The sequence below is a fragment of the Mixophyes fleayi genome, chromosome 5, assembly GCF_038048845.1.
Source record: "Mixophyes fleayi isolate aMixFle1 chromosome 5, aMixFle1.hap1, whole genome shotgun sequence".
Classification (NCBI taxonomy): Eukaryota; Metazoa; Chordata; class Amphibia; order Anura; family Limnodynastidae; genus Mixophyes; species Mixophyes fleayi.
Window position 1 is genome coordinate 174,234,290 of NC_134406.1, and position 72,089 is coordinate 174,306,378.

A 72,089-nucleotide genomic window follows, 5' to 3' on the forward strand; every position below is an offset into this window, starting at 1 on the left:
CTTCTTTTCTCCGAACCATCCCATATATTAAATTATTAGTATTTGCATTTAATAAATACATGTATTCCCCCCAAACACCTAAGAAATAAGGGAAACTGCATTTACATTCAATAAATAAATTTCCCTCCCTAAATAGCCACTAAATAATTAGTATTCACATTAAATAAATAACCATCTTTCTCCCAAAAACTCAGGCCCATATTTAATTTGTAATACCTAAAATTAAATTATTCCATCACCACACTTTAAATTAATAGGCACCACCACTAAATAGCCCTCATTATCACACCACCAATAAATGAATATCTTCCACACTATTAAAGTATTAGCACGCATCCTCATCAATAATTTAATTGCCCATGCCCCCACCTTTATAACATTACCCCCCTACTTCCACTCCTCACACTTTTTTTTAGAAATTGGGTAAATCTTAAAAGATGTATTTGTCACATCCCTAAATATCAGTCTTTAAAAAGATATCAAATAAACAGTAACAATATGTTTACATGGGATCCTTTGGTAAAGAGTTTTACTAACTTACCTCTGTAAGTGAAAGAAGAATAAGCGAGAAACAGCAGGGCTGGGTAGGTAAGGGCAACTCAAGCAGCGAATATCTGTGTTATGAAAAAATTCCCTGACTCTTGCAGCTCTATCACCTGTTTGATGTCTTCATTGCTGTCAGCCGGATGGGATCTTCTTCGCTTCTGTATACTTGCAGCATTGCAATGTCAATATTTGGTGTGCCCAACGCTTAAAGGTAGAGGTTTAAAGTGCCACTAAACATTATTGTGCTGGATTGCACAGTTTGAGCCTGAGTGGGCCCCAAGGATGGGGCTGTCTGGGTCCGAGTGAGTGAGTGCTATGGATTGTACCTGTGTGTTGCCAGTGGATTGTAATGTCTAGGCCTGCGTGGACCCCATGGATTGCATTGTGATTGTGATTGGGATCTCAGGCAGTGGGACCCACCAGGATTTACCAGGTACCCCGGTGGGCCAGTCCGAAGGGGGCTGGGGAGAGCACAGGACTTCCACCTCTCTTCTCAGCAATATGATGAATCTAGACACTTGCATGTCCAAGGTAATGACAGCTGTCCCTGCCTCATTAATATGGGTTATTTTTGATAGCTCACTATAGTGCTTTACTGTGCTTATGTGTGGCATCACATATAGGGGTATATTCAATTGTCCGCGGTTTCCGCCGTGGAAAAACTATTACCAGTGTTACGGTAATAGTAAGCTGGATTTCAGCTTGCAGCTCACTGAGCCACTAACTGAAATCCAGCAAGAAAAGTACCGTAATACCGGTATTTATGCGCACTATTACCGTAATAGATAATAGTGCTCGCGCCGCGAGAATTTTGTCTATAACACCAACAATTGAATATGCCCCATAGCATATAATATTGGGGCTGGGAAAGCCAGGCAGCACCTTGGAGGTGCAAGTGTACAGATCCATTGAATGGTTGTCTGTCAGTGAAGTGCTGGAATTTCTGTACCCTTCTGCTATTTAGTATTGCTGTGATAGCTGAATATGGTAACTAGGTAAGAATGAGGGCATCGTTGATTCTATAACAATAACAAACTGTACAGACTATGTTGAACAAGATAAGGTAATGAAAATACAAGTTACCTTAAACATTGTACAAAAGTCCATAACAAACAATCAGACAATTTCCTTCATTGCCTAAATTGGGCTTGATTATTAAAAGCTTATTGCTTATTGTTAAATGCACTTTTGCACTTTGACAGTAAATAACCCCCACTGTCTTGTCCTGCCATACTAATGCTGATGTTGACCTCTACAATACTAGTATAATAATTATGGACAGATTTGACTGCAATTGTAGTCCAAATGCAGATGCAATTTGTACCTATTGAAGAAGCTGCAATTATGACCATATGGCAACTATCCTAAAATATGTACCAGTCAACAATAGTAACATATGTGTCTGGTTTACATCACATAAACTTACGTCCCACTCGTGCTCGTGTTTTTAACCATTTATTTTAATTGCAACAAACGCATACACTACTGGGCATCAATAAAACTTCTAAAAACTCTCTAATACAGCAGAAGCAACACACACACAAAACCGACTAAGCAATCAACAATCAGCTTAAGCAGATCATTTGCAAACAGCCATTCACAAGTGGATCACTAGTGCTGGGGGCTATCATAATCATCTGCTCTTTGCCTCTGCCACTGATGACCCAACAAACAATACTTTCTCTGGTGCATATGAGTCTTTCTCCTGGTCTGCATCTGTTCTGCATTGCTGAAACACACTCTTACTGTGCTCAGTCTACATTAGAACTAGAGATGGACGGGCTCGGTTCCCCGAGATTTGAATCCATCCGAATTTCGCCTGTCCGGCTCGGTACTCTCCCGCCCATTCGGAATCGAAATCGAGGCAAAACGTCATTGTGAAGTATTCATATTTCTGAGCTCGGTTCTCGCGAGATTTGAAAAGCATAAATACCCGCCTCCACAGCAATCCATCGCCATTTGACAGAGGGAGAGAGCAGGGTTAGGTCACAGGCTATATTAGCGCAGGGATAGAGAAATTACTGTACACATAATTGTTTCTATTCTATACAATTCTAATATTAATACCAATTATATTTGCAATTGTTAGAGCAATAATAGAGGAGGTTAGAGGAGGCTTTTTTTTCTTTTTTTGGCACTCCAAGTGCTTTTGGGGTGTCCCATATTCCCCAGTGTTTTTCATTACTTTTTCTGGCTGTCAAAAAAAAGTCATATTTGTCAGCAGTATCTATATAAGACAATATTTTGCACTACCAGTGATTTGGGGTGTGCAATATTACCCAGTGTTTTGCACAAATTTTTCTGGCTGTCAAAAAAAGTCATCTTTGTCAGTAGTATCTATATAAGACAATATTTTGCACTACAAGTGATTTCGGGTGTCCAATATTCCCCAGTGTTTTACACTAATTTTTCTGGCTGTCAAAAAAAGTCATCTTTGTCATCAGTATCTATTAAGGCAATATTTTGCACTGCAAGTGATTTGGGGTGTCCAATATTCCCCAGTGTTTTACACAATTTTTTCTGGCTGTCAAAAGAAGTCATATTTGTCAGCAGTACCTATATAAGACACTAGTTTGACTACAAGTGATTTGGGGTGTCCAATATTCCCCAGTGTTTTACACTAATTTTTCTGGCTGTCAAAAAAAGTCATATTTGTCAGCAGTATCTATATAAGACAATATTTTGCACTACAAGTGATTTCGGCTCATTAAAATGGATTCAAAGCAGTCCACATATGAGCAAAATCAGCAACCAGGTTCTGTCACCAGTCCTGATGGTAGTGTTCCCAGTACGTCATCTGGGAAAGGCGATGTAAAAGTACATAGTCTTTTTAAATCAGGGAAAAAAACACACACCAAAATAAAATTTACTGTGTTGAAGCGAAAAAGAAGTGTAACTGAGGAAAAGTTAAATGCCAATAAAAAAAAAATTGCCAACATGCCATTCTACACACGCAGTGGCAAAGAAAGAATGAGACTTTCGCCTTCCTCCATTAGTGGCAGATCCATAAATGTTACCAAGCCTTCTTCTTGTAAGGTCACTCATGAGCAAGCAAGACCAAGTAATTTGCAGTCTAAAAGTCGTGCACAACTACTGTTACGCGTGAAAGCCGAGCTGCAAGAAAACAGTAAGGCATTAGAGGATAATGTATGCTGTGAATCAGAAATGACACCATCCCTGTGGAGAGTCCATCCACCAGTAGTATGTCTAATCGTGAGCATTCTGTTAGTGTACCCATAAAGAAGGGCCCTTTCAGCAGTTCAGCTGATGTTTGCCTGAACAGCCCGAGTGTAGCCGGTGATACACAAATTGAGGATGCCACTTTGGAATTAGAAGAGGATGAGGGGGAGATTTGTGTAGGCGACGAGGGTGCTAATGAGGATGTTGATGATCATGATGCAGACAGATATCAAATTGCCTTTCTCAATTTCTATTTATATTCTAGATTATATAATGGCTGAATAGTTTTCTATTTTACTCCTAGTGGAGAGGGGATCTGATGCAGACAGATACCAAACTGCCTTTGTCCATTTCTTTTTATATTCTAATTCTACAGTCTATGCAGGCTGCTTTTTTTCTATTCAACTACAAGTGAAGGTCAGGGGGGGTCATAGACAGCCACCAAACTACCTTGGTCCATTTATTTTTAATATTGTTCAGTCTATGCAGGCTGCTTTTTTTCTATTCAACTACAAGTGGAGGTTCGGGGGGGGGGGTCATAGACAGCCACCAAACTACCTTGGTCCATTTATTTTTTATATTGTTGAGTCTATGCAGGCTGCTTTTTTTCTATTCAACTACAAGTGGAGGTTCGGGGGGGGGGGTTATAGACAGCCACCAAACTACCTTGGTCCATTTATTTTTTATATTGTTCAGTCTATGCAGGCTGCTTTTTTTCTATTCAACTACAAGTGGAGGTCAGGGGGCAGTCATAGACAGCCACCAAACTACCTTGGTCCATTTATTTTTTATATTGTTCAGTCTATGCAGGCTGCTTCTTTTCTATTCAACTACAAGTGGAGTTCGGGGGGGGGGGGTCATAGACAGCCACCAAACTACCTTGGTCCATTTATTTTTTATATTGTTCAGTCTATGCAGGCTGCTTCTTTTCTATTTTACTACAACTGGATGGGGGGGCTGATGCAGACAGAAAACAAACTGCCTTTGTCCATTTCTTTATATATTTAACTATAAGTGTAGAGTGTAATATACACCTAAAGACGATGGCTGCATTGCCAATAGGCTAAGATGGAGAGGAAGACAATCAGGTTTGGGGGCAGAATTAAGGACGGCCTACCAGGGATTAAACTGTTTTCTTCCTAATTTATTAGCTTTAGAATTACCTTACTTATCCCAGAAACAGGTGGAGCACTAAATTGGGTTATTTTATGCCCAAAAACATTGATTTTCAAACAAAATTGCAAAACAAAACCAAACAAAACCAAAACCAAAACCAAAACACGCAATGGCAGTTTGGCAAAACCAAAACCAAAACCAAAACATGACGGTAATCCAGATACAAAAACAAAAACAAAACACGTGAGCATCTCTAATTAGAACACCCCATCCTACCCTGTCCTGCCTATCCAGGTGCAATCAGGATTAAGTGGTAGAATCACAAGAAACAGCATGGATGCATATGCATGTGCCTGCTTTTATCAGCATGCTCAGAGTGACTTGATGCAAGATACACTAGGCAAACTGGCATAGTACACTGCATCAGTCACAGTGTCTTTATGTCTAGCCATGAGAGGTTGTTTTTGTAAAGGATAAGGAGTAAATTTATCAGGCTGTGGGTTTGAAAAAGTGGAGTTGTTGCCTATAGGAACCAATCCGATTCTAGCTGTCATTATGTAGAATGTACAAAATAAATGATAACTAGAATCTGATTGGTTGCTATAGGGAACATCTCCACTTTTTCAAACCCGCAGCTTGAAAAATGTTTCCCTAAGTTTAATTTCCTGCTTATCTAAAAGCATCACTGCAGTACGTATCTATGTGCATTTGCTCATTTGTGCATGGCTTGCAACAGTCACATCCACTATGACAAATGCAATATGTTTTATACCCATTTTTACATCACAATAAATACAACAGCAAAATGATTACAATTGCTTTAAAATTCATGACTCCTCTGATTAAAGCATCTATGCCTCCACCCCTCTTAGGATGTCAACAGGTTTTCCTGGAATCTTCTTCAGTCAGAGAAGTTTACAGAAAAAAAACTTTTTCAATCATCTGGTCTATTCTTCAGCCTTTTTTAATAGAATTTATGTGTGTGTTTTTTTTTACTTAAGCCAATTTTGGCAGCAATGTGCTGATTTGCAGCCCTGAAAAGGCAAGCATTATAAAAAAAAACGTGTGGGGGAGATGGTGGGACTTCTCATAATCTAGTTGTGTGCTATATAAATATCACTTAATTTTAAACTCTCATTTAAAAACATAATTGCCTACTCTCCCGGAATACGCCCAAATTTTTGGGAATTCTTCCGCACTCCAGGGAGAACAGAGCAAACTCCCACATTCTGCCCTCTTCGTTGGTGTAGTAGGTGGGTAGCGGGGCTAATTGTATCATCATCATTATTCACGTGGCCACGCCCCCAGGACTCAGCATGTTAATCTCCCCTCTTGGACGGGAGTTTTCCAAAGTAAGCAAGTATGTTTAAAAAATTATTAACCTTTAAAAGCGGAATGTTGGTACAATTAAATGTATTGTTAAAAATGGTTTAACAAAGTTAATGTTAAAAAATCAACCATGATAATAACAAGACAATAATGTAATTTAAATTGACACTAACCTCAAGAATTTTATCTGCTTAATTGTACCTAGCACAGTCAATATGCTAAATAGTAGTATATAATCCTCCTGACCAGGCTGTGAACAAACAAAGGAGTTATACTGCTATCTCTTTGCCATGTTTTTAGACCTTTTTGGACCTGGACAAACCACCAATGATGTCATAACCCACCCTCAATGATGTCACATACATCACTTTCCATTAGGCCGTGACCCCAATCTACTGCACTGTAAAAGGATTATTACACCTGAACTAGACTAAATAAAGAGATCTGAGAGAAGATAAGGGATTCTGGGGAAGAGAAACCAAACAAAGGAACTGTACTAAGGGCCTCATTTAGAGTCGAACGCAATGTGCATCTAAGACGTACATGAAAGAGCAGGAGTGGGAGTGTGCTACAGCTTGGTAGGGTATTACGAGTGGCATGCAACCCCAGTTGTGTCCCATTCGTAATACTTTACCAACCTGCGATCTGTTCTCACAGCTAGCTAACTACTTGCACCACCTAATTCCTGCTGTACTTTTTCTGTCTTTTTTGACGTGTGTTCCACCTGCGTCTTGATCCGATTAGGGTAGTTTTTGCAGGTCTGAAAAGCAGACGGAACTGCAGGGAACTGTTGCTTACTGCGCAGGCCCCATCAGTGGAAATATGCAGGTTGCCTCTGAAATGGACTTTGCGTCCGACTCTAAATGAGGCCCTAAATGTTTAGCTGTGCATTCAGACTTACTAGTAACATCACAGACAGGGGCGGGCTGGCCCGGGGGGCAGGGGGGCACATGTCCCCCGAACCGGACATAAAAAAATTACTTCGGGCCGCCATGGCCGTGGATCCTAACGATCCGTCCCCCCCTCACTCCCACTTTCTATGCTCGCGCGTTGCACCTCGCGCGGGTACCGTCCCATGACTGAAGAAACTGACAGCGCGTAGAATTGAGCCAGTTAAATGCCAGGGGGGGGTGTATTATATTATATTAATATTGTGTATGTCAGTGTCAGTATGCTAAATTAATGTCTGTGTGAGTGTCAGTGTGCTAAATTAATATCTGTGTGAGAGGGGGTCAGTATATGAATGTATTGTGTGTTTGTGGGGCCAGTATATGTATGTATTGTGTGTTTGTGGGGGCAGTATATGTATGTATTGTGTGTTTATGGGGGCAGTATATGTATGTATTGTGTGTTTGTGGGGCCTGTATATGTATGTATTGTGTGTTTGTGGGGGCAGTATATGTATGTATTGTGTGTTTGTGGGGCCAGTATATGTATGTATTGTGTGTTTGTGGGGGCAGTATATGTATGTATTGTGTGTTTGTGGGGCCAGTATATGTATGTATTGTGTGTTTGTGGGTGCAGTATATGTATGTATTGTTTGTTTATGGGGGCAGTATATGTATGTATTGTGTGTTTGTGGGGCCTGTATATGTATGTATTGTGTGTTTGTGGGGGCAGTATATGTATGTATTGTGTGTTTATGGGGGCAGTATATGTATGTATTGTGTGTTTGTGGGGCCTGTATGTGTATGTATTGTGTGTTTGTGGGGGCAGTATATGTATGTATTGTGTGTTTGTGGGGCCAGTATATGTATGTATTGTGTGTTTGTGGGGGCAGTATATGTATGTATTGTGTGTTTATGGGGCAGTATATGTATGTATTGTGTGTTTTTGGGGCCAGTATATGTATGTATTGTGTGTTTGTGGGGCCAGTATATGTATGTATTGTGTGTTTGTGGGGGCAGTATATGTATGTATTGTGTGTTTATGGGGGCAGTATATGTATGTATTGTGTGTTTGTGGGGCCTGTATATGTATGTATTGTGTGTTTGTGGGGGCAGTATATGTATGTATTGTGTGTTTGTGGGGCCAGTATATGTATGTATTGTGTGTTTGTGGGGGCAGTATATGTATGTATTGTGTGTTTGTGGGGCCAGTATATGTATGTATTGTGTGTTTGTGGGGGCAGTATATGTATGTATTGTGTGTTTGTGGGGCCAGTATATGTATGTATTGTGTGTTTGTGGGTGCAGTATATGTATGTATTGTGTGTTTATGGGGGCAGTATATGTATGTATTGTGTGTTTGTGGGGCCTGTATATGTATGTATTGTGTGTTTGTGGGGGCAGTATATGTATGTATTGTGTGTTTATGGGGGCAGTATATGTATGTATTGTGTGTTTGTGGGGCCTGTATATGTATGTATTGTGTGTTTGTGGGGGCAGTATATGTATGTATTGTGTGTTTGTGGGGCCAGTATATGTATGTATTGTGTGTTTGTGGGGGCAGTATATGTATGTATTGTGTGTTTGTGGGGGCAGTATATGTATGTATTGTGTGTTTGTGGGGGCAGTATATATATATATATGTATTGTGTGTTTGTGGAGCCAGTATATGTATGTATTGTGTGTTTGTGGAGCCAGTATATGTATGTATTGTGTGTTTGTGGAGCCAGTATATGTATGTATTGTGTGTTTGTGGGGCCAGTATATGTATGTATTGTGTGCTTGTGGGGCCAGTATATGTATGTATTGTGTGTTTGTGGGGGCAGTATATATGTATTGTGTGTTTGTGGAGCCAGTATATGTATGTATTGTGTGTTTGTGGGGCCAGTATATGTATGTATTGTGTGTTTGTGGGGCCAGTATATGTATGTATTGTGTGTTTGTGGGGCCAGTATATGTATGTATTGTGTGTTTGTGGGGCCTGTATATGTATGTATTGTGTGTTTGTGGGGGCAGTATATGTATGTATTGTGTGTTTGTGGGGCCAGTATATGTATGTATTGTGTGTGTTTGTGGGAGCAGTATATGTATGTATTGTGTGTAGGGGGGGCAGCAGTATATGAATGTATTGTGTGTGTTTGTGGGGGCCAGTATATGAATGTATTGTGTGTGTTTGTTGAGGTCAGTATATGAATGTATGTGTGTGTTTGTGGGGGCCAGTATATAAATGTATTGTGTGTTTGTGGGGGCAGTATATGTATGTACTGTGTGTTTGTGGGGCCAGTATATGTATGTATTGTGTGTGTTTGTGGGAGCAGTATATGTATGTATTGTGTGTAGGGGCGGCTGCAGTATATGAATGTATTGTGTGTGTTTGTGGGGGCCAGTATATGAATGTATTGTGTGTGTTTGTTGAGGCCAGTATATGAATGTATGTGTGTGTTTGTGGGGGCCAGTATATAAATATATTGTGTGTTTGTGGGGGCAGTATATGTATGTATTGTGTGTAGGGGGGGCGGCAGTATATGAATATATTGTGTGTGTAGGGGCGGTGGCAGTATATGAATGTATTGTGTTTTTGTGGGGCCAGTATATGTATGTATGTATTGTGTGTTTGTGGGGCCAGTATATGTATGTATTGTGTGTTTGTGGGGGCAGTATATGTATGTATTGTGTGTTTGTGGGGCCAGTATATGTATGTATTGTGTGTGTTTGTGGGAGCAGTATATATATGTATTGTGTGTGTAGGGGGGGCGGCAGTATATGAATGTATTGTGTGTGTAGGGGCAGCGGCAGTATATGAATGTATTGTGTGAGTTTGTGGGGGCCAGTATATAAATGTATTGTTTGTTTGTGGGGGCAGTATATGTATGTATTGTGTGTGTTTGTGGGGGCCAGTATATGAATGTATTGTGTATGTTTGTGGGGGCCAGTATATGAATGTATTTTGTGTGTTTGTGTGGGCCAGTATAAGAATGTGTGTGTTTGTGGGGGCCAGTATATGAATTTATTTGTGTGTTTGTGGGGGCCAGTATATGAATGTATTGTGTGTTTGTGGGGGCAGTATATGTATGTATTGTGTGTGTAGGGGGGCGGCAGTATATGAATGTATTGTGTGTGTTTGTGGGGGCCAGTATATGAATGTATTGTGTGTGTTTGTGGGGGCCAGTATATGAATGTATTGTGTGTGTTTGTGGGGGGCCAGTATATGAATGTATTGTGTGTGTTTGTGGGGGCCAGTATATGAATGTATTGTGTGTGTAGAGGGGGGATGGCATGTTTATGAATGTATTGTGTGTGTTTGTGGGGGCAGTATATGTATGTATTGTGTGTTTGTGGGGCCAGTATATGTATGTATTGTGTGTGTTTGTGGGAGCAGTATATGTATGTATTGTGTGTAGGGGGGGCGGCAGTATATGAATGTATTGTGTGTGTAGGGGCGGCGGCAGTATATGAATATATTGTGTGTGTTTGTGGGGGCCAGTATATGAATGTATTGTGTGTGTTTGTGGAGGCCAGTATATGAATGTATGTGTGTGTTTGTGGGGGCCAGTATATGAATGTATTGTGTGTTTGTGGGGGCAGTATATGTATGTATTGTGTGTAGGGGGGCGGCAGTATATGAATATATTGTGTGTGTAGGGGCGGTGGCAGTATATGAATATATTGTGTGTGTAGGGGCGGTGGCAGTATATGAATGTATTGTGTTTTTGTGGGGCCAGTATATGTATGTATGTATTGTGTGTTTGTGGGGCCAGTATATGTATGTATTGTGTGTTTGTGGGGGCAGTATATGTATGTATTGTGTGTTTGTGGGGCCAGTATATGTATGTATTGTGTGTGTTTGTGGGAGCAGTATATATATGTATTGTGTGTGTAGGGGGGGCGGCAGTATATGAATGTATTGTGTGTGTAGGGGCGGCGGCAGTATATGAATGTATTGTGTGTGTTTGTGGGGGCCAGTATATGAATGTATTGTGTGTGTTTGTGGAAGCCAGTATATGAATGTATGTGTGTTTTTGTGGGGGCCAGTATATAAATGTATTGTGTGTTTGTGGGGGCTGTATATGTATGTATTGTGTGTGTTTGTGGGGGCCGGTATATGAATGTATTGTGTATGTTTGTGGGGGCCAGTATATGAATGTATTTTGTGTGTTTGTGGGGGCCAGTATAAGAATGTGTGTGTTTGTGGGGGCCAGTATATGAATGTATTTGTGTGTTTGTGGGGGCCAGTATATGAATGTATTGTGTGTTTGTGGGGGCAGTATATGTATGTATTCTGTGTGTAGGGGGGGCGGCAGTATATGAATGTATTGTGTGTGTTTGTGGGGGCCAGTATATGTATGTATTGTGTGTGTTTGTGGGGGCCAGTATATGAATGTATTGTGTGTGTAGAGGGGGGATGGCATGTTTATGAATGTATTGTGTGTGTTTGTGGGGGCAGTATATGTATGTATTGTGTGTGTGTAGGGGGGGCGGCAGTATATGAATGTATTGTGTGTGTTTGTGGGGGCCAGTATATGTATGTATTGTGTGTGTACGGGGGGGGCGGCAGTATATGAATGTATTGTGTGTTTGTGGGGGCCAGTATATGAATGTATTGTGTGTGTGTGTGTGTGTGTGTGTGTGTGTGTGTGTGTGTGTGTGTGTGTGTGTGTAGGGGGACAGTATATGAATGTATTTGTGTGTGTAGGGGGGGCAGTATGTGAATGTATTGTGTGTGGGAATGACCAGTCTAGGAATGTAGTGTGTGTGAGGGAGGGGGTCTTAATATAATGTGGGAGGTAGGCTATCAATTTAATTGAGGAGTGCAGGTGAGGACTAATTATTGGGTGCTATTTTATTTGTGGAGTGATGGTGGGACAATTTAATTTAATAGTGGGTCCTATGAATTTAAGATGGAGTAATTGCACCTTTAAGTTAATGCTGGGGTGCTGAGCTATTAATAATTGTGAGGCTGTTTGGGGAGAATGAGGTCTATTTATTAAATGTGATTATGAATTATTTAATGCCTGGGATTATTGTGGGGAATGGTTATATTTGTTAGACGTAAATGTTATTTAAAATAATGCTGGGGCTGTTTAAGGGGAGGGAAATAGGTTTATATATTAAATGTGTTTGCTATCTAATGTCAGGGTTTGTTGGAGGGAAAGAGATCTATTTAGCAAATATGAATATTATTATTTTAAATTGTTGTGGCTGAAGGGAGGCCTAATTATAAAACATGGGTGCTTTTGATTTAACACTGGGACTTGTTGGAGTTTTCTAAATTTTATGTACCCATTTTTTTTTCCAAATAGGGCCTCCAATGTTACAGGATCCAGACAACCAGCAACACAGTATTGCCTGTGTATTTGTCTAAAATGATAACCATGCTTCATCATAGGGGGTTACCCAGTCTAAAGTGCCCAGGCCCCCCAGAGCCTTAATCCAGCTCTGGGCCTGGGCATAAAATATATATATGGATTAGGCAACACTACAATAGCCTCTTTTTATATAGATAAATATATATTGCACCAAAAACCACCCTTTAAGGAGGGGCCGCTGCTGTGTGTTTGCCCCCCGGGCTGAAATCAGCCAACCCTCCCCTGATCACAGACACTAGGTAAAGTCCTGTAAGAAAAATAGTGTATGCATTAATTCTGTAATATTTAAATTAGACAAATACAAAGGGAAAATAAAATAATATTGCACACCATTTTACAGACCTCGAGTACAGGAATAGTAAGCTGAGTTGTATATATAATAATTGTAGGAATCGTTATAATTAATATAGCAGAATGTTGGTATTGTCTTTCTGTAATTTGTTTTTATTTATTCTTTTTTTTCCATAACAATAGCGAAAGGGTTTTAGTTATATGAGCTTCAGCAAACATCAGAACAAAACAAAAATCAGAAAAGACTGAGCTGCTTGGTGTTTCTCTATCATTATTTAGTTACTGAGGATGTTAGGAGAGTTCTATAGAAAAGTCTACAGTCTGGCTCTGCTACTTTTCCAGCAGGTGTTACAAGAGAAACTGAAGTTGCCTTTCTTGCATCTTGGTGATTTATTTCTATGTAGATCTCATCTGAGCGTATCCAGTTGTTTTGAACATTATGATCCCGGTTGTTCCATTCTTAATGATGCATATGAATGGTAAACTAAAAATAAAATATAACAATCATTAAGAATATGACTTTTAGAGTGCATTTTTTTTTGCAGAGCATTGTAATTGCTTAAAGATGCAGCTTTAGACGATCTCCTATAATGGACACGTTTAATTACATTTAATTTACAATTCTCAATATAATGTGAATTTACTTCTGCTTTCCATAGTAAATTCCTGCAGAAGTGTGATATACATGCTTGACTATTTTTGCTCTCTTGTATGTGTTGCATATGTTACAGAGGATTCAATCATTGTAAATCAGAACATGGAAATTAATTATTTACTACAGAGAGCAGCTTGTATTGAATCCTTTAATGTTTCATCTATTTTGGTTTTAATACATTATTTAATTATTGTAAAAAGGCAACTGAACGCAAAAAATACATTTTAATAGGTAATGCATGTAGCTATAAGGCAACGGTCAAAACAGGTAACCCACTGCTTGCCAGTTTGAAAGTAAAGTGTGATGATAAATTTACTCACACACTCTATTAACTGGCAAAGTATATACCAAAAACATGCACACAATCACTAAAAGCATAATGCAATGGTTATAAAATCTTCAATATCAAATCAGATTATACTCAATTACTGGCTTTAAGACTTCTATAACCATGCCATTGTGCTACTCTCCACATACTCTGGTTTATGAAGCTTTAAGTTTCCATGCACTTTCCTCTTCCTTCTTGAATGCAATGTGATGTAAGTTGTGGAAAATTTTAAATGATATATTAATACTTCACAAAGCAATATAAACTTTGTTACATTCCAAGTGGGCTTCATAGTTCTGGTGGAGGTTAGAAGACAAGAGGGGCTACTTCAAGTCCAAAAATATCTCTGGTAAGTTTCAGATTTTTTTCCTTGCATATTGCAACCCACACTCATTACCAAAGTCAACCTATTTGTAAAACTATGAAACTCACACCTGACAAATATATTTGTACAATTGGAGCTGATACAACATGGATAAAGGATTTAAATAAGGGCATTAAATCCAATTCATAGTGTATATCAGTAGCCTAGAGTTCAAATTGCTCAGGGCGATATACAGCACCACCTGACCTTGCGTGGAGAAGTTGCCTATAGCAACCAGTCAGATTCTAGCTGTCATTTTGTAGAATGTACTAAATAAATGATAACTAGAATCTGATTTGTTGTTATAGGCAACATCTCCAAACCCGCAGTTTAGTACATATACTCCCAGGAGTGAGAGAGAGAGAGATTGCAGATTTTCATTAAGGTTGGTATGAATATACCCCTTAGAGTTGTTTAGCATATTTGGTAGGAGTGGAGTATGCATTTTATGGCTTTTTTTAAAAATATATTTTAAATGAGGCATTATTAACTGTTTGTGCTTTGTAAAATTATTTAAAATTTGTGTATTTTGTACAAATAATTTTATTGTAAACATATTTTACCTTTCACTTTATTGTTTAAAATGAACAATGCCTCTATGAATGTCTTGTCCACTACATAAATACTTTAGGAGTTGGACAGTCGACATCTTCTGGGATCAAATTTATGCCCACTTTTCATCATTAGTAATAGTTGACACACTATTTAGATCCTGCTATTGCAGCAGAGCAAGCACAATTATAATACTTTAACACCATTACTCCCTTGTCCCATAAACTGACTGGGGTGCTTATGTCCATCAACTCCAGTGTCCCCAGTAAAGTGGGTGATTTTGTTCCATAGGAAATTATGTGTTGTGCTGATTTTGTTGCTCAAGAGGTGTACATTGGTGTCATCAAGGGTTTTTTTTGAGATTGTGTAAGATACAATGCGCATTAGGGCAAATGGTGCTTATGCACATAGGAATAATGGAAATATCTCCAATAAATTTTCCTTCTTGTAGTGCCACTTGCCCTTCTGCCAGGATAGATTTATGCTGCTGATTTTGTCTATTTTTTAAGTTGTTTTTTTTAATTAAGCTAAATAGACTGTGCCAATATGTAAGAACAAGGAAAAGCTGAAATGGGGGAAGGGTCTGGAAAGTATTCTCTGAATGATCATGGCAGATCTAACCAACTGCCTGCCACTGTGTCAGCTTCCTCTTTATTACCCAAACATTCTCAGAACTTGATGAGTTTGCATCTTTTTTGCTAGTGTTTATTTATTTGGCAGAATTATATATTAAACTTTTTACCTACAGGTACTAGCCCAATAGTATTCAGTAAAGCTCATTTAACAACTGCAAAAAAATGCAGACTCACAATGCTTCTTTATTTCAGCAATTGTGCTACTTATACTCAGCTCATTGTAGCTTCCCAGTACTTGGTGCTGCCACATTAAATCACTCTGCGCCTAGCTTGACACGTTGTCAGATACATTTTAAAATGTACATACTGGAAAGATTAAAAAACATAAGTTCAAAGTCCAGCTTACTAAGGGGTTCATGTTGAGTTGAACGCATATTGAGCTTTTGGCTTATAATGCTCTTTTTTACTTCTGCGCCAATGCTCAACACACTAGTTATGAACAGGGCTGCCAAGAGAAATATCAGGCCCCAGTACAGGATGTACATAGTCTTCAATGGGGGCAGGGCCACACCAGAATGGGAACTCCTCCCAATACACAGACAGGCAAGGGCCCCCAGGCAGGTCTGGGCCCCAGTTCTTTATACATGCTCACCCCCCCTCCCTCATCACCCCTGGTTAAAAAACTAGTGGTTTGTGAGTATGCCCAGAGGGAAAAAATAGGCTATTGTATGCCAAAAATGCAATTTGCGGTCAACTCCACTTGAGCCCCTAAGTTTCAAGGACTACCCCTTTGTTTCCATTCTGTAAAAGGCAGATTCTGTTAAATTTTGCATGAATTATTCATTTAACACCTTTCAGTCCACTTCCTTTGGGAAAGCACATTTATAAGCACACTTTAATGTATTAAAAACTTTCAAACACAAAAAGTGACATGTGAAAAAGACAGCCCCATTATCCCCTAACACTCATGATAATAGCTTAAGAAATAAGCCAACCATGTTTCCTTAGAGAAAACATAATAGATAAAATTAGTGAAGTAGTTTTACTAAAGTGGAAGTAGGTTTGGCTTTATGTGGCGTTACTACAGAGCACCTTGTCAGGATTATCTGCACATCATCAAAGCAAGTCATAAATTGATTTAAAGGCGTGTTTCCAAAAACAGTGAAGCGGAGAAAAATTGCAAGTTCATAATTTTTGTGGTTCATAAAAGATTTGGTACCTGTCATTTACTAGTCATTGGTTCCTTGGTGCTTTGGTTTTGTAGGCCAGATCTGAAGGTACGAGATCACAAGAAGTCATTTTAGCATAAATTACAATGTAATATTACCTCCTCAGCTGCTTCCTGTACTTGTTTCCTCTCTTGCAGATCCATCGTGACATCATCACACACTGGAGAATAGAGTTGGTTAACATGTTCTTCCACGGCATTGCTTATTTCATTAGGTAACAGGTTTATGCCACTGAAATCTCCAAAGATCTAAGTGAAGCATAGATAGCAATTAAAGTCATGCTTAAATGAAAATGTGCACTTATGCTACATACCTAACAATAGACACAGTTGTCAGGGGCGCACGGAGGATTGTCGGGGGGGGGGGGTTTACCCCCGCCGACCCAAAAAAAACAAAACAAAAGAGAGCTGCTGCGCATGCGCCCGCGCATGCGCAGCAGCTCCGTGTCGCCAGCGCTGTCCTATACAGCAGCCGCGGCGCTGTCTAAGAAGCATCCGCAGCGGTGCTGTATACAATACAGCACCGCCGCGGACGCTTCTTTGACAGCACCGCGGCTGCTGTATAGGACAGTGGCCACTTAGTTAGCGCAGGGGGGGGTTTCTAGAGACTCAGAAACCCCCCCTGCGTGTGCCGGTGGTTGTTGTGTAGTTGTAGGGGTCTAATTAAGAAGTGGTGTTCCTGTATGCTCACCTATACGAAAAAACATTTCCCTAAAAATTGTTGGCTGCACAGATCAGGCATTAGCTATTACCTTTGATGAAGAATACCTTATCATTAAAGTATGAGAGACATACAGTAGCTGTCATTTCAAGGAATTTTCATTCAGATTTTATTTATTTTTATGTTTCAATATTTTTTATTTACTTGTGAATGTCAACCATTTTTTTTCTTTGTGACATTTATTTTTGTTTTACATTTTTTGTTCAAAATTTCCTCTACTTCACCCGCATTTTCCCATTCACTGGTTTTCCCTCAACGTACGCAATCAGTAACTGTTGTTATTTCGGCAAAAGTCTGTATTCTCTCACTCAGGATTTTAGCAATGTCATTTGATTATGCTGGAAGGATTTAGGGGAAATAAGGACGGTTGTTTTAAAATACACCTTTTTGATGAAATGTGTTACATACTTGGAAAGATGTATGTTCATGTGTGTGTGTGTTTTAGCTCTGGACATTCTCTATATTTAGTTACTAAGAAAATGTAGGACTCACTACTGTATATCAGTAGGTAAAATAGATATAAAATGAACAGTTGGCAATAATAAAGGTAAAGTTAAAGAAATGAAGTCTCTTCAAATGTACTAATGTGTAACTAACTTAGGTGCCTAAATGCAAATGACAAAATGTATCAATGGTCCAATAACTGATTTAAAATATCCGGACTGTTATAAATGTCGTTGCAATGTGTGTGTCTCAATTATGTATAGATGTGGTTGTACAAAAATGCAGATGATCTTTCTGAAAGTAAAAAAATAAATGATTATTGCGTGGCTAATAGATGTATTGTTGGAAACCCATTTCTGGATGTGAATTGCATTATTACTGACACAACTGTAACATGAATGTACTTCATTTCTAAGATTTAATATTTGAAAATATCTTCTGTGCAAAGGCTTATAACCTAAACCTAAAGAACCTAATGTGATTATAAACATCATTTTTATACTTACTGTTACTGATATCAAATAGCAATAACATCATTGTTAAGTATCCCACAGGGGCTATGAATGTATTTTTCTAACACTGCATACATCTCTCAACAAAATTAAAGCCTATTTACTCAAAATGTATAATAAAGAAGTGAAAGATTATTTTTTTTATAAAAATATATAAAATCCAGTCCACATAACCGTCATTTACCATTTGTATCAATGTTTTGTTAAACATGTTTGCCAATAACTTTATATTATTCTTTATCACTTTTACTCAACATTTAGCAAAAATACTAAAATAAACTTGTTATGATTCATCAACTCTTTAGGGAAAAGAATAGTATTATTAGTGTTAACAGCCTAAATGTAACAAATTTGAAGGAAACTATTTTCCAGATTAAATAGGTAGGGATTGTCTTAATAAACAAGTAATGCAAAAAAAATACATACTAAATAATGGAAACTAAAACTAAAAGACAAGATAGATAAATAGATAGATAGATAGATAGAGAGATAGATAGATAGATAGTAAAAGCCAGATAATTTTCTGGTGAATCTGGTAAACGTCCTCAACATTTGTTATTTTATATTTAAATTAGGCATATATATATATATATATATATATATATATATATATATATATATATATATATATATATATATATGTATATATATATATATATATATACATATGTAATATTCATAAAACATTGCTGCCATAAAATGGTTGATAACAAACAACAAAATAGGTGTTAGTTGTATAGTAAATGAATATACAATGTAAAATAATTTGAATCCTGTTAATATAAAAAAAATCTTACATCCTTGTGAATGTATAAATATATACTGTAAGTACTTTAGACTGATTCAATTTAGTCATTCAAAACGCAGTACCGGAATTAGACAGTATAGTTCAGGAATATTTTTTAAAAAAAATACCATCTGATGTTGTTTGCATTTGAATAGAGAAATTATCCTAATAAAAATGTACCGTCAGAACTTAAAAGGCATAGGAAATCTGAATTAATTTACTTGTACAGTACGTGTGAAGAAGTATAATCTCCTGCCCTTTATAGGCTTGTTTATTGAGAGCTGTTGACCCATTAAGTGTCACTGGAAATACTGTAACCTTTGCTGATGAAGATGAGAATTTTAGTTTTTCCTAGTATTAATTTTGTAACATTCAAAGACATTAAATTTACTAGTTAAAAAAGCGGAGTTCACAGCCAATTCGATTATAAGACAAAAACAACCCGGAGCATAAGCCTAAGAATACAGAGAAACTAATTTGTTTTTATTAAGGGAGGATAGATGGGCAGGACAGTTAAAAAAAAAAAAGATCAAATAAACCTGGGGCTAGAATTGCAATTCTAATTATATGACCTATTGTGTCACCTGTTATCATAGCAAATGCAATCTATTAATGTAGATAGCAACACTTCAGAAACAAACATACATTTAGCAAAAGTGGCACAACAGTTGACATGCTAAATTTTGTAAGATGCCCTTTAATCAACTCTTATAAATGTAATGTGTGCCGCAATGTTTTTCAAAACTGCCCGTTGTTATAACCGTTCAGCTGCTTTAAGCCCTCGCTCTTTCAGTCTTTTAATTTCTACATAAGCAACCATTTAAAAAGCAGAAAGCTGACACTCTTTACATGTATTATGAGTGCCACATTTCACCCCCAGAGAAACCATTTTTTTCCCAGTTTATAATATATTTTAGAGTTGTATTGTTTCATTACTCATTTGTTCTATTTCACATTACAGATATAATTCATTCATAAGTAGAAAAGATTTGGGAAACTCACCCAGTATGCACATTTCGCATACTACTGGTCTGTGTCTCCTATGGAAAGCAAACAGTGGGAATATCACCTGAGATTTAATTTGCTATTAACTACTTATATGTATGATGTAAATCATTTATCATCTAGGGTAGGCCACAATTTTGTGGCCTGAATGTACATGTAAGAATACAGATGCAACATACGTGCTTATTGAGGAGGGATTAAGGGTGCGTGGTCCAGTCCCACTACAAAACAGGCAAGCTGGCTGGTCACACTGTGACACGGAGACCCACAGTGTGGGGTTCCCCTGTCACAATGTGCACTAGGCCTCAGCACTGTCATCACAAAATGGAATTCCCTAGTGGAATTGGGCCTGTAATACATGTGCAAACTTTACCCCAAAGGGAAGCTAATTTGCTGAATAAACCTAGTTCTATTTCTGACCACCCTTTGCTGTGGGAGCCAGAGTAATGTATTAAAGATAGGTACAGATTAATTAATTTAATGCTATCAGCAGGGCCGTAACTAGGGCTGTGTAACAGGGGCGATCGCCCAGGGTGCAAAGCTGAAAGGGGCGCAATTTCGGAATATTTTAGGTTCATTTGGTTAAAATTGAGTGCTAGGAGGGCGGCATTTGACTTTCTCGCCCCAGGCGCTAGAATTTTAAGTTATGGCTCTGGCTATCAGTTAATGTTTATCAAACAAGTCACAGAAAGCCCTGTTAGCCATTTAATATCTGCGCATGCTGAAACTTGTAGAATTACCAGGTCCCACTGGAGTATGTTGTTCAACAACTTTAATTAATAACTTGGACACAGAGTATTGCAATTCTTTATTAAAAATAGGTATTCACCTAAACAGTTCAAACTTTATTGTATGCCTAAATCCATAAGCATCTTATTTTGTTCTGTCCTATAAATCCAAGAATAATTCAATAGGGAAGAAAATTTCAAAACCCTTTCAGGTGATGAGAACATATTCCTAGTGGAGCCTCAACACAAATACATTAAAGGGGGCCTGTCCACCAATAGCCAATAAGAGCTGCTCGCTAAAGCTTGATAAAACCGCTCGGATTAGCTATTCACATATAGACCCCTTGCAGTCTATAAATTAATTTCTTTCTAATAAAGAATTACAATAATCAATGTCCATGTCTTTACTATTAGCTAGGTTTGTGGAACTAAATGTTCCAGAGCCCCATGTCAGCATGCTTGGCAGCCATGGAAATGATGGTATTTATAGTTCTACAAGCATCACCATACCAAAGCAGTTAATAGCTGCCATAAACTTAATGTTTGTCTATATTTTATACATTACCCCATTTTCCACAGCACAGAGGGGCCGGGAAGTGCCTGCATTACATTCCTTATGGGATTGGTTTTCTTAAAAGGAGAAGGGGGCAAGACCTGAATCCCCTTCTACTGAGCATGCTGTGCCTGACACACATTATGATAAAATGACTTCACTCTATGATTTTCCATGTTTTAGTGTGACTAGGCCAGTTTGGCATAGTCTGATGCTGATACCATGTTTACAGAAGGACAGCATATTCTTTGTCCCCCTGTATTAGTGGTAACCAGCCCAGATTATAAGCACTAAAGTGCATGTGGAAATGCTTCATCTCCAGGGGGCAGTGGCAGAACTACCATTGGTGCAGCAGGTGCGGTGCAACGAAGCCCATGGAGATAATGGGACCAGCTGCATGGGGATCTAGTGAGTTGTGGGCACCGGTTGTCTCCTTCCCGCTTCCCTGCACCAGGGCCCACAGCTCATTAGTTCTGACTCTGCCAGGGGTTGCACTTACATGTGCATATCCCTATTTTACATAAATTGTGCTTGCATGCCCCCAATCTGCCTTTAGGTGGACACAACTGCAAGTAATGTTTAATATAAACTTACCCTTCATTTTACTGCACAAACAATTTTAAAGATAGCCATTGGGCTTTGGCCAAACTGTAAATCAAACCCATTATTTCTTTCAAATCAAGCTTTTAACCTGGTCTAAACATTATAACATTATTCAGTGATAAAAATACCACTTGATCATTGAATATTAATTAGGTTTTTTCTTAAAAAGGACTGGACAATTTAAAGTATCAAGTCTAACAAGGAAGACAAACTTTCATGGGCAGCAAACATTCCCTCAACTTCCCACAGGCCATTTGTAATTGAACATCTTTTATTTTGTATGCAATATTTTTCTTATTTAAAATATACCTGTAATTTCGTAGATGCTGGGGAAGAGGGTACCTTTGGGCACACATGTCTGCCAGTATAAAAATAATTAAGTCAATTACTCATGGAAGACGTGTATATCTTTTAAACAGATAGAATGCTGTAGAGGTTCTGAACGTGGAGCTTTGCAGCAATGGGTACCACAGAAAGAAGGAGCAAGAACATGAATCTGGACCTGACACTAGAAGCTACCCAAAAATGAAAGTTACATACAAGCATTATTCATTTAACCTTGAGGTCAATAAAACAGAATTTCGCCCAGGCTATGGGACAAAGGATACAGTATATTATCCTTGTTTTTATTATTATTGTGAAGGAATACCTTAAGACAGCTGTGTAGATAGTTTATTTTATTTAAACATGTATAGTATAGTATAGATAGATTAGTTAGTTTGTTAATATAAATATAGGTTAGTATTATTATAATGTTGGTTAAGTTAATTAGTAGTTAGCATAGGACATTAATATTTAATTAGGTCAGGTAGAGATTAGTTAGTTAGAGTAGCATATAGTTTTTATAAGGGTTAAGACCTCAAGCTAGACTGGGAATCAGCTGGCTTAATGTTCCTCAAGGCCAGTGTCCCAAAATTAAAGGGAGGTATATTAATGTTTGTCCATTATTTTAGTCAGTTAATATCTGGGGTCTCATGCTGTATAGCTCTGATATGTTGAACTCTGGTGTCAGTTGAGATATCAAAGTACCTATTACTCACAATTATTCTACCTTCTAAAATACTCAAACCATTTTTAGGGCTGTGGCTAACATCATGAGTGGTATGACTTAGAAAGTAGATACTTAGAGTTATCAGCAAACCATGGTGACACAATTTAGTGCCACATACAGAGCAATTTTAAATGATTTATTAGCCAATAGTTCAGAACGTACAGTAAGTTCAACATCCACCTACAGCTGATATAAGGTAATTAGGCTTCTATACATTAAGTGCACTCTAACCATTTGTGGAGCTCTCAATTACTTTTTTAAACATAACTGGAGTTTTAGCTTAGGTTTAACTAAGTCAAAGTTTGTTATGTTAGCCCAATACTTTTGTACTACTTACTGTAGTTCCTCCTGGCCATGTAATTAGAACATAATGAGTTATAATGGAAAATAGTTTTCAAGTTGCTAATATAATATATATATATATATACCGGTATATATATATATATATATATATATATATATATATATATTTATATATATATCAATCTGGATTTGGTCCACACACCCTAATTTGTGGACTGAATGAGAATGTGCTACAAAATTGAGTCAAAATGTACACTTAAATCCTTATACTCCTTATATTTATTCCAGAAGTTATATTATCCAATATATTGCAATAGTGCAAAGTTTACTATATATTTCTTTTCACTTACATATAATTATCCTGTTAGTGCTTAAAATGTGCATGTGCACTTTGGTTTACAGTATAAAATATGATGGACTTACCTCAACAATAGCTCCATCGGGTAGACGGAGGAACTGTCGATAAAGGTCCCGGAAGCCTCTTAGATGAATGGTGTAAATCAGTATGTGTGTAGTTATGTCTTTTGGGCTATCTCCATTACTTGTTGAATCATGATGCTCCACATGCTGAATGTCAGTTGTTACCTTTTTCCAGATGTAATCATATACTGTGATCTAAAAAAATAAGTCAACTAATAATTAGAATATGTTTTTACAGGACACTCAAGGATATATTTACTAAACTGTGGGTTAGAAAAAGTGGATATGTTGCCTCTAGCAACTAATCAGATTCTAGCTGTCATTTTGTAGAATGTACTAAATAAATGATAACTAGAATCTTAGGGTTACTATAGGCAACATCTCCACTATTTCAAACCCGCAGTATAATAAATATACCGCTCAGTTTTGCTTAATATTTTTAAAAATCTATGTAAAATTTAAGAACTATTAAAAGTTTTTCAATAATAACATTGTCTGTCTGGTGACAATGTTATTACAATGTTATTACCTACCTTTAATCAAGAGATACATACAATGCTGCCTAAGAGCCATACAAGTACAATTGGATACAAAGACAGCCATAATATTTGTTAATGCATTTGAGTGCGCATGATCATTAGCCATTCTATTAGCCAAGCTATTTATGTGATACCCTCCTCTTGTTTTTCAAATATTGCTCGATGATTTCTCTCATAAGTCAACAGAAATGTTTTCCATAGGCTTTCCGCATTGGAGAGTGAATGAGCATGAAACATTATAGAAACTAGTTGGTCATATTAACTGACTCTTGTTCTACATCCATATAGACATTGAAGCCAAAGGGTAATCAGTTAATATGACAGACTTAGCATGTGACATTCATTTTTATGGTAATTTGTATGGAGAAATCAATTGCAACACTGTAATATGTGTCAGGTCCATTCTGCTGTCATGCTATTAACCTGTGGGCAACTGGTAGAGATTTTAGGGGCTTCAATTACCTGTTCCTCTAATTCTTCCTCAGAAAACATTAATAGAGCAAGCACCAGAGCAACAGTGGTGCTGTCAGTGTCGGGGGTACCACACTTCTTTTAATGCATTGCACCAGATATGGAACCACTATGCTGTTAGTAATTTACATTGAAGTGTGGAATCTAATGGGAATCCTTGTTTACACCAAGGACCCCCAGAAGGGAGTCATGAGCTTCAATGCAGGGTGCCACAATAGTTGGCTCACTAGACAGTAGCTGACTATACAGAAGGACAAGACATAGTCAATATGCAGGGCAAGGCTGGGACAGACAGAAAAGGTTCAGAATTGGGCATGGCCATGCTCATAAGCAACAAAAAACAAGAAGGGTCATTAACAGTGAGTCAGACAAAAATGTTTGTGCACAACAAATGGTAACTCAGCTGTTGCTCAGGCACCAGACAAAATAATGAGTGGGTTTAAATAAAGAAGTATATGACATCACAGGCATGCAACCGTAGGGGAACTCATACGTTACGGGAAGCACCTATACAGGAAATTATATATAATAAGTGACCATTGGGATGCAGGCATCTAAAAAGAGGTAATATAACCTAGGTGGCTTGCAAAGGCGGAAACACAGGGGCACAGCTCCTCAGACAGCATAAAAGCAAAGGCAGGTTTGTTACAGAAGTGACCTTGTTGATGAATAACCATCATAGATTCATTGGTCCAATTCAATGTTAAAAGTCAGACAAAACATCATAAGTTAACTTATCTGTTCTAGAATCATATGTCAAATCCTCTTTCTCCTTCCATAAACCTGAGGTTGCCACTAGAAATGTGTAAATCTTAAGCGGTTTAGTTCAGCCAACTATAAATCATGGAATTGGCATGAATGTGCTGATGAACCACTGACAGCTAGTATGAATCAGATTGCAATTATTTGATGCCATATAAATTGGTAGGAACTATTGAGCTAGTGAGAGGGAAAAACAAAGGGAGGGAGAGGGAGAGAGAGAGAGAAAGAGAGAGAGAGAGAGGAGAGAGAGAGAGAGAGGAGAGAGAGAGAGGGAGAGAGAGAGATAGAAAGAGAGGAGAGAGAGAGAAGATAGAGAGAAGAGAGAGAGAGAGAAAGAAAGAGAGGAGAGAGAGAGAGAGAGAGATTTTAATTTATACTATCTAAAGACGGCCATCTGGAAGGTCCATCTTCTGCTCCCTCATTTATTTTGCTCAAGTTACTTGATATTAACTGCCACTCCACAAACAAACAAATGTTCCCGAACAACAGTTAGCCACTTATAAACAACATTAATGTTTCTGCTAATAAGTTATTTGAACATAACATCAATAAATATGCTATTTATTTATTTATCAATTTATTTTCTGTGCTGGACCAAATTAGCTTTTTTTTTTAAAAGAAGGTATGGCTTCCACCTTCCACTAACCTCTGGAGGTAAGTTCAAAAAAACATGTAGACCTATTTGGCTCTATTTAATCAATTTCTGCTGATGTTAATAATTAGCAGAATCATCAGATGTCCACTGTAGTTCTTTAACGTCTAGCTAGTAGGGTCATTTGTTCACTGCCAGTTGCTAAACTATAACATATGTATGTATATATATATATATATATATATATATATATATATATATTATTTTTTTTATTATTTTTTTTCATTTAATTAATTAATTAATTAATTAATAGTGATATAATCCACAGCAAAACATAAAATGTTGAATAAAAATATGGATCAAGGCTGGGAAACATACAGAGGTGAAGATGAGTTGTTGGAATAGGGCATCACTAAACACTGCAGGCAAAGGTGTAGTGTGTGCAAATTGTACCAATTTATTGTCAGCTACAGATGGAAAAGATCGTATTTAAGAAACAATGCTGCGCAATAAAGTACTTGTTGCATATAGCATAATAAAACTGTAGCTAGACACAAACATATTTTTTGACCAATCACAAAAACCTATAGAACTTTGCTATTCATACACTGGTCTGTTTTTTTTAAGTCTGCCATTCCTGAAACAGATTAGCTCATCAATGAAAAATATGTACTTTGTGCAGACACAATACACATTTTACATAGAGTATCTTGCACAAATCATTAAACTGAATGTGAAGTTGTTGTATTGTGAGGAATTAGGATAATTTTGCAAAAGATAAAAAAGAACAACCCCCACTTATACTAGCCAGCCCCTTAATATTTTAGTGTAACTTGCTTTACAGAAGCTATAAATAAATAAAATAAAACAAGAGTGCCAACATTCATGTAAAGCATAATTCAATTTTCCAATAGATATAAAAAAGTAATATGCTAAACAAGATGGTCAGGATTAATTTTCAGCAGAGGAAAAATAATTAGAATCACACTTTTCCACTGAAGGCAGAGAAAATGTAAACAATACTTCCCTCCAGGCAAGTGCTTTATCAAGTCGACAGATGCATTTGAATTTCCATGGGCGGGGGGCAAAATAGGTTACGTGTCATTGTAATATAAAGGCCGAACCATCAAAATGGACTGCAGACTGTATCAGTTGGCCTGCCTGTGACTAATCCACCAATTTGAGGCCTACAGGAAAAACTGTATTGTGTAGTTTTATTCTGTACACTTCTTGAAAATAAATGTTGGGAAAGCAATAATGTAAGTTCACTGAACTTTCTGTGAAGACTGGCCTTCTAATTTACATGCTTAAACATGCTTTTATTCTAAATAATCTATATCTAACTATTTATTTTTATGTATCCATCCATCTGTACACAGACATATATGTCCTGGTCTATCTATCTATCTGTTAAAAAAAAAAATCTATCTGTTAAAAATCCACTTCATTTTCTTTAATAATCGTCCCAGTGGGAGAGATAAAAAAGGTTAAATTAGACACAAATAGAAAGAGCTTGAAAACAAGCATGAGATATTCCACTGAACGGCTAGCTGGCAAAGTCATGCACATGCATTCCTGTCAACTGTCCCCAATTTCTCAGGACAGACCAGGATCAATCCAGTGCCAGGATATGTCCTGGCTTTTTCACTGTTTCATTATTTTATTTAATTTATCATTTATATATTCTTCCTTCTCCAAATTGCAAGAATGATTTTCAAGGGGCAGAACTCCATAGCAGGCAGCTGTCACACTGGACATGATGTGAGAGTTCACTCACTACTTTATATTTCAACAGCATTCATGTAACTTCATATGAGACAGTGAGAGCTGCTGTTAGCACTGTAATCAGATGTTCAGGAGAGTGGAGCAAGAAGAGAAAACATTGGCAGGTTGGTGATTGCTTTGGCTGCCTACCACCACTACTGTTGGGTCTACTACCTCTACTGGCAGCTAATGGACTTCTTAGTGGGCATTACATGAAACTAAAGGACATGTTACAGGACATTACTACTACTGATGGGCATTTAACTGGTCATTAATGATACTAATGACTAATACCTTACTAATCATTACCTTTACTGATGGGTATCTTACTGTGCTTTCTGCTACTATTGGACATCTTACTGGGGATTACTTGTGCTACTGATCATATTGTTATGTATTACTTTTTCTACTAGGTAACTTAATGAGCATTGCTGCAGCTAATGAGCATCTTACTGAGAATTGGCTAAGCATTAACATTTGCAATAGGTCTTGCTGGACAGCTGACATATTAGATCTTGCTGACACAGTGCAGCATCGCAGACCCCATAGATTACTATGGGGACTGCGATGTTCTGCATTGGATCAAGCTTTGCATTGCACGGACAGGTAACACCATCTCAGGATAGCGTTGCCTGTCATTTCCTATAGGATTCTGATGAAGCCGTTTCGGCTTTGCAGAATCCGATACATGGTAAGTCGCAGCACTTCTTCCTGTCACCGGAAGCACTAGGCTGCCGGTAAGTAGAGAAATTGGATCGCAGAACAGGGGTCATTTCACCGGGGCTCCAAGAGTAGCCCCAGCATGGTGCATTTCAGCGGTACAAAAAAAACGCATCACTGCGATGTGCAGCGATGCATATTTAGATGTAGTGCATCTAATTGATGATAGACCCCATAATAACTTAACTTCCTCTCTGTGCTTTTGTAGCAGTGGTCATGCTCCCATAGGGTTATTTACTAATAATCTAAAATTATGCAGTAATTAAGGACAATTAACCAATCAGCAATTAACTTTCATCAGTCTAGTGCAAGTTAGGCAATGTAGTGTAAAATGTAACCCTTTTGGATGGAGTCTGAAGATTCAAATTTGGGATGTTAATTATAGTCTGAAATGTTAAAAGATAAATTTCACTCAGTCTCACCCTTTTTAGTCCCATGGAGTTTCATTGTGAGTGGCATTTTTGGACAACTATACTTATTCTTAATTTAGGGTACAGTGCACTGAGGCATGCTTTATATAGCTGATATAAATACACATACATATACATATGTATATGTACATATGTACATATGTGGGCAGCATGGTGGCTATGTGGATAGCACTTATGCCTCACAGCGCTGGGGTCATGAGTTCAATTCCCAACCATGGCCTTATCTGTGTGGAGTTTGTATGTTCCCCCTGTGTTTGCGTGGGTTTCCTCTGGGTGCTCCGGTTTCCTCCCACACTACAAAAACATACTGGTAGGTTAATTGACTGCTATCAACATTGACCCTAGTCTCTCTCTCTGTGTCTGTGTGTGTATATTAGGGAATCTAGACTGTAACCCCAAATGGGGCAGGGATGCTGTGAATGAGTTCCATCTACAGCGCTGCGAAATCAGTGGCGCTATATAAATAAATGGTGATGATGATACATACGTTTGCCCATTGTGTGTGGAAACTGGTGAAGATTTCATGGTGGCACGCTATCATTTACTCCATCACATGAAGTAAGAGGTGACAGAGCTCCTGGATTCCAATTGGTCACCACCAAGGGAGGATTTATTAAAGGATCGCCTAGGCACAAGCTTAGGGTGGCAGAGGTACATTGGCAGTAATTTCCTCACTTTGCACATCACAGTGTTTTACTTGTTCTTTTATTTTTCATATTAATAATGTATTATCTAAATTGTATAATCATGTAACCATGGGTTCAATTAGAACTGAATTATTTTAGGCTATTTATTTAATTCAATATGTATGCCGTATGATTAGGAAAACAGAAAGCTGCAGAGGGAATGTATACAGTGGATATTGGGATCATGAATAGCTCCATTGGCCGAAGTGGATAAAACATTTAAATCTGGGCCAATCAGAAAACAGCAACACATATCTATCTGTGTGACCCAGTGCTGCTGGGGAACGCTTTACGCTGTTTTAGGGACCTGATGGGAGAAGAAAGCTGCTAGTAATATTTCTGAGCATTTTGCTGAACATAAATTATTTGCCAAGTAAGATGACTAGTGATTATCTGGGCACAGTTATGGACATTGTGCTAAATGCTGTGTACAGTGCTAGGTACAGTCCTGTATAGATTGCTGAGTAAAATTTTGGCATTTAACACGGCATATTGCTAGGGATTTACTGGACATAGTGCTGAATATTTTATTTTGCTGGATACAGTATTATATCTTGTCCATATTACTTGTCATATTATATGTCATATTATATGTTCGCTGAGTATTACATCTTGTTGGAGATATTACTTTTAATATTTACTTTTTTGCCATAAGGTACACCATGCCATTAATAACACTGTACGTTTATTTTTATTTGCCATATCACACACATAAGGGCATGATTCATCAAGGCATGTATGCTGACTTCAGCATATCGTATGCAAAATCACTCTGCGCATACCCAGAACTGGACCATATGAAAGTGTACGCAGCCCGGTCCGTTCTGTCTTTGAGCATAAAGGACACTTACTACAGACTACAATTTGGGGAGTGAACAGGGTGGGGAAGGGATGTTTGGCTGTAGTCAGCAGACAGTAAGGGGATGTCAAACTCGAGCACATCCAGCCACATCCAAATCAAGCTGTGGGCATCGCAAAGTTACTTGTTTTTCTGCCGTATCTCTAGCTACAAGGCTAGTAAGTCCTAACTACTAGTGATGACAGTCTTGTATACATACTATAATATATGTTTGTAAAGAGGAGCAGCTGCAAAAATGTATTTTATGATCAGTAGACATTAAGAACTTCCTAATAAATGAATATCATGAGAAAAAATAAATAAAAAAAAACTGTTTTATTATTTATGCCTATATTTTAACAGGTGACATTAATTCTATTTTTTTTCTTCTGTGCAATCTTTTGCAAATTTATAATTCACATAGATATTGCACGTATCCTGCAGATAGTAGCGCAGAGCAGACCTCACTCAAATTCATCAGCGCACATATCTTCAGACCTGTTCCCTGTTGAATTCGGGAGTACGCAGATTCGATTTACGTATGTTTTTAAACAAATACACATTGTGCTCAGAAAGCGTGTCTTGATGAATCGGGCCCCAAGTATTCCTCTTCTGCCGTTCTATTCTAAATGCCATGCACTGCATATTAAATCCATAATTTTCATTATAGTAGACAAGCGTAATTTTGGAACATGCTAGGGTAGCATACATCTATTTAAATGTATATTTCTATTACAAAATACAAAAACAACACCTCCAATAAAATCACACCGTTGTTTTGCATAATCGTGCCATGGTAAGAAGAGGAGTCTATATTTTTGAAAGTGAACAATTGGTAACAAATAATGACTTCAATTTGATGACTTTTTTGAAATAGAACCAACATGTAGATCTCTTTCAAAGTGGGCTGCAATGTTGTTTACAATAACACATCAGAAGAAAATGTCTATTTTCTTTAAAAAAAAATATGCCTTGGATACTGCTGCTCAAATTCTCAGCAAGAAACTTACCATTTAACATGGCACAGTGTATTGCCAGGAAATATGCTTATCAGACCCTTCTAGATTGATGGTGGGAAGGGGTACAATAAAATATTCCCAGGCTACTGTTGGAAGACTTAACTTGGGTACCTGTGATGCAACATTGGCTATATTGATGCACATTAATACCAATTCTTGAGTTAAAATATTATGACTTGGCCATGCTGTAGTACTCCAACCAAATTCTAAACAGTTTTTAATTAATTAAAAAGTGTCAAAATTAAATCTTCAATCTACAGTGAATTTTGTGAACATTGATATCCAAAATGTGCAAATTTATACTTTCTCTAAAAGCATTTAAAATACAATACATTAGACCTCTGGAATGTAAAAATTATCACATTAACATGTTGTTTACAATATTCATTGTGTTATGTATTGGGTGCCTTTTATTTTCAAGAAAGTTTTTTCTTCAATATGACTTTGTACAATGAAGTCTCGTTTCAGCATTCAGTAGAAATTTTACGAATAAATATGTTAGGAGACTCCACTGAACATTATAAATCTACAGCAGAAGCACATAGCCTTCTCTAGAGTCAATAACGTCATACATCAATATGACAAATATATCACTGATACTAAAATGATGCAATTTGACTCATTATAGCTGGTTACTATAAGGCACATTTGCAACATTTTAGAAACAATGGCACAACTACAGTGGCAAAAAAAATAATGGCTTATGAGCTGGAACAGGAGGTTGGGGAAATTCCTATTTTTCAAAATGATGCAAATCATCCTTTCGCAGAGTAAGCAGGAGAGTAAGAGTAAGAAAATAGCTTTTTTTTTACTGGCAGCAGTTTCCTAAATGAACCAGAAGTTTTGGTTACTTCTGTTATCTACAGGATATGTCTATTGCTATAGATTTCACTTTGTACATTTACTTGGAAGACATGGAAACTCAGTTCTGTTGCAAATGAATATACAAAGTTAAAAACCTGTTTTGTGTTCCGTACAGAACATATGGCATCTTCCATCCATGTTTACACATTACAAAACTCACTTGTCACTTTATTATAGAAAGGATCAAGGTTATGCCTGACTTAAAGACCTTGAAAGGTTATGTCTGACTTTAGGATATTTCCCCAAACCCTTTGCCTTCCATTAAGTAACAGTACATTGTGGGTTTCACATTAATGAGATCCCATCATTACCAAGATGAAGTCAATGATTTTACCACATGTGCTTGGAGAATTGCCGAAGGTGCCAAGACAAGATGTTAAGAGGACTTATGGCAACCAATTGTATTAGCTTTGGGAACAAAAAGTTCTAGGGCGAATATGTCCTCTAAGGATATATTTAAATTAAATGTATAAATAGTATAAATGTACTGAAACCTACAGCATATCAACCAATCAGAAAACAACAAGTTAGATTAATGAATAAAGATTTCCCTGGGTTAACAGCACATTTTCATCATAAGTGTTTGTTCATAAATCTTCCCCTAATCACTCATTTACTCTGTCATTTTAAGATATCATGTAGTATTGAATGTGAAACCTCATATATCATCATCATCATCATTTATTTATATAGCGCCACTAATTCCGCAGCGCTGTGCAGAGAACTCATTCACATCAGTCCCTGCCCCATTGGAGCTTACAGTCTAAATTCCCTAATATAGACACACTCACAAACAGACAGACAGTGAGGGGGAGCCTAGGGTCAATTTTGATACCAGCCAATTAACCTACCAATATGTTTTTGGAGTGTGGGAGGAAACCAGAGCACCCGGAGGAAACTCACGCAAACACAGGGAGAACATACAAACTCCACACAGATAAGGCCATTGTCGGGAATCAAACTCATGACCCCAGTGCTGTGAGGCAGAAGTGCTAACCACTAGGCCACTGTGCTGCCCACTAATAGATATAAATACCTGGCTGCATTACTAAAATGTTTACAAAAAATAGAATTATCCATTATTTGCATTATTCAGTTATAACCTTTTTTATATGTTCTTAATTTTTATTATAATATTTTTTTGTTATTTTATACATCATTGCTTCTTCTAATAAATGTGTGTTGTCAGGTAATATAGTTTATTTAGGTATACATTTTTATAGTTCTCTGTAGTTGCAAACATAAATAAATAAATCAAACTGTCTTAACAAGAATTAAATTGTCTTGATGAATCTAGTGATATTGAATTAAAAGAATAGTTGCCTCTTTATAAAATCACAATATACCCACTTGTATTCTTCCTGGAGTTTAACCACTTTGTATCAAATCTAGATTTACCTCTAGATAATTTGTTGAACGTATTACTTGGTCTTATTCGTCCCTATTAGGTTATCCTTTTTTGTTTACTATTGTTTTCTAGAGAAGGTATTAATGGCAGCATAATGATCTGATCCTCAATGGGTGTCAGCATGAATCAGTGGACCAAGAAGAGATCATCAGGAAGTACCACAGAACAATTCCTTCTCTCATGGGAGCAATGTGTGCTATCAGTCACTGAGGTGTAAGTCTCTAACCTTTCTGACCTTCCCTGTCATGGGTTTCAAACATATGAAGGAAAAGTAGAACCAGAACTCAATGAGTGCCACTGTATGGTGTCTATTGTTCTCCCTGAGGGAATTTTGTCCCAGTTAGGCTCTAATGGGAAGCTACACAAGACTCATGCAAAAACTCTGCCTCATTACTTCTCTTGATCCCTCCCAGAGGTCAGCTGTCATTAGTTGTGAAGACCAGTAAAACAGCATTAGCATGTTAGCCCATGTAAAATGCAGACATCGTAGAACTGTTTTTGACAGAAATCACAATGCTAGAAAATATATTGAAAATAGATAAATTAAATGAATCCCTTAAGATTATAACAGCATTGCACATGTTCTAAGTAGGACTTTATTTTAAATGAAATTCCTTATTGGAGATGATGTGTTTTAAATGGTTTGTTGCAAGAAACAATTTAAAATGTGTTTGTGGCTTTGGTTTCACAGGCATTGATTTGATGCTCTTAGATATAATAATATTAAATGACATAAAAGCAAAATTTCATGTGCCATTTATATGTATGTCATTTTACTGGACGAATGTTTGAGTCTTGCATCGAAATCACATTTGTAATTGCATCCCTATGTATTTAAATGTGTTTTTTATTGTATCAGTTCAAACCTGATCCTCATCATTATGCATCCTACATACAGGCACAATTACAAGAATTACATGTGAACGAGCAATTTACAATTCAGTAAGATTGGTAGTGACTGCTGATCTGGGAAACTTCAGCATGATGACTGAATGACAGGGGAAGGTGAAAATGCTTTAATTGGGTAAGCCTGTATAATATCTGGCCTCCGGATAAAAGACTTCCGCTTCCTGCACTCACAGCGCCTTAGCAATAAAACTGTGAATATACAACCGTGATGACTTATCACTATCATGAATTACAGGTTTCCTCGCAGTCCTGGAGGTATAAAAAATGTGAGGTTACAGAAACAACATTGTATACATTTTAATAAAATTGCCACCCTGTATTTAAGAACGAATGCATGCAGAAGTAAGTTAATAATCACAGCCAAAGCTGACTGTGCACATGAGACTTAAACTTACATTGATGTATATTAGACAGAGGTATTTACACACAACGTTCATTTAAAATGACTATGAGAACCAATTTGAAAAGCAAATCATTATTTTTGTACACACACACAGACAGATACACAGACACACACACAGACACACACATATACACACACGCACACACACACACACACAAACACACATCTCTCTATATGTGAGTGTGTGTGTGTGTGTGTGTGTGTGAGAATAAGTATTACTATAACATGACTGCCAATTTATTCCTCTAAAATAAATCAAGGATGAAATTCTCGGAAATATGTTTTTGTCACCTGCAAACTTTACACCTGCGTGACCTATTTTATATGATTTTGATTTGCCAAAAAATGCCCTAAGTTTTTCCACTCAAGTTTGATAACAAACTTCCTAAATCTAAACCACTTTGGTTTCAAAGCTGCAAAACTTAAAAGAAAGGGAAGTATAACAACCCATGTAATCTAAAAGCCTTCCTGTCACGCATTTATTCGTCTCATTGAAAACACATATGGGAAAACTTAGAAGAAAATTCAGTTCTCAAAAAAAAGAAAAAAGACTCAATGCAAGAAGCCAAAGCAAAGCACCGTTAACACGAAATCCGAAATTAGTTATTAAATCAGAATGTGTCTCACGGTGCAGGCTCACTGATTGGTGGCATTCTTACAAGATGTAAGCATTGGTTAAATAATAACAAATGAACTACTTCATGCCAGTTAAGTGTACATGTAATAAACACATCAACATTAGATATAATAAGATACTACTACTATTAATAATAATAATAATAATAATAATATTAATAATAATAAAATGTGCTAATATTATATTGCCTCCACTGTGGTCTATCCACATAAAGTAGTTTACAAACTCTATTTTTGTGCAGTTGTGACCATTTGTAAGCAATTGGTATAGGAAGAAGCATCAGGTTAGCAGTAAGGGCAGGGAAACAAAACTTTGTTCCTTCTACTGATAGGAGTTGGGAGTATCAAATTGTTCTTGGCTCACTGATTGCTAACCAACATAATGGGGCATATTCAATTGTCGGTGAAAAACAAGAAAATCTCGTGGCGCGCGCACTATTACCGTTATTACGGTAATAGTGCACTTAAAAACAGTTATTACGGTAGTTTTCTCTCTGGATTTCAGCTCGCAGCCTGAAATCCAGCTTACTATTACCGTAATAACGGTAGTAGTTTTAACGCCGTGGAAAACGGCGACAATTTATTATGCCCCAATGTCTCACACTGATTCCAAATGCAAAAAACAGGATGTTATGTTTAAATGAGCTTAGTGGCTAGTGCACATTTACAGGGGTATTTCTGGTTTTAGTGGATAATAGCAGAATTATTTTATATTACAAAAAAAATACTTCATTTTTACTTAAAGATCGTGTGCATCATACCATTTTAGGTGGAACGCCCTTTGCACCTTCCAGGCTCATGTTATATGCAAAAGTGCATTAATATGGGCATAAATATAGATTGAATTAAAATGTGCTAACTTCCTCTTAGTCTGTGCCAACAAACAACTAGGTTTAAAAGTAAAATGTTTAAAAAGCATTATAAGGGAACCGAATTAACATTAATCAGTGAAAGTAACTTCAGCTATCACTTTTTTTTACATTTTTATCTCATGTAACCATATATTAATCAACTCAAGTTTGATGTTTAAACTAAAACAAAGCACTTGTTTTCTGTCAGTGTAAAATGAGCAACTGTCCCAAATCCTCAACAACTAACATTTTTTCTGATGGGTTCCTGTTTTCTAGGTTCCTGGCAACTAGTTACTGTACGTACAAAGCAATATTATAGCCTTTTTTGCAAGGGAATTTTTTTTTTTTTTTGCCGATCCAGGATCCCAGGCTTTCCTGCCAATAAATAAGAAACATTAGATTGCAGGTTACATTTTTATCCTTGGTCTTAAGATCATTACTACAATTTTTTACAGACCCCAGGGTTACAATAGTGAGGGTTCCAATCAACAATAATTATGGGATGGAGAGTGGCTATGAATATTGCCACTTTCTGTAATCCCACCTCCTGCTATTCCACTACCACCCCCTGATCGTGATAGAAATATTGTGAGAAATAGTTTAACACTGATAATCAGGACAATGTGAAATGTCACTTACATTGTTAATATCAATCTGGCATAGGATAATGTAGCAAGATATTTTAATTTTTTTTAAACTGACTAACATATCTTTTTATTATATGATTTGAAGCCTGTAAAATAAAGAATGTGGTGGTGGATTATCATTAACCTAGAGACAAGATGCAAGGTGGTAATTAAGACTAAGATCATGGCCATTCTTTTATCTCCATTGCTAGCCCTAGCAACTATTACATCCATATTACAAGCATATACTAAAATTATATAACATTTAGCTCCTTATTCACAGAACCAAATTGCTATTGTTTTTCAAAATTATAGAAGTATTACATAGATTACTTTTTTAACACCCTTAGTAAAACTGTTTCCAACAATAATATATCCACAGCAAAAATACATACCTAACCAGCAGTCATTTTTTTTAATTGTTGAGGTTTAATTGTAGAGGTTGTAGAGACTAACATGTAGGTAGGATAAATAAAAAGGCAGTGGAAGCTATATAACTTAGTTGTGAAATATAAATGAGCGGGACAAAAATATAATGCTGGTGATGAAAGGGAGAAAACAAATAAAGAGACATAGCCAACAATCTCTCTATAAGTACATGCAGTTGTTCACTTAGTATTCTTGGAAGGACACTGGTACTTCATATTTTTGTCTTGTTTCCCCTGACCTGTGTACGCATAGTAGATGAACTAATTAAGCAATCTGTGAGTGTTTGAACTGGTCAGCATCCAAAAAAATAATGTGTCACACTCCTTGATCGCTCTCGGTTTGTGCTTCATACAGCTAGTGTGATGTTACTTCCTGCTACATCTTATAACTGTTCAGCCCACCCTGCTCCTGACAGACTTTACAAGAGGAAGAAGAAGGAGCATAGAGCGCTGAGAGTGGTTTTCCTATAATGTGTGTCAAACAATACATATAATATCTATTTGACAAATGTTACATATGAATCCAAGGCAATTTATAACAACATGTATTCTTATTCTATATAAACATAAACAAAAAAATAATGATAAATAATACAACTAATGCACATATATGTCTTGCAAGTCAATATAAAAACAAAATTATAAAAAATGCATATGTAATTGACACTTTATAATTTTGTTTTTATATTGACTTGCAAGACATATATGCGCATTTTTTGTATTATTTATCATTATTATTTTTTTGTTTATGTTTATATAGACTAAGAATAAATGTTTTTATAAATTGCCTTGGATTCATATGTAACATTTGTCAAATAGATATTATATGTGTTGTTTGACACACATTATAGGAAATCCACTCTCAGCGCTGTATGCTCCTTTTTCTTCCTTATATATCTATACAATGGGATACAACAGATATCCCTATACAGCAGCGTTTGTGTGTTTCCTATTGAATGTGAGATTATCGTCATAGCGCCAGGTGTTATTTTGTTTGTGTGAGATTGTACAAGAGGAAAAAACTTTGGTGCTCCCTTATACATAAAAGTTTGCCATGTGACAATATCCGCCATGTGACAATGCTTCCAATTAATTGTTAAAAAAAAAAGAAACTCCATGTGAAATGGGCAAAAAGAACAATATATATAATGTAAATGCATTTGTTATATGCGTGTACTAGCAATTTTATTAGTGCTTTAGAGATCACTGTAGGGTTCCAAATGCATTCACATCCGATGAGCACAATTTTTTTTACTAAGAAGCGTTACAATAAAACATACATAAAGCACATTTAAAAATACCAGTGGTTATGAACCCTTAAGGAGGCAGTAATCACAAAAAGAAAATTCAAAGGTTATTACACCTGAATCATAAGAAATTCTGTTCAATTTAAAAGAAAACAAAATCACCAAGAAAATTAGTACAATAGTGAAAAGAACGGAAAGTGCTTTCTCTTCATTAGTGAACAAATCTGTAACATTTCACTGATGACAGATTTACAAGGGAGAACTGCTGCAGACTAAGCTACAGTAATTTTTGAAAGGTTTCCCTGTGGACATAAATTATCTAGATGGACGATAGATGGATAAAGTAGAACAGTTAATTTATTAGAAAAAGAGAAAAAAAACTAATGCAACATTTGAAGACTTCTTTAGTAAAAACATCCTGAGGGCAATCAAGAGCCATTAGTATTTAACACATGTCAGTAGCTCCTGATGAAACACTGATAACATAACTGTTACTATGTATATTTACACCACTATTCAAAGATCTTCAAACACTAGAGAAGCCAATCTCCCTTCAAGGTATAAAAACTGTAAAAAATGTTAAATACAGTTAATTTAATCTTGCATTATGTTTCTCACATATGTTATGTAATGTAGTGAATTGTAAATTAAAAAATATATGATAACAAATATATATATATGTGTGCTGTAGAAAAGCTGCAGGAAAAATAGCCTAAAAAAGGGATAGGTGAGAAATTGTTATATAATATATAGTTCCTTCCCCATAGGCACTGTTTTGTAGTGAAAATAGTTTATGGTTTCAGATTGTTTTGCTCTGTAAATTCTTTGGATCTGAACTTATTTAACAGCAAATTGTGGGGAAAACTAGATAAGATTTACAGTAGAAAGCATCAAACTGGCACCAGGCGCATCACAATGTTACCTCAATGCGCCATTTCTGGGTACAATTGTGCATTGCCATACTACGCATGATGTAACTGTTTAAATCTGCATTATGAATAACCAGCACTAGTGCCATAGACTGGGCTGGTTATTGTTAAAGCCGTATGCATTTTGGGAAAAAATCATATTCATAGAACCCAAAGTTAAATATGGTTATATTTTAAAAAGATTTGTGTTAAAATTTTAGAACTGTAGTGTATAGTACTGTAAACCATGGAAACCTAGAATTAGGTGTTAGCTTAATAAATATGGTTGATGGGAAGAAATATTTTTGAATTTCTCTCTGTCTAATACAATTATTATGGATTTTGCAAGTAGTGGCCTACCCTATCAGCCCCATGCAAAAGTCAAAGTATTTTTGAAACAGCAATATAGGCAACAGGTGTGTCTGCTGACTCTTATGGAGGCACTCATCAACATCTATCAAAATTGACCTTATGTTAGGGTATTTAGACTGTAAGCTCCAATGGGACAGGGACTGATGTGAATGAGTTCTCTGTACAGCACTGCGGAATTAGTAGCGCTATACAAAGAACTGATGATGATGATGATGATGATGATGATGATGAAGATGTGTGCTCCATTCCCCATCAATGGCTCTTATATCCTTGTATCATCAATTAATTTTTTTGGATGGATACATCTTTATACTTGCTGCATTGGCCCTAAGCATATATGCTTTTCTGTGAATGTCATCAGTTCATGGGTGACAATGTGCCAATTGATGGTAATTCTCTGCCATTTGATCTAAAATCAGTAATACATGCTGGGGACAATTACTGACTGCTAGCAAGTTCCTGCCTGATGCATGAAGCTTACACTGCAGACTAGCAGGATAATTAACTAGCATATTTTATTATTGTTCTTAGAGTGATGGCATTTAGTATCACATATTAACAACATTGTTGTCCATTCCCATTGTCAAGAGATATATATAGCGTTGCAGTCTATTCAAGTATAAAAAAATGTCAGTTTTCTGCTTCTGATGGCACAGAAAACTTTCAAAACCCTAATGGAAAATTAAAATATAGATAAAAATGTACCTAATGGTAGAGTGATGATAGGCATCTGGCTAGTGCTACTTAACTACCTTACTAGGTAAAGCTAGAGGTGACTAGCAGAGCTCTTCATTTTTCCCCCACTGATCCTGTCTCTTGTTCTTCCAACAATCACCTTGACCCTGCAACCTAATCCACATAATAACAGTTAAGTTTTACTTATACAAACATTTATAAAAGTTGCATCAAAATGTTTTTTTCTCATTCCATCAATTTAATCTATTATGTGCAGCAAAATAAACTCCAAATAATGCTTCTCATATGTTCATATGTCCATTTATGGACCCCTCAGGTTAAGTGTTTAAACACTTAACCTGAGGAGTCCACACATTGCCACTTTAAATTAACATAAATGTAAGACGCGATTACGTGACACTGAAGTGCTGGAGAGCTGTGTCTTTGACATCACTTCCTGTCAGCATGCCGATACCATCGGACATCTGGACCTTCGGTTTGCAGATAAGTCTGTTTTTATTGCAGTCGTTTTTGTAGCCAATCAGATTTTTTGGGTAGGTATTAATGCTGTCGGAATCCTCGGCACCGTTAAAATGATTACTACCGAACCTAGACTACTGACACTCTTCTATGTCCTTTACTGTTAGCAGACATTGATCTCTTATTTTAAATTAATACAAGTAAAATATAAAAACAAAGGTTTCCTTGCCTGTAAGGTATTTGGTACCTCATTACAAGTGTAACAGTTTTATTTCTTATTAAACTACATATATACAGTATAAAGAGTAAATCTAGACAATTAAATATAGAAAATAATGCTATGTGCAAGGAATCAAACATGAAAGGAGGTCCATGTACAAATGACCTTATAAAATTGTATTTATATTATAGCTAGTATAAATGTGACATATCAATTTATGTAGTGTACCTGAAAATCCTTTTCTAATTAAAGTTCTCTGTACATTTTTATTATATGTATATTTTTCCATCTCATTTGAAAAATTGTCCAATAACGTTTTGTTCCTGAATGATCATTTTACTGCAAAACCAAATTACAAGTTTAGTTTGTGAACTGGATTATAATAGGAAACTCTCCCATTCTGACCTAATCATAAAAAACATTGTTATCTAATTAAAGATGCAAAACTCATTAAACTGACAAATAGTAGGTGCAGTCATATTATGTTTAGCTGTCCATTTCTCTTTTTGCAATTATTATTATTATTATTATTTTGCTTTATAAAATAGTGTAGCTAATTATATTAATAATTAATTATGTAAAATACAGTACATGTAGACAAATTATATTGAAGACTATCAGATTTCTTGAAGGGCATTAAATAAATATGATATGATGCCAAAATATGAAGAATACATTAGCAGAAATGATTTTAGTGTTAGTGTTTATGGTCGTGGCTTTAGTGAATAGCATAACAAATTGTAGTTACAGGTTTGGATGTCGACTTTTACTATTGTAGCACAAAAAATAAAATGTATGTCATTAACTGTCAAAAATGTACTAAACATTTTACTCCTAGACTTAGTAGTTGGGAAGCATCAAGCAAAGAAATTTGATGTTTAATACATGTACAATTTATCTTTTAACCAATTACATGTTTTTTTTTACACTTGCAAATAGTTTCTGAATTTAGATTTTGTATTCATATTTAAATTTAAGCACCGATTGTTCTGTTTCGAGTGCTGATTATAATAAACTATTAGACACAATTTTTTTTTTTAAAATAGAGATTGTTAACTTTTAAAAATGTATTATTGTATTTTTTAATTGTAATAACCTAAAAATAATTTTCATAATAGAAAAAAAAACATTTGACTGTATACCACTGTAATTAACAGTTTTTCAAGATGTGTATATGTTTCTCAGTCGATTTGATTGTTCTTAAAAACAATCAAAATACAATTAAAGTATTTGGGTAATATTTGGATGTTATGTAATTTACATTTTTTAAAAATACTGTTTTCTGCTCTGAGATGACCTGCTAATTTGCTACTAGCTCTCTAGAGACCTATATCAAATAATATTATGCCCATTACATTTTAGATACACTAATGTAATTTGAAAAAATTAGATTTCAGTTTATTACAGTTTTAGCGCATATTGTTTTAGGCTAAACATGCATTCTCATACATGCTGTGTTCTATTTGTTCGATTTGTTTCTTAAATTGAAAACTTAAAACAGAAGTGATAAAATGAAAATAGTAAAATAAGGTGAAATTCTTATTCTAAAGGACTGGATTGATATTGTAAATGATACTGTAGTACACGAACGGTTTATGTATACTAGTTGTAACTTGACTAATAAAAATGAGAACATTTAGTATCGGTGGAGGATTTCTTCTTATGTTATGGAAGGACTGCGGGAGATGTATAGTATTATGAGCTGGACAGACGCCTAGCCACTAATATTTTAATATTCGGACATTATAGATATATATGCTTATTTTGAAATTATAAAGACCACTTTTTGTGACTAGGTACACTTCACACAATAAAAAATATTAAACTGTTTTATTTATTCTTATTTTGCATGTTTAACCACCAATATTTTCTGATTTACACTATTCTTAAATATTGTAAGTTTGATTTTATGACACTGTTACTAGCCCTGCATGGGTTTAGCTTTAGTTTATTGTTGCTAAGATTTTTTCTATTAATGTAAAAAATTTCAATAAAAAATTTGTTTAAATAAAAAATCCCCAAATAAATAAATCAATAAAATGTTAAAGAATATGGTGAAATCTATGCAAGTTTGTTTTACAGGAACATTTAAGCATACCATATCACATCTACAGATGTAAAACTATGTTTGATGAAATATGTAATCTAGAAATTTGCTTTGCTATACAAAGTCCACCTGGAAAGTGAAATTATAGGTTGAGGCCTGATTTTCACCACCTCCGAGCAATTGAAGTGAAAAAGCTGCAGTAGCTCCTTGAAATAGTGCCCTCTCAAACCTTTAGATCTCATTAAAATAACCCCATGCTACAAAATAGAATCGGATTTTTGCCTGTGAATGAATAGCTAGGACCAGCAAGGAACACACAAACCAACCACATCTACATTTTGGACCTTTACAAATATTGCCATATAGGTTCACAAATCCATGTGCTTACCTGTAAAGCAGCTACTTCAATGCACAAACAGTCGCTTTTGTACTTTCAAAGAATGCTTAATGTGTGACTAACACAGAACAATTTATTGACCCTCTTCATTATTTCTCTTTCAATATGATGAATAGAATGTAGTTGTTGGTGACTGACTGATTGCATTGATAAATTATAATCTTTATGACCAGTTTTCCAAAGAAAGTATGATCATGTGGAGTTTGTTGCTTTTCTCACCATAGTAGTAATCAAGAAATGAGCAAATGCAGTACATCAGGACTCTGGAAGCAGACCTGATGGAGTAGACGAATGATGGGTAAGCACAAGGAAAAAAAAAATTTTATTTGCTTTTCTACTAGGTATCAGTATCTATGTTTTACTTCACCGTGTGTCAAGCACAGCTAAAGCAAGTTCACTGAGATGCAATCAGGTGATCGCTGACATCACAGAGTTGGGGAGTTGAACTCCCAAACAGTGTTTAAACCTGCTCTAGTTGTCATTTTCTAGCAGAGTATCAATTTTGCTCTTCTGAGCTCCTGAGCATGTTATCATGATAAATACTTGACTTCTGACTATTTGAACCTGGCTTTTTCTTGTTGTCCTGAGACTTGGATCCTGAATTTGTACTGCACTGACAGAATGGTTTTGACCTCGGCCTTCTGTGACTATTTTTCCCTTGCTTACTAATTCAGTTTTGTATTACCTGCATCCTGTTTACCATGGATAGTCTGACCTCTCTGCCTTCTGTGTTACTTTCTGTAGTTCTCCACTCACCACACTAAGGGACAGTTTGGTGGACCGTGACTTGGTTACTACATGCAGTCAAAACCATCTCACCTTGCTGCTATTCTCTGCTTGTTTCACTCCTAGCTGGTGTTGTGTCCACAACCCAGGTCCTGATAGGCAGATAACAAAATGGATAATAAGATAATCAGAAGGAACACAGAACAGCAGGACCTAGGCACAGATGATGGAAGACCTGAACCAGATGCTTGAGATGATTGTACATCATAAGGCGCCCATCTTACTTATTCAAAGAACATAACATCATAAAACTGCACCAAAAAACCCCACCAAAATAGAGATTGGATCAATAACTCTAATACTTTATGTTGAAGTGTTAAGGAATCATTTTGGATACAATAAGAGCAGTAGTAGTTTGCCTCATCATGTGGAGGTTAATCCTGCCATGAGTCAAAAGGGCAAAAGGCTTTTTTCTCATCCCTGCATGGTGATAGAATGAGAGAACAACAGACAAATAGATGTGTTTCTCTGTTTTTTCGAATCCATAATTAACTTGGTTAATTTGATCTTTAAAAGCTTGCATTTCCATAATTTAGAATTCTAAACTGTACAAATGTTTTGCCCTAGTGACCATCTGTTCTAGTCCACACACCACTGAGAAGGGCACAGGTAGCAATAGAAGCATTGGGTGTCTGACAACAGGGGGATTGTTGAGTAATCCTCCATATTTGTTTTGTTCTCAAACACATGTGTCTAAAGACACCACCCCAAGCTCATAGCACAATCTACTTATCAATGAAAATCAATTCCTGCATAGGGCTCCTCCCAGACAGAGATAAACAAAATTTCATATACAAGGCTTCACTGCCCTCTTTCCACAAAGATCTTTGAGCTCTCTAATAATGGTAGCAATACTGTGCCTTAGTATTTGGAGCATATAGTTAGTTTTGCATTTATACATTATAATTTTATAGTCTGTGATATACATGTGGTAGTATAAGAGTATATGGTTGCATATGTGGAGTAATATAGGAGTTTGTAATTTATATATTGTAATTTCAATTAGTGATACTATGCATTAATGATAGTGGTAATATGCATTTATAATTAGACTTTAATAATATGTGATATGTATGAGAATACAATTAGTGTGAAAGTGCTGTACAAAATAGGATTTGTAGCTTGTGCTGTGAGCTGTAGTTAGTAATGATGACAGTTGTAGCAGTGTTATATAAAATAGTATACCTATACTAGTAGCAGCAATATTGAATTAAGTAAGAAATATGAATGCTAAGCTAATGCTGTTAATTGGGAATTTCAATGGAGTCTGGGATACACACACACAATTAAGGTACATATACACATAGATATTTAAAATATAAATACACAATATATATTAAAAAAAACATCTCAAATAAAGATACATCTGCTTGCAATCTTTCCTAATATCAGTATCATTGTCCCCATAATATGTACCGTGTATATGATTGTAAGCTTCACATCTAGGTTGTTTGCTAAGTTATGTATGTGAAAAGTAAGTGGTACATGTGTTTAACAGTAAGAGTTAATATAGAGCAGAAGGAATAGTATTTATTGGCTACTCTGGAAATTTACATTTGCGAGTGATAAATTAATGAGAACAGTTATTAAATGTCAATAATATATTTAACTCACTATTAACTCATCAGTGCTATTAGCATGTCCTTTTACATGTACATATATTTGATATCTTATACTCAACTTACATTTTGTATTAACTATTGATGGTCTGTCTAACTGCATAAACATAACTGTGGGAAGATTCATAAACACATTTTTTCCCACAATATTATCCATTTATTATACCAATACAATAGGATATGTATTAACTAATGTTAGGGGAAGCTCTATCTGTTAAAAAAGTACCAAGAAATAAAATAACTATTACTTATTAAACAGACATATCCAAAAATTTGCCTGGTCATAAATGGGGGGAAAAGATCTAGTTATAAAGGTGTTACAGACCAGGTAAGCCACTATTTAACATTATTGAGATGCTTAATATAGCAAAAATAACCAAAGAAGTGTTTCTATATGTCCTTCTCTAGGAAGAAAATGCTTCTCTCACAAAGCAGGTAGAGAATTACTGCCAACTGTACAAATAGTTTACAATATAACTTGACATATATGATATGAATATGAAACATGAAATAAATAACTATGTTAACTAAGATGAATAACTGTCACAATAAGGTATTATAAGTTTATTTTTGCCTACTTTTCTTCGTTCTCCATTGATACCTCTCCACTTTTCAGCTTTTCGTACAATATGGCTCAGTTCTTGATTTGAAATTTCTAGATCATAGGGGACATGACAGACTCCTTCATCACAACTAATGCGTTGAAATATGTCCAGTATCCAACTTTCCTTATGTATCCTGTAAAACACATGTAAAAGTTACAACCAATTAAATTATGGAAGGCAATTATATACTATTATTTAGTTACAAAAACATCCATTTTCTGTGTCAAATGATTGTATATAACAATTAAAGATAAGAGAGACATTTTGGCGGATATCAAGTTTCCGTAACTATCAATATTTCACGGCCATTGAAACATTTCTATTAAACTTATTGGATGGTTACCATGTAGACATCATACAAAGTTCTTCTTGCCTCTATATATCCTAAAAATTTCAGAAACACTTAGAAAATCTTAGCCCTATATTAATAATCTGCCATAACTTGATTCCTATTAACTCAGTTTCTGGCCTATATAGGTTGATTCCTGTCTGCCTTTCATTGTCAGTTTTAACGTAATCAGCCAGGACCCTTAAAACTTTCTTCTGCTCTGAAACCTTATCTCTTGATTTCTGACTGGGCTTTCCATTAGCTTCTGATGTCTAAGGACAGGAAGCAAAATTCGGACTCACTACTCAAGTCAAATGTCAAAGTCATTAGCAAAGTCATTAGCAAGCAAACATAGTAATTGAACAAGCCAAAGTCAAAAACAGGTGGTCAGAACAAAAAAAATGATAGACACAAGGCTGGGAAAGCTCAAATAAACCTTACCAACAAAGCAAAAAATATCAGCAAGCATGCACCAGTGTGCATGCCTATCATCAGTAAGTGCACCTAGAAAGGTGCCCTTACGAAACCCTCAGAAAGGTGCCCACACTTAGAGAGGAGCCTAGACAGACAGGTATGCAATGACTACAATACCAGTGGGAGCTGGAATGATTTGTGACAACTTAATTCACGAACAAGACACAGTCGTGAAACATAGAAACAAATGTTTACATGTTAGGTTTATTGATGGTGTAGGTGTGTGTATAAGTTGGAAGTGAGTAGACAAAAAAAATCACAGCCTCGCTATGTTTTGGGGTAGAATATAAGTTGTCTGGAACAACCTACATACTACATGACACATGTTATCTTGGGCGAGTGTTTGACCATTCCACAAAATATATAACAGAGAGTGATAAGATGTTAATTAAATGCTACAACATTTTTTTTTGCTTTTCTTAACATGTGTGGGTGGGGAATATACATTTTTCTTTTTTGAATTGAATTTTATGTAAAAACTGTGGGTGGAGTAATATGGTGCACAGCAAGTGTAATGTGTACAACACAAGAAGTAGCATGAGTGCCATCACTGCAATCCCAGTTGCTTATTATTCATGTCTCCACATCTCAGGGGATCTGGAGTACCCAGAATGTCTTAGCACAAGTGTTTATTGGGCCACAGAGTGTATTTATGGTAATGTAATTAACAGGTTAAGTGGTACTCGGTGGTTGTATTTACACAATATATTTTTTACTAGCAGCAAATTCTATTGGAAAGTGATGACCTTTAGCCTTTATTGTAAATGTTACAGAACTTACTGGTCTTCTCAATTTTCTTTAGAAATGAAAGGTCTGACTTATCAAGGCACGTAAAACAAACATAAAGTGCGTTGCTTTAAAAACTTACGTAATTCGGGCATACGCACATCCGTATTCAACTACAAGCGGGTCTGGAGAAACGTCTCTTGTTGAATAAGAATTTAGGTATGCCCTGTATCACGTATCTCACTGGTTTAGTTCCATTATGATCCTTATGTACATTGGTTTCCCTTGGTTACTACTATCCGCTGTACAGCCTGGCTTTCCTCTATCCTCGGACGCCATCTTGCCAAGTATTCTGCACATGCGCAACCTCGGGAACCTTTAAAACCTCTGCTCCGCAGTGATTGGATGATTACCAGCCAGTTCCCTTTATAAGGGTCCTTCTCCTTCCTATGGGTGTCAGATCATCAGGTCTCCCTACCTGATAGGAAGCATCACCTCTGACTCCTGTTCGTGTTTATACTTACCTTTGTTCCTAACTTCGTGGGTTAGGCCGTTCATTCATTGGTTGCAACATCACCCGTTATCGGTCCTGTTCCGAAGTTATAACACCTGTGTGGATTTCAGTGCTTCTGCTCTCTGCAGCTCATCACTTCACAGCTACGCCTGTTCAGCCTGTTCAGCCTAACCCGCTGCTAAGTCCTGTGACTATAGTGCTTCACCCAGCATTCGTCCTGTTCCTGAATTACTACACTAGCGTATACCTCAGTCCTTCTGAGTCCTGCAGCTCATCACTTCACAGCATCATCGTTCAGCCAATTCTGCTGTTAAGACCTGTGACCGTACTGCATCACTCAGCATCTGTCCTGATCCTGAATTACTACACAAGAGTATACCTCAGTCCTTCAGAGCAGCTAAGATCATATGGTGAATACCTCTCTGGGGGTAAACTGTCACTCAAGCAGAGATCAAGACCATTCCACTATCTGGCTTTCATGACATAAAAAGTAGAGTAGAATGCACAGCAAAAAAAGTGTTCAGTTATTGTCACCTGTTAATAATATACTCATTATGAAAAATATGAATATTTTTCATCCCCCCCGCAATTTTTTTTTATCTCAATGCGTACGGAATAAAATGATTTTTACAGTTGCTCCTAATTGCAAACACATGATGTGACATGCATACATGTCCGTCATCACAATCAATCAGCACTTACACCTGCCCTATAGCTGCTGTAAATGATACTGCTGAAAATCACATACCTGAGAGATGCCCAGAGCTTGAATCGAATAGATGTGCGTGCACTCAACCTTGGCTCGTCCTTACTGTACATTCACTACATGGATACGTCCCCTCCCTCCCATGCTCCGGCCATGAAATCGTAGGCTGTTGGAAGTGTCTTTTGTATTTGAAGATGAATTGGATGTACTTGAGCTCACTATATAGTACCTTTCTGAGTATGAGCGGTGCAATTTTACGCAAAATGAGGCATGTATCTGCATTTAAGTTCCTTAATGAATATGGCCCAAAATGAGGACTAAAAACATGATAGGCCTGAGTCATTAAGGAGAGCAAAGCATAAAAAAGGAGTAACATTTGCACCTGGGCAAAACCATGTTGCATTGGAGGGGGAGGTAACTTTCAAATGTGGGGACAGGTTTATAGTTGGGGTAGGGCATGTCCTAGATCAACTTTAAATTCCAGTGTAATAATAAAGCTATTAAGTATTTGTGTGTTAGATGAAAAACAGTCAGTATTTAATTTATGTGCAAAATAATAAACTAATTTGCACCCCTTGCATTGTAACATGGTTTGTCCCAGAGAACATCTACTCCTTTTTTGCCTTAGTGACTCAGGCCCGATGTCGTTAATTATCCACCACAGTATGTAAATTAAGTCACTGACATATTACAAATATTATAGTTCTTTGACTCTGACAAAGAATATTGGCCAGTGTGATTGTGATGACTAAAATGACTTCAAAAGTGCAAATTCATGTGACAACATATAGGGATATATTTACTAAACTGCGAGTTTGAAAAAGTGGAGATGTTGCCTATAGCAACCAATCAGATTCTAGCTATCATTTATTTAGCACATTCTACAAAATGATACCTAGAATCTGATTGGTTGCTATAGGCAACATCTCCACTTTTTCAAACCTGCAATTTAGGAAATCTAGCCCTTAAACTCTGATCTGACAATGTATAGTATCATCATCATAATCACCATTTATTTATATAGCGTCATTGATTCCGCAGCGCTGTACAGAGAACTCATTCACATCAGTCCCTGCCCCATTGGAGCTTACAGTCTAAATTGCCTAACATACACACAGAGACAACAGATAGAGAGAGAGACTAGGGTCAATTTTGATAGCAGCCAATTGACCTACTAGTATGTTTTTGGAGTATGAATTGGAGTTAACATTCAAGTATGATAGAACAATATTATTTTAATGTTATAATAATGAATATTTGTCAAATATCATAGAATCTCATACGGAAGCTTTGGACCATGAGTTTGAATCACTAAGCAATTTTCCATTTGTACAATGGCTCAGGATTTCAAGTAAGCCTGAAAGCAAGATAAAAATACATAGAAGCTGATTATCAGTATTTTATTTTGTTATAACTGCTGTTAGAATATTCAGCTATTTATTTGTATACGCCACAGGAAATATATGTTTAATTTGGATCTAATATTACTGAAAAAAATCAAATAAGTCATCATCATCCATTGAGGTACTGTATTATTTCTGAATTACATAATTTAATACTAAAAGAATACTAAAACTTCCTTTTTTATTAAGCTTTTTGCTGTCTGTATATTGTTGTTGATTAGATATATTACAACTGTTTACTGTTGCAATAAGACATTAGTAGAGTCTTACTACTATGTTTGAGAGTACTTTGCCAGCATTTGATTCACTTTGGTCATCTATTATCCTTTTAGCATACATAACTTAAGCAAATAGGATTTTCATTGTATATTTCAAAGTAAAGGATGAATATTTGGCATGTCAAAACAGGAAGCTTTTGATATGTCAGTTATAATTTGCCTTACTTTTCCACTTGTGTGAAAAAACCTTTATATCAGCAACCTAATTTTAGCATAGAAAATATATTTATAATGTTAAACAAATAGAGAATAATCTGTTCGCAATGGGAAAAAAAGAAACATACAGCATAATTTGTGCGCATTGGATAAAAAAGAAAAATATGCAAAAGTAATAAGGTACATAAAATACCACCAGAACCAAAAAAGTTTCTAATTGTAATTAACATTTATAAACAGGGTTGAAGATACATTTATTTTTTACTTTTACATATGGATTTACGCTATTCATTATGATAAAAAGCATTTTCATAGCTTTTCGTGACCTTGAACATTTTACATTAGAGTGTAGGAAACGTCTGCTGGAGAAACATTCCCTCTTTAACAACACAAGAACAGTCTTTTGGCCTCTATGCACTAATCCTTGCTACTGACCGATGCCAGCAGACATGATGGCTACAATGGCCATAGCCTCTGCTAACATTTCTTTACAGCCCTGGGATTTTTGCTCACTCTCGGTGAGGAAAAATCACTCTGCTTTCATTGGGGGTCATGTTGAGTTGGATGCAAAACATGTACCTTTTAAACCTTGCACTGTTTAAGATTATGTGAAAGTTTAAGCGGTGACTGAAATATGTGTGTTTCAAAACGGAAACACATCACCAAAAAGCACTGCTAGTTATAACATTTAGACCATCTTGTTAATAAAGCTGGACTTTTTTCTTCAAAACTATTGCTCATATTACTCTGGTAGTAAAAAGCATTCTCATTGAATGTATTGGCCAAGAACCATTTACTTCCACCTCTCAGATATGTTATTTGTGTTGAGTGCTGTGATAGACTCAAGAACCCACAGAATCTATCATGCCTACAGAAATCTGTATCCTATACCTGTGTTCATTATCATATACCCTTCAAGTTATATACTAAACTTTGTGCATTTTTGCTTCTATTAACTCTAAGCCCCATTCCCACATTCGATGCAATCCAACTCTATTATTTATTAATCATTTATTATTATTTATTAATATATTGCCAATCATCATCATCATCAACATTTATTTATATAGCGCCACTGATTCCGCAGAGCTGTACATCAGCCACTTTACATCATTTTGAGAAAGTAGAATCACAAATGAATGCCTATGAATGCCTATGGATCATTTGAACACCAAATAACATATCCACCAAGAAGAATTATCACTTAGTTGCATAAAGTTTGGCAAGGATGTACAGTCTGGAAAATAGATTTTAATGCTAACTTTACAGAAATATAAAAATAAAACCAGGCCTGGCAGGAATCTTTATCCATGGATTTGTAATTATATTGGGGGGAATTTAATATTGCTTGATTTACAATGAGAAGGCATTGTGCATAACTCATTCACATCATTCCCTGTCCCATTGGAGTTTACAGTCTAAATTCCCTAACATACACACACAGACAGAGAGAGACTAGGGTCAATTTTGATAGCAGCCAATTAACCTACTAGTACATTTTTGGAGTGTGGGAGGAAACCGGGGCACTTGGAGGAAACCCACGCAAGAACGGGGAGAACATACAAACTCCACACAGATAAGGCCATGGTCGGGAATTGAACTCATGACCCCATCGCTGTGAGGCAGAAGTGCTAACCACTTAGCCACCGTGCTCCACAGAGAATATGTAGTCATGCACATCAGCCACTTTACATCATTTTGAGAAAGTAGAATCACAAGGCATACAAATGAATGCCTATGGATCATTTGAACACCAAATAACAGATCCACCAAGAAGAATTATCACTTAGTTGCATAAAGTTTGGCAAGGATGTATAGTCTGGAAAATAGATTTTAATGCTAACTTTACAGAAATATAAAAATAAAACCAGGCCTGGCAGGAATCTTTATCCATGGATTTGTAATTATATTGGGGGGAATTTAATATTGCTTGATTTACAATGAGAAGGCAACTTAACATGGTGAAACGCGCATGGTCCCTACCCACAGTTCAAAAACAGTTTACAACCTACTTATTCATATATTACTATTTAGAATTACTTTATTTTTAAACTTTTTCTGATGGTTTATTATACATTTCTTTAATTTCCGATTTCTTATTTAATTCCATTCTATTTTTTCCTATTTTCTCTTGTTTATTATTTGATACTGTTCACTCTTCTTTATCTAGTTTTATTCCTTTTTATCTTTTGTTATCTTGACTTATCTCCTTTCCTTTTACTTTATATCCTTTTCCACTAGACTTCAAGTATCTGCTCTTTCCTTTTTTTTATTTCTTATCTTGCATCCATCTTTCTATTGATTAATCTTCCTTCTTCCTTCTGTTCAACCTTATTTTAATTAATTGACAGTTTATACTATATTTATCTGTTTGTTCACATGTTTCTTATACTATTTCTTATTTTTTTTTACAAACCACCTTATTCGTTAACTCATCCTGTACATCTATTTTCACCCACTTACTCTTCAACTATACCCCTTATCCTTCTACTCATTACCACCTCCTTACTTGACTCACCCCCCTATCTATTCAATATCTGTATGTCACATTTCCCAATTCACTGCACTTATAGCGTAGGCTGGTAGCAGCAATTTCGGGGGGGGGGGGGGGACAGTGTGGACTACCCCTCAAAAAGTCGCTATTAGCACAAGGCTAGACTGCCTGGGTTGGTGACACTATAACAGGGAAAACTGCAGCTTGGGGTCTCCCTGTCATAATGTTAACCAGTCCGAGCCTGTTCAGCATAGAGATAAATTCAAAAAGGAAATCAGGCCTGCAAAAATATGCCCCAGGGGAAACAGCAGAGTGCTTCCCAGACCCCTTCTGCAGAGGGTGGGGGGTAATAATGAGTTAATTGAGGTAACATTTTAATTTTCTGGTGTACTACTGGTCCCAGCAAGCTCTAGAAGCCCTAAATTGCTTGGGTATGCTATTGCTAGTAGAACTAGCTTGGGCTCCTCTCTTGTCCAATTGCTCTAAATTTTTGGAAGCATTGCGGAAAATTTTCAACAAATCCGGACTAGTATTCTCTGCAGATTTCAGCATTTTGCTCCTCTGTCAGGGGTCCCAGACTGTAGGACAATGCTAAGCTAAATTCCGTACCCTCGCCTCTGAGCTTCAATGGATAAATGTGTTACAGACTTACCTTCGTCCTCCGCCGCTCCGTCGATCGGAAGCCGCATTTCCGGGTTCGGCAGTCACATGACTGCAACTCAGGGGCGGGGGTTTTGAATCCCCGTCTGTATTTTACTTCACTCTGACACTCGGTGAGTGTCAGAGCAACCTTACCTGTTCCTGGCTCCTGAGCTCCCTGTGAACCTGTAGCGCTGTATCACTACTCTGGATCTCCTGCCCCTGTGTACCGACTCGGTTTGCTGACTCTCCTTGTCTTCCTGTGACCCTGCCGCCAGCTAGTGTACGGTATCTGGATTCTCCTCACTCCGAGCTTGCTCATTGATTTTGTACCTAGTTGCTCCCTTGTGTACCAGCTCCGGCTGCCTGACTACATCTATCTCCTTGCTCTTCCCGATATACTACATCTTGGGACAAGCCTGAGGACTGCGACCTGTGACTCCCAACAGTGAAGCCCATCCCGTCTTGCAGCGGTTCTTGGTGAACACCGGGGAGTCCGTTAGACTCCGCACCTCAGGTGAGCCAATTCTACTCAAGATTAGTATCGAATCCAGCCAATCCGTTACAAAATGAAAGTGTAAGCGCTAATTTACAGTGTGGCATACACCAGTTAGTGTAGTATATATTGCGCAAAATCACTCTACGGACGCCCAGAAAGTGGGTACAAGCATATGCTTCTATGCAGAGTTGCATGCTTCTGGCACTTACACCCACCTGTGCCTGGAGAAGCAGTATAAGGTAGGGGCATGCAGAGGCAGGCTGAGTACACTAAAGGCAAGTTCACAAAAATGTGGCTCATGCAGATCTGCATGGGCCACATGATCTACTCTTAGGAGACTTATACCCTATAGCAGGGGCAAGTACTTGTTGATGATGATGACTTAGCATAAACCAAGCCAATATGCTGCTGTTAGAGAGGCAGACTCATCTCAAGAAGTATACAGCTTTGCATGTGGGGACAAATATGTTAATTTTCTGTGCTCCTTTATTAAGAGTACGTTACTCCTATTTTACTTCTAATTATTGAAACAGACCCTTAGTGGTCAACAGTTGCAGGGAATGTCCGACAGGATAAAGTATGAAGTAACACTCCAGGAGCTTCCATTACCATGTACAGCAAAATTAACATTCCATTTAGAGAGTGGACTCATGAAAGGATACATTTTGGGCAAGCTACCATCCGGCTGTTTCACCATTTCCAAACACATGAATTGCCTCTGGCAGGATCCATGCAGCTCAGATGTTCCCCTCTATCTCTTGAAGAACGGGAGAGGTTTAAGAATAGCCTATGTCTGTACAGTGCTGTACCTGATCATCTGTTTGGCGTATGTCTTAAAGGCTGGGAAATGGCCGAACCTAGCAGGTATTGGAGAGGCCATGCTGGGTATATCTTATTACTTGCTTTCCTCCAACACCAACCCAATTTTGTCACGCCACCTACTGTGTATATTCCAGGGAGATTCCTTTTCATGTTTCCACCTTTTTGGATTCAAGGGTGGCTGGGAATGTAATTACTTATTTTGTGGTTTCTAAATGTGGCATTCCAACCCAGGTTCTGGGTCAGCCAGTCTGCATTACAGCCACCAATGGCAGTAAAATGTCTATTGGCACCATTGCTTTCATTCTGCAAGTTGGAGCTGTACACAAATAATATATTTCATTTCTTGCTATACACAATTAGTTTGGCTATTTTGGAACTTCCCTGGCTGCATCTTCTCTCCACAGTTCTTGACTGGCATACCTCCCAGTTATATTGTGGGGTACAGACTGTTACCATAAATGTCTCCAAAATTGTTACTCCTTGTACACATTTGCCTCTGTGTTCTATGAATTTTGGGAATCTTTTACCTTCAAGGTATGCCTCCTACCTTATGCTGAAGAAGTACCTCCCATAGGAAATGGGATTGTTCTATTGGACTTCAGCCTGGGAAGATTCCACCTTGGGGACGTGTATACAATTTATCTGTACATGAGACCAAAGCTATGTCCGCTTATACACAAGAAATTTTGGCTCGAGGAGTTATTCAAATATCTTCTTCTCTGGCAGACACTGGATACTTTTGAAATAGAAAGACGGGAGTCTACATCCCTGTATTGATTACCAGGGTTTGAATGAAAATGATCAAATATAAAGTAAAAAGTTAAGAACAGGTATCCAATACAATTGATCTTGGAACTTTTGACTGTATAAAAGGAGCAACCATGTCCTCCAAACTTAATCCTAGCGGTATTTACAGTCTCATTTGCATCAAAGGGGATGAGTGGAAGATGGCAAGCTACACATGACAGGCACTACAAGTATTTAATAATGTCTTTTGAATTGTGAAATGCTCCCACTGTCTTCCAGAGTTTTGTTAATGACAGTTTTCATTGCATACTCTATTCATTTATCATCATATACCTTTACCTTGAAAGTAATAGAGATCATGTTAAGCATTTCTTAAATTTTCTTCAAAAACACCATCTTTGCTGTAAATTGGATGAGTAGTTTTGAACAAGTCCTTTCTTTAGACTACATCATTTCTGAGACCAGTCTACAAATGGATCCTGACAAGGTGAAAGAGAGACCTTAGGCTCTGGATGCAAAGCAATACAATGTTTTCTGGGATTTTCCAATTACTACCACAAGTTTATAAAAATGGCTATTGTGAGAACTTTAGATTTTTTTATCAATGGGGAACAAACTGGAAGATGTATGGATGCAATAAAAAAGACAGGTTGCTCAACGAAATACACTGATGTGTTTCAAACTGTAGGTAAAATGCTGAGGGCACAGCTGAATGCACAAGCTGTGGGGGTTTGGTAACATGCTACGGAGTACACAGAGTTTGTAGGCACTGACTGGACAGTGTGTAGTGTACACTGGGGTACATGGATGTGTTGGCACTGGCTGAACAGTACGTAGTGTGCAATAAGTTACACAGATGTGTTAGCACTGTTTGAACAGCGCATAGCGTGCAATAAGGTACACAGAGGTGTTGGCACTTGCTGAACAGTGAGTAGCATGTAATGAGTTACACGAATGTGTTGGCACTGTTTGAACAGCATGCAGCATGTAATAAGGTACAGAGAGGTGTTTGTACAGGTTGAACAGCGTGTAGCATGTAATGAGGTACACAGATGTGTTGGCACTATTTGAACAACGAGTAGAATATAATGAGGTACACAGAAGTGTTGGCACACTTTGAACAGTGAGTATCATGCAATAAGGTACACAGATGTGTTGGCATTATTTCAATGGTGCCCTAGCATGCAATAAAGTGCACAGATGTGTTTGCACTGTTTGAACAGGGCGTAGAGTGCAATAAGTTACACAGATGTGTTGGCTCTGTTTGAACAGTGTGTAGCATGCAATAAACAAATTGATACAATGGAGTATATCGCAGTGACCCTGTAGAACAGATAACAAATGTATCAATAACACACACAGATGACAATAATTAGCAGACAGGATTTTTGCAACCAAATACAGTGGTATGGAGTCTAAGACCTCCTGGGATCCCTGCAAAAAGATATGTGTAGTTCCCTCTGTGAAAGCAGCAGAGTATTTAGCTGATATGAGGATGTTACCGAAAACACCATGGATGTAGATGCAGGTATGGTTGTGTTGCCATCGGGGAGATTAACACAGGAATTGAATAAACACAAATAGATGCTATACCTCCTAGTATAATCCTGGACAGGAAATATCAACATTAGTCACAATGCATAGTCAGACACTTGAAGATTGCATTGAGCAAGTTCTTATAGTGGCTGGTTGATTGGTGTCACCAGTACTGGTGGTTAGTGGTAACACCTGAGAGAGTTGGGTTCTGTTAAGGATTCCTGTTAAGGATTGGGAATGCCAGCAATCAGTAGCCTGCTGACTGTTGGAGGCAGGCCAGTGATGTCTAAGACTGCTGGTACTAACAGCTACTCTACTTAACCCAGAGATCTGGTAACCCAAACATTTGCCCGCCGGAGGCATTTCAAACCTGCACTCAATTAAAAGAGGGGTTTGCCTCTGATCCCATTCTGAAGAAACCTGTAATCTCTGATTCCTTTATTCTTGAAATTGATGCCTCTTCTATTGGCTTACATGCCAACCCCTCCCAGCGATCCCCTTCAGGGAAACTTCACCTTTGTAGATTTTTCTCCTACAAGTTAACATCTGCCTAGAGAATCTACGGTATTGGGGATAGAGAGCTCCTCACTATCAAATTGGCTCTGGAAGAGTGGAGACATTTACTTAAGGGAACTTCCTGCCCTTTAACTACTTACACTGACCACAAGAATCTTCTTTACTTATGATTCGGTCAATGGTTAAACCCTGGGCAAGCATTGTGGTCATTGTTTTTTCCCAATTCAATTTCTTGGTTACCTACAGACCTGGCACAACAAAATTAAACTTGGACCTTTGATTCCTTTCCCCTCTGAGCACAAACCAATGTTGGATTCAAATCACATTTCGTCTATCACACCATCTGTTCCTTCTGTTTCCTTCATGGCAAAACCTATACCTGACAATTTTCGGTCCAAATTATTATGCTGTGCACACACCTCTCAATTTACTGGGAGTGTTAAAAACAATTGTGGAGTTAATTTCACAGAGTTTTGGTGGTTCTTGCTTTATTGAGACATCAAGGACTTCATTTGTCCAGCATTATCTGTGCCCTGCACAAAGTACCTCCTGCTATTGGCCCTCTTAAAGAACTTCCCATAGCAAACAAACTTTAGACCCATCTTTTAATGCATTTTATAATGGATATTCCTCTGTACAGTCACTGCAATAGTATTTGAATAGTTCACTTCTCCAAAGATGCTCATTTTATTAGCCCTCAAAGGCCTCACTTGTGCAGCTGTGTTGGGTTGTTTGCTCATCAAGGAGATCCTCTGGCTACATTTTTGTCCCCTTGAAATTTAACCGATTGAGCATAGTTTAAAATCTGATGGGCATTCTGAAAGAACATTGGAATTAAATATTTCTGCAAAGCATATCATCCTCAATTCAACAGGCAACCAGAGAAGATTAGTCAGGAGCTAGAATCTTTTTTAAGGATGTACATTTTGTCTATCCAAGATAACTGGTCTCATTTATTATCCTGGACAGAATTTGAATTTTGTATGGTCATCATCCTCATCTCCCTAGTTTATTGGAAGTTCCTGCAGCTGAGTCTTTTCGGGAGCTCCCTAATTTCTGGTTTCATATCAAAAATAACCTAATTAAGACATCTCCATGCTACAAAGTCACTGCCAACAGGAAGAAATGTATGGTTCCAAAGTTGGTTCCTCGTGATAAAGATAGGCTTTCAACCCAATCTTCAGGTCTCTAGTATGAAATTTGTTCCTTGTTTCCTCAGTTATTCAAGATTCTGGAAGCAGTTAACCCTATGGCCTTTAAGCTTCGTCTTTTTCCTTTTCTATGCATTCCCAATGTATTTCATGTTTCTTTGCTGAAACCGTTGGTCATTACCCACTTTTCTTCCTCCAGTTCTTCTCCATCATCTCCATCAATGTTCAAGGATAAGAGAAGTACAAGATTAATCAAATATTGGATTTTAAAGGTGTTTTTCAGTTTCTCTTGATTGCCTGGATCAAGGCTTCTGATATCAATGCTCCTCACCTTCCAAAAGTGTTTCACAAAAATCATCTCAACAAACTTTTATTTAGGTGTTCGGTGTACACACATAAATGGAAAGATACTGTCACTCACCTGACTGTTGCTGCCATGCTTCGCACAATGCTGACTCTGTTTAGGAGCTGGTGAGCGTCTTTCTCCTCTTCTTATATATTCATTGGATTTGCAATCATGACCGATTATGTAATCAGGTTACAAATGAAAACAGGTGCCTGCATTTAAAGCACACTCTGAACACTTTCAGTATCAGAGTATAATGGGTTGTTTCTTGCTCCAACATTCTGTATCTTGTAGAATCTTGTGTTCCAGACCTATACTTCTGTCCTCCTGTATACTAGACCATGGCTAGTATTGATTCTTCTTCTTCTGTGCTTGCTCTTTTAGAGTTTAGTTTTATCGTTTTTCTGCTTGACTTGCCATTAATAGATTTGTGAAATACGTTGTTTGTTGGCGGGGTCTACACCATTCTCTCACTCTTTCCTTTCTCTTTGCCTTTGTCTCTCTCTCTCCTCTTTCTCCTTGCATCTTTTTTCCTTTGCTGTTTGCTTATCGACTTTTCTCGCTCTCATTTCACTCTTATTTTTCCTCTCATTTCTTGTTAGTCTTCTGCTCTATTTTTCTCTCTTCATTTCACTCCTTTACTTTCTCCTTTGCCCCCCTCTCCTTTCACTCTTTTTCTCTCTCTTTTCTATTCTTTGTCATTCCCACTCTGGATCTTTTTTTCATTCCTCTTTTTCTCTCCATGCCTTTCAGACTGTTTCTCTCTCCTTTTCTTTCTTTATGTCTCACCCTTTCACTCTTCTTTTTTCATTTCTTTCCCCTTCTCACTATCTCCATCTCACTGCTTTATTTTTCACTAAGCCTTTTGCAGTGGTTTCCATGTTTCGCTTTTTGACAAGCAGAATTTAATACATCATAGCACAGAACAAAACCAACAAGTGTGAGGCAAAAAGGGAAGGACTGAGAGAGAGGGAGATATGGAGGAATAAATAGGTGGAAGAAAAAATGAAAGGGGAATTCCGGACAGAACAAAAATGATAGGGGGAGGTTTTTTTGCAGCACACTTTAGACAAAATCTAGCCAGAAGAAAATGTGTACAATTCTGCATCCATGTGGAAAGTATTCTGTAGAACAGTTTAGAACATTTCTTATGCATCTAGAGGTATCCAATATATATTCTTCAGTATTCACCTTACAGAATATGATGCATAGTGAGTGTCATGATAAATGTTATATGTAAAGGGTGTGTGATTTTTATTTTTTACACATATTCTTAGATCAGTGACTCAGGGGTCCTATTCTATGGAAACCTCAGTGATTATGGCAGGTGGAAAAGGGCACATTACTTCCCATGCACAAGGTTCTATATTGAATGCTGTGCTGGAGCAATCCAATGGCAGGATCCTCATGGTTCTGGCCATCCAGGAAGGACCAGCTGATGTCAGAGGCAGACCAACTTCTGTGCAGATAGCGATTACTGCAGTAGAAATCTAACAAGATGTAACAGTGCATCACATAACGGGACGTATAATTATATCCTTTTGAGTAAACAGGTGAAGAAAGACATATATAAAACAAAAAAACTGTTGAAAAGTAAAAGGGGAAAAAAAATCTTTTACACAAATGTATATATGCCTGTACAATATGGAAATATATTAAGAGGTGTTAAAGGTAACAGTCAAGTGTTTATTTTGGCTAAAATGTTCTTTTAAGATGCCGTGGAAACAACTAATATATAGCAAAATAACCGGGTTGGGTACGTATTAACGATCCTGAAAATTCCGACAGGCTTCAGTCCTACAAATTTTTTTTTAATTCTGACAAAAATGAATACAATATAAGTAGATTTACCTGAACACCGAAGCTCCAATGTCTGGACCCCATAGGCTAAATGTTTTAACACTTAGCCTAAGGGGTCCAGACATTGGCGGTTTAAATTAACATTGTCGCAAGTCCTGCTGATGTCAAACTGAAGTGCCGGAGTCCTGTGTCTTCGGAATGACTGCCTGTCAGTATGCCGCTTCCATCGGAGATCTGGAGCTTCGGTGTTCAGGTAAGTCTGCTTATATTGTATTCGTTTTTTGTCAGAATTCAGGTTTTTTTTTTGTAGGACTAAAGTCTGTCGGAATTTTCAGGATCGTTAATACGATTACCACCGAAATAACCAGCTCACATGGTTCCAACAGTTGCCTACCTAGTAGTACTAGAATCAATTTACCGACAAAGGTATGACTAATTGTTTTTACAAAATCTTAGAATTAAGTGATTTAAAACTGAAGAGTAATGGGACCTAATTTTATGTTAAATTGTGGCATAACAACTCACATATTCCAATCTCAAATGCATTTTTACCTCAGGAAATAAAGGTAAAGAACAGAGGATGATATGATGAAAATCATTGTGTATATCAGCAAAGTGATGAGTATGCCAGGAATGCCAGATTGTTCTGTTCGCAAGAAAAACCAATAGAGTTTTGCTGCATCTGCAATGGGCTTCTCTGCGCTGTGAGAAAGTCTCTATAACATAAAAACATGAATAAAAAATTAAACTTTGTATCACGTATCAGCAATTATGTCTTAAAGCTGCACTATTACCTAGTACAGTGTTGGCTAACCTGTGACACTCCAGGTGTTGTGAAACTACAAGTCCCAACATGCTTTGCCAATATATAGCAGCTTACTGCTGGGAGGGTATACTGGGAATTGTAGTTTCAAAACACCTGGAGTGTCACAGGTTACCCAACACTGACCTAGTAAAATGTGATAGTGCAGGGGCTAATCCCACACTGATCCGATGCCCTGAGGGCTGTTACATGTAGATGCTTTTCATGGGTATCAGTTAAGTAACCACCCTTTAAATGGTGGTAAAGGGTGACTGATCACAGCTTGACATTGGTCCTGCAGCTCACTTTCTTACCAATCTGGTTTTTGGCCGACACTGTAAGAGGAGCAGCGGATGTGCTTTGTCTGGGCTGCAGCTAATTGTGACGCTCCTGCGCTACCTTTTATTTGGTAGTAGTGTAGTTTTAAAGGAATGTGGTGGTACAAAGAGCTATATGGTCTGTTTTTTAAATAACACTGCTTTCCTAGTTTGTGCCATTGGTTAGTGATACTCTCTATTAGAGTGTATCCAACAGTGGCTGCATTTTTTAAAAATGAAGAGTCGTCTTTTTAAACAGGGTGGGCATAGTATGCAGACAGGCATACATACACGTTCTCCACACAATATCATCTGCTTAGTGTCAGTGGATTGGACTTGTTTAGTACAAATAGTTATTTGTGCACTGATGTTGACCAATGTGGCCAATGATGAAATAATGAAGGTAGGCATTTATGTAAGTTTATCTGATGCTATCTTTCATTTTCATAGATTCATGTACTATTGGAGACAGTCTACAAAAGTGCATCTAGCCAATGGTGCTGTTAAGTCTGTGATTCGATAATTAGTAAACTCTTTATAAACACCATGGTTTATGCAGCCTTCTTTACTTTAGTTCTCCTAATATCACACTACACACGGTCATACACCAATATGTAGAACACAAAATGAGACCCAGTATATCCCTCTATCGGATACACATAGTAAAATAAGAACTACATACACCACAGTTGCGATCTAGAAATTACATCCTTGTCCTTGAGGCAACTGGAAAAGTTGATCCTACTGTTTGATCAGTCATTTTTGTGAAGTTAATCATAACAGGGTTTTATTAATACTACAATGGGTATACAGCAACTTAAAGACCAATTACATTTAACTAACATACACCGTTCAGCCACAATATTAAAAACACTGACAAGTGAAGTCAATAACATGGGTTATTCTTATTATCTTCTATAATATTTAGGTTTTAGAAATCAAAGGGGCATATTCAATTGTTGGCGTTACATGTAAAAGTAACGCGGCGTGCGCGCTATTACCATCATTACGGTAATAGTACGCGTAAATACCGTTATTACGGTATATTTCACCTCCCTGAGCCGCGAGCTGAAATCCGGTTTAATAACGGTAATACTTTTAACCCTGCAGGAAATGGCAACAATTGAATATGCCCCAAAATGTTTTCACAAAACCTAAATATTATGGGAGATTCAAGCTATATTATCCAGAGAATCATGAGAAAGATGGAAAAGAATGTTTACTAATCGTACAGGATACAAAGACACAATTATAAAAACACACATAAATGCAAATGTGCTGTAACCTCTAGCAACCAACCGTCAAATTTTAAAAACTGTACTAAAATGTTAGTTACTGACTGACTTATGCTATGGATTACCAACATCAAGAAGTTGTTATTTTTGTTGTTGAAATTTTACTAGTGTGCTTATCCCATGAATGGGCAACAGGCAGCCCTAGGCCCAAAAGTGCCTCCACCTGCAGCTCCCTGCTCCTTCACTTCTTTGAGATGCTCATATGTTATTACAGACAGGTGTCTCTTTTTTTTAATAAATGTCTTGTTTTAATTTTTTAATGAGCTTAGAGGTAATGTCCCTAAAGTGTATCTGGTTGCCTATCACTGCCTTATCCCCTCTACTGCAATTAACTTAATGCTTTGGAATGTATTTTGCATAACAATAAACATACACATGAGATTTAAATAAAAAATGTATTTGAAACATTTTGTTACTGCACCGTATTACAGATTACTCAACAATCTTTGACAACAGACATCAGTATCTTATTGACACTAGTTACACTGTACAAAAACAGAAATTGTACTTTTATTTTTTATTTTTTAAAATGTCCATTATAACAGTTATTTTAATGACTTACCCCAAGGAATGCATCGACTATAAATACAGCCAAAGGATCTAGCACTGTCCAGAGACCCAGGGCAATGATAAACTTTGACAATATGGTGGGGAATGAGTGAAACAATATTTGACAGCCCCATCTTAGAAGAATCATTAGGTGCATGGATACATTTAAGGACATAGGCCCTACTGCAACTATGAACAATTCCTCTCTGGTATGCATTAAGGAATGCTGATAGGTCAGTTCAACAGTATGAGGATAAAATGCAAACCTGTGAATAAAAACAATAATTTTAATTGAGAAAGAATTTTATTAAAAATATAAAAGCGATGAATGTCATAAGTAATTTAAATTGCTTATTGCTGCATACAATTTAATATGATTTCCTTTTACAGAGGTGCCTTGATTTTTTGCTTTATTTGCATAGCATAGAATGTAAGCTTGCGAGCAGGGCCTTCTTACTACTTTGTCTGTTTTACCCAGTTTGTTTATTAGTTTACTATGTTTGTCCCCAATAATAAAGCACTACGGAATATGTTGGCGCTATATAAATAAATGATGATGATCATGATTGTATGTACTAATATCATAGAATTTTGATTGTACTTATGAATTTACTATTTATGTTTCTTTTATATTGTGCATTTAAAAGGGTTTATTTTATACTTACTTAGACTGATTTATAAAATGACCATGATGGCTGCATTAAGAAATACAAACAAAAAGAGACTGATAGATGATTATGAGGTGGTCTCTAGACATTGCCAGTTTTGTGTTTGCTCCGTGATAAACAGAGCATGACAGGGTAGCTATCTCATGTTTGCATGTACATTTTTTTATTGATCACCATGCAATTGTAATCATCATCATCATCATCATCATCATCAGCTATTTATATAGGGCCATTAATTCCTGCAGCACTGTACAGAAAACTCACTCACATCAGTCCCTGCCCCATTGGAGTGTATAGTTGAAATTTCCTAATATACACATACACCCGACCAAGAGAGACTATGACCAATTTAATAGGAGCCAGCTAACCTAATAGTATGTTTTCAGAGTGTGGGAGTAAACTGGAGCGACCAGAAGAAACCCAAGCAAACATAGGGAGAACATGCAAAATCCACACAGATAAGGAATCAGGAATCTAACTCATGATCCCAGTGCTGTGAGGCAGAAGTGTTAACCACTAAGTCACAGTGCCGCCCAGTTCATCACCATCATGTGATTTATTTAGATTTTGTAATCATTTTATATAGTTCCACATAGCCATTTGGTATATAAGATAAAAGCACAGGGACTCGGGAAAACATATGTACAGGGGTGTATAACTATCAGGAAGCAAAGGATTGTTATAAATGGTACATACCCTACATATCGGCACTGTCTAAGAAGCGTCCGCGGCGTTGCTGTACTGTATACTACAGTGCAGCCGAAACGGAGCTGCCACGCATGCGCGGCAGGTCTCTAGGAATTTATTTTTTCCGGGGGCGGAGAAAACCCCCCCCCTGAAAAATCCTCAGTGCGCCCCTGGGGTGCTTCAGGTTTCATTACTGGCATTATAAGTTATGCAGAGAAGTGTACACGGAACAATCATAGTTTATTACACTTCAATGTAACTAGCAACGTCCCTTACCTACAAAACTAATGATTAGTGTGTATTAACTCCTATATCACCACCGATGATGTAGTCGCAGTGGGCGGAGCTTGAGCCACGCATAATGGCCACTAGCATTCCACTGCTGTTTATATGCGCCAAACTTATGCGCAGATTAAGATATGAACTGACTGAAAGCCAGAGCATTTCAAACAAAGAAAACATGTGCTCACAGGACAGGAAATCACAGATAAGAAACACAGAGCAGTGACTGCAGGCAGTGTCCAGTTGTGGGAGGTGTGGCAGAGGCCAACAACCTCCACCTGAAGCAATGCATTCTGAGTAAAGGTTTATAAACTGCTGAAGCCGGCAAAACTGTCTCTTTGCTACGTACACCTCTCCACTGGACATCACACTGCAACATTCCACTGTAAGTTTTATTCTGCAATAACTTCTCTGTATTATCTAACTTTTACCTGCATCTTATATACTCTGCCCATTTATTTCTATTAACTTTTCTAATATTTGTTTGCATGTATTTCTAGTAACTTTCTTCTGAATCCTGCTAACTATTTCCATAACTCTATCTTATCTATTACATTTTATATACATATATATATATATATATATATATATATATATATATATATATATATCTGCAATTAAATGTAAATAAATATTTATAAATAAATAAATAACTTTGTAAATAACTTTTAAAAAGGCTGGATTTTTATCACAAAAGCATCCTTCTCACACAGCCCCTTCCCCCCTCCTCAGATAGGCTATTGTTTCCAGGCCTGTATTATCCCTTAGGCCTGACCACTTGTTACACACACGTGCGCCACACTACCTTCCTATTTCACTCTCTTATTCATATTTTTTGCTCTCTCATTTAATCTTTATCTCCTGCTTAAACACATTTCTCTTTAAAGATTTAAACACACACAAATGTGTGCTTGCAATCTTTCTTTCTGTTTCTTTCTCATGTAAACACACACAAAGATGTGCTTGTTTAAACACATTTTCTTCATAAATGCTTCTCTCTTCCTCTTATTACATTCATACACACGTGACACAAAGTGCAATGACTAAGAAACACTCACATACACTTTCTGTCTTACAACATATACACTAGTACATATATATATATATCTAATATATATAAATGCTTAGTGGCGTCTGTCTGTCTGTGTGTGTGTGGAAAAAAAAACCAAGTTGCAGCGCCACCTGCTGGGCAGAGTTATACACTGACCTACTAAATTCTTAGTGTGTGTGGGGAAAAAAATTCAAAAAGGGCTGAAATTTGGTAGGGCTCAAACTCATTTTCGTGAGGTAATTTTACCTCATGAACACACATGTGTAGAGGCGTGCGTTAGTGTGTGTGTGTGTGTGTGTGTGTGGAAAAAAATATTTTCTCAGAAAGGGCTCATCCAATTGACCTGAAATTTGGTATACTGACATTATTTAACAAAAAAATTAGAATAGTCAAGTCAGTTAACTTCCATCATCCCCCCTTCCCCCCGTGGGAGGGGTAGTAAAGGCTAAATTTACGAGTTGATTGGTCAAACTCATTTTCGTGAGGTAATTTTACCTCATGAACACACATTAAAAAGGCCGCTTGCGTCGGGAAGTAACGCTCTTCCACTGAGGAGGCCTTGGCTAGGTCCAAATGCATGACAAGAACCTTTTTAAGACCTTAAGTAGCTTGATTTGACTAGAATGCATGAGTATCATGCACGGTTAACTTGTGTATATATATATATATATATATATACATATATATATATATATATATATATACACACACACACAAAGGAAACCCTGAAGTCAAATATACAAATGAGGATTGCTAAGGAAAAAGAATGAGGTTAATAACAACAGAATAGGATATTATATACCCACTCCTGAAATAACCTCACGCCTGTTGAATATATAATGTCTGTATTGTATGTATGCATTTATGTATTGTATGTTTGATTATCTTTGTACTCTTCATATGTTTTTTTTTTTTTGTGGGTCCAATCTCCCTAGGGATTCCAGTCCCATGCTGACCAACCTGGGATTGGTTTGGCATTATGGCAGGGTGATGCCATTCTGTGCATTTCCTTGCTATTGTGCACCAGGGAATTAATTTATTCTATTTACTTATTTTTAATAACAACAAGGTCCGTGCTGATGCTCATCATCATCAGCATGAAGAGGCACAAGGGGTAGATATGGCTCAGTCTGAGATGTACTTTAAGTTTGGATACTGCGCATACATCTAACTCTACACAAGGCTCTCTATAACTAAAGGATGGGGACCCACGAGAGCTTTAGTTATATTCACAAAGTTATATTGTTCATTATAATTGTCTTCCTTCAGAACAGTGGTTATAGACAATTTTGTATTTAGTAATGCTGCTAAATCCATCTACTGCAGACAACAGGCATAAATATCAGTGTTTAAGTGGAGAGAGATAGTTAGCATAATACATAGATAACTCTTTTTATGTTCAGTATATTTGAATTCAAAAATGCAAATTATTTGAGACAGGTGCACTTTAAACACAACAAATTATACTTACTTGAAAACAGGGATGGAAATAGCCTGGAGGAAAAGCCACTGACTGCAATAATGCAGATAGAGTCTGATAAACCACATCAAGGCCATCATTAACATAATAGTCCAGAAATCATGTGATCTCCACTGCCCCATCTCCAGCTCTGAAAATACTGCCCATATTACAAAAGGTGTGCGCTTTGCGATCTTTTGATACATGTACACTTCTTTTACTGGTTTGCTGCTGGAAGAAAAATACATCAAAATATGAAAAGAATGCTTAAACACAATGCAAATTAAGCTAACTAAAAGCATATATTAATGTTAAATTTAAATTAGAAAAAACAATTTGGCAAATTATATCGAGTTGATGCATAACAAATCAGCACATCTCTTAATGCTGTTGTTTTACACTTTGCCCACTCGTAACATCACACTGCAACATTAAATGACTTGTAGCAAAGTTTGAAACTGAAGATGGCTAAATACTTTGTCTTCTCTCAAAATATTTTTCATGTATGTAAACAGCAAGGAAAATAAAATGTATAATATTACGCCGCTAAATGATAAAGAAACATTATTGTAAAAGATAAAGAAATAGTTGATCTTTTAAATATGTTTTCTTCATCTGTAATCAAACAGGAAAAAATACAAAAAAATAGGTTGTATAGCAATAGACTATGTACACAATTAAATGTCTACTACCGGTGGAGGTGCAGTTATGACAAACAAAATTGACAGATAAAGTACTGAGCCCAGATGACGTATACCCATTACCCACGTGTGCTAAAGGAACTAAGTTCGGTAACTAATGGGCCTCCTTTTCCTACATCTATGGACTGCCTCATAAACATGTCAGTATCACAAGATGGGTGTAAAGCAGATATGAAACTAATCTTTAAAAGGGAAATAAAATCAGAACCATGCAATCATAGACCTGTGAACTTGAGGTAAGTTTAAAACTGGATCTTGGTAGTGCCATTATATATCATTTAATATATTTAAGATATATTAGTATTTGTGAAAGCATTCAATGCTTTTCCACATAGCAGTCTGGTACATACTCAGAGAAAAACAAGCCCGTGCTCGGTATATCCCATATTGTATATGGTACCAGCTGCTTGGCAATAAGCCCGCACTCGGTATATCCCATATTGTATGTGGTACCAGCTGTGTGGCAATATAAATGCCCAAATATGTATATAAAACAAAAAGACAGTTGCCAGTGCTTATCCTTTTCACTGCATATCTGTGTGTGTCTAGCAAAATGAAAACATGAGGTTTTAGTGATCAAAAGACTTAAGCCTGCATCCCAACGTCAAGGGCACCTCATTATATGCAGGTCCTACACTGACCTATATGCTTTAAACACCATTAAAATGCAGTTAAAATCAGATGCACTCACCTCTCAGGGTTTACATCTAGCAAAGGCTGGCTTGTGAGCCACACCCAAATGTGCCTTTAATAGGCTTGATGGACAGCTGCTATGACAAAAAGGCAATATTTTGAAACAAAACCAGAGAAAAACAAGCCCGCGCTCTGTATATCCCACATTTTATATGGTACCAGCTGCTTGGCAATAAGCCCGCGCTCGGTATATCCCATATTGTATGTGGTACCAGCTGCATGGCAATATAAATGCCAAAATATGTATACAAAACAAAAAGACAGTTGCCAGCACTTATCCTTTTCACTTGGTCTAGACAAAAAAAGAAATGTACATGGGCATAGAACTGGATAAAAGGTTGAAAACAAAGAATTGTTATAAATGGAACATATTCAGACTGGGTGAAGTTATTAGTGGTGTCCGAATTTGGTCCTGTTCTTTTCCATCTTTTTCTAAAGACTTTACAGATGGTCTAGAATGTAAGATGATCTTATTTGCTTATGACACTAATTTATTTAGGGCTATTAACACAAAGCAGGTTAGTAATATAATACGAATAAATGTAGGTTTATACACCTAGGCTGTGGTATTAACCTTGCTACTTACACATTAAATTTAATACAATTGGATACAATGGAAATGGAAAAGGAAATGGGGATACTGTTTGACAGAAAGCTGAATTAAATCCTGGGATGCATAAAAAGGGAGTTAAGTGCATGTAATAAATGTATGTTACTACTTCGACTATATCCTGGGCATCTTCCTGTAAGAATAATGAAGGGAAACCTGAGAGGGTTCAGAGGTGGTCAACCCCAATAATAGATTGAAAGGAAGAGCTCAATTATGGAAAAGGCCAAACTAGCTTTATTTATTTACCTTGGCAAAAAGCATCTTAGAGGTGATCTAATTAGTATGAATAATAATATTCAAGGTCAAGACAAAGAACTTTTTGTACAAAGGATCATAGAGAGAACAAGGAGTAATCAATTGCAAATGGAACAAAGATGATTTCACCATCAGCAAACGAAGCGGTTATTTACTATAATGCAGACAGAGCTGTGGAGCTGATTACTACATGAGGCAGTGATGGCAAATTCACCAGCAGAAATAAAAAAACATATAAGAAATGGTATCTGTGGCTATAATTAGTAGAGGACATTATCAGGTTCCTTGGTCCAAGGAATTTATTTAATTGTGTACCTGTACACCTGGTAAATAATGATTATGTAAAGCAACAAGAAAAAGTGTCCAGGTCAGGTATTTTATTGATGCTTATGGTTATCAACTATTTTATATTTTAATGTTGTAAACTCCAAACTATACTAATACAAGTGCAGGTGGAAGAATATATGTAACCCATGTCTCAGATCTAAATCATGATCTGCAATTTATGCAAAGTTTCTCTGCCATGTGATTAATAATGCCAAAAAAAGTCACTTTTTACAGTTTATAAATAATTTTCAGCTATTTCTCAGTGGATTTTCAAAGTGTTAAGTGATCATTTAAGGACATAAATCAGTAGTCTGAATGGTTTTATAGAAGGCATGTATGCTTAATAGTCATATTAAATGTCTATTGTCATCCTCAATTCTATATTTATGTTGACTATTATATTTAGCATGT

At 36.8% G+C, this 72,089-nt stretch overlaps 1 protein-coding gene and 1 long non-coding RNA gene across 2 annotated transcripts; both read right to left on the minus strand.

Annotated features, from left to right (window-relative positions):
• Positions 1-13,049: 13,049 nt before the first annotated feature.
• Positions 13,050-48,714, minus strand: LOC142159499 (uncharacterized). The gene is made up of 5 exons (XM_075214397.1): positions 48,620-48,714; positions 46,821-46,980; positions 23,548-23,739; positions 16,517-16,666; positions 13,050-13,199 (listed from the first exon to the last, which is right to left on the minus strand). The coding sequence occupies exons 1-5, from the start codon at positions 48,712-48,714 to the stop codon at positions 13,176-13,178; spliced, it is 621 nt and encodes a 206-aa protein (XP_075070498.1). The 3' UTR covers positions 13,050-13,175.
• Positions 48,715-62,594: 13,880 nt separating this feature from the next.
• LOC142157774 (uncharacterized) lies at positions 62,595-69,171 on the minus strand. Its single transcript, XR_012692625.1, has 3 exons — positions 69,105-69,171; positions 64,959-65,211; positions 62,595-62,698 (listed from the first exon to the last, which is right to left on the minus strand). It is a non-coding gene; the product is annotated as an uncharacterized LOC142157774 (long non-coding RNA).
• Positions 69,172-72,089: the final 2,918 nt, after the last annotated feature.

What these genes read in the sequence shown, in the direction of transcription:
- LOC142159499 (XM_075214397.1), bottom strand. Translation starts at nt 48,714, where the DNA reads ATGGCGTCCGAGGATAGAGGAAAGCCAGGCTGTACAGCGGATAGTAGT. An exon ending in TCAATGGAGAACGAAGAAAA is followed by an intron (nt 23,740 to 46,820) that starts GTAGGCAAAAAT and finishes TTATTTTTTTAG; the next exon opens with ATCACAGTATATGATTACAT. An exon ending in TACAGGAAGCAGCTGAGGAG is followed by an intron (nt 13,200 to 16,516) that starts GTAATATTACAT and finishes TTTTATTTTTAG; the next exon opens with TTTACCATTCATATGCATCA.